This window comes from Gossypium arboreum, chromosome 8 (assembly GCF_025698485.1).
Source record: "Gossypium arboreum isolate Shixiya-1 chromosome 8, ASM2569848v2, whole genome shotgun sequence".
NCBI classification, from domain to species: Eukaryota; Viridiplantae; Streptophyta; class Magnoliopsida; order Malvales; family Malvaceae; genus Gossypium; species Gossypium arboreum.
In genome coordinates, this window is record NC_069077.1 from 54903014 (window position 1) to 54975102 (window position 72089).

General features: G+C 33.5%; 2 protein-coding genes across 3 annotated transcripts; one reads left to right on the forward strand and one right to left on the reverse strand.

Moving 5' to 3' along the window:
- The first annotated feature begins 24887 nt into the window (after nt 1–24887).
- On the forward strand, nt 24888–27653 carry LOC108469625 (actin-7-like). 2 transcript variants are annotated; one of them, XM_017770563.2, is made up of 6 exons: nt 24891–25058; nt 25154–25183; nt 25765–25834; nt 25927–26320; nt 26410–27023; nt 27399–27653. In XM_017770563.2, the coding sequence occupies exons 3-6, from the start codon at nt 25778–25780 to the stop codon at nt 27462–27464; spliced, it is 1131 nt and encodes a 376-aa protein (XP_017626052.1). In that variant the 5' UTR covers nt 24891–25058; nt 25154–25183; nt 25765–25777; the 3' UTR covers nt 27465–27653. The 2 variants fall into 2 exon arrangements, with proteins under 2 accessions (XP_017626051.1, XP_017626052.1); XM_017770562.2 differs by lacking the exon at nt 25154–25183 and having other exon boundaries at nt 24888–25058.
- Nucleotides 27654–27899: 246 nt separating this feature from the next.
- Nucleotides 27900–30074, reverse strand: LOC108469626 (RING-H2 finger protein ATL79-like). The gene is made up of 2 exons (XM_053017992.1): nt 29201–30074; nt 27900–28233 (listed from the first exon to the last, which is right to left on the reverse strand). Exon 1 carries the CDS (start codon nt 29809–29811, stop codon nt 29227–29229), a length of 585 nt encoding a protein of 194 aa, XP_052873952.1. The 5' UTR covers nt 29812–30074; the 3' UTR covers nt 27900–28233; nt 29201–29226.
- Nucleotides 30075–72089: the final 42015 nt, after the last annotated feature.

The following is a 72089-nucleotide window of genomic DNA, read 5'->3' on the forward strand; positions in this document are numbered from 1 at the left end:
AGGAATGACTTAAGTGATAATTAAGCCCTAAATAATATAGTGGGACGGTAAATTGATGGATAAGGACAAAATAATTAAATTATAATGGCAAACTTGTAATTTAGTTGAAATTAAAACAAAATTAGGTAAGAAGAAATAGGTTTTCTTCTTCATTTTCTTCTTTTGTCAATGCGGAAACACCATAGAAATAGATTGGAGAATTGGTTGAGCATAAGAGCTTCCATGTGAGTTCAATTCTTACCTGTTTCTTGTAATTTTTATGTTTTTAAAATCGTCGTAACTAGGTCCAGCTAACTCGTACCTTCATTTCTAATTCTGTTAAAAATTTTGGAAGTTCCATTAATAAATATTAGATTTTTTTTACGAATAACATGGATTTGGAGCTTTAATTGTGTTGTGTGATGATTTTGTAAAGTGATTTTTATTAAATATTGATTTTAGGATTAAATTGTAAAAATGTCAAAAATTAGGGTTTGATAGTGAATTTTAAGTTTATTAGGGGTTGTATGAGGGCTTAGAATATTTGGATAGATTATTGATATGAGAAAATTAGTTAATTTGATAGATTAACTACTTAAGGGATTAAATTGCAAAAATTATAAAAGTTTAGGGTAATTGCATAAATTTAAAAATAAAAGGGTATTAATTGTAAACTAGATTGGAAATAAAATATATGCTAATAAATGAGTAATTTTATTTTTAGATCAAGACCCATAGATACTCGTGAAAAGGAAAAATAGCGTAATTGTTCCTAAACTTCTGTAATTACTACAATTCAGTCTAGGTAAGTTCATACGATTAAAATTTAACATTTGTATAAATTGATGGTTGGTATTATGCATATATTCTATTGTTGGAAATGAATTATTGTTTAAATTATAATATTAAATTGGATATTCGGTTTGAATTGAACGTGAGATTTGAGTACATTCGTGATTTGGTGTATGACAGGGGTTTGGAGTGGAGATGGTATTGGAGGGAGATATCGGCATTTTGCCTAAGTAAACCAGGGTTCAGCATTTATTGCGAACTCTCATGTTTTACTTTTTGTTTGGCGTGATTGGGTGGATCAGCTCTTACGAGCTTCTATTTAGCCTTTGAGCTTCAGTTGGTGTATTCAGGAGGACCAACTCTTATGAGCTTATGTTGACAATGTACTCTTATCCGTAATTTGTTCTTTGAATGGAAAAATCTCAGTAAGGTGATTTATTTCTTATATTTTAAAGACATGTTATTTATTTGTATATTGATTTGAATACGAATGTATTTATCGATTGAAGTTGTGAATGACAGGGAGTTGTCATGGATGATTTTTATTATTATTATTTGATTTATTATAGTTAGTTCGGTAAGATTTTTGTTTATCTCGTCGAACTTACTAAGCTTCATTAAGCTTACTTGTGTTATTTAATGTCATTATAGATTTTCGGAAGGTTAAACGATCAGATCAGCACTCAAGTCACACTATCCAGTTTATCTCAATAGTTTTTGAAATGTTAAATTCGTATTATATGGCATGTATAGGCTCTTGTGCTATTTTTGTAATGCCCCCACGCCCGAGACCATCACCGGAGTCGAGCTTGAGGGGTTACCGAACATAATTTATCAATTTAAGAACTTCAAATCATTTGTTTCTACATTCACAGCTTTCTAGCTACTCGCGTCACAGTTACAAGAAAAATCATATATCGAGTTACGAAACTCGAAATCAAGATCCGTAAATTTTCCCTGAATCTAGACTCATATATCTATTTATTAATTTTTTTCTAGAATTTTTTATTGGGCCAATTAGTACATTTTATTAATTAAATTATCCCCTGTTTCAGGGTTCAACTGCTCTGACCTCTGTGTATTATGAATCAGATATATCTCTATAAAAAATTTCAATGACTATGAGGTTTGTTTCTATTAAAACTAGACTCAATAAGGAATCTGTACATATAAATAAAAACTTCTAATTATTTTAGTAAAATTTATTATGAATTTTTAAAGTCAGAACAGGGGATCCAGAAATCACTCTGGCCCTGTTTTGCAAAAGTTTAAATATCTCATAAAATATAATTTATATTCCTGTTTTGTTCAATCCATATGAAAATAGACTCATTAAGCTTCAATTTCATAACTTACTAATCATTTAGTTCTATTTATACTATTTTAGTGATTTTTCAAATTCATGTCATTGCTGCAACAATATTCTGTTTTAATGCAAGTTTCATCTTTCCATGAATTTTTATGAACTAGATAACTCGTTAAACTTCCATGATATCAAACATGATCTAAATTAGCCATCACCATGACTTATCAATATCAAACATTTTCTCAACCAAACATGGCCATATCATAAAATTATTTACACAAAATAGGTATATTGCTATACATGCCATACTTAAGTAGTTGTACAAGCCATTTACCAAGATAAAAGTCCTTTGGATAGTGTGATCGAACTTTCGACCTGTCCCGATTCCTGAGCCGGCTTGTTCAAAACTACAGTGAATGAAAAGGAAGGAGTAAGCATAAATGCTTAGTAAGTTCATATGTAAATAACAAGTAACATAACAATACAAATATACCAAACAACTTTAGCATGGTACCACCAAAACATATATCACATCTTTAAACATCATTCATCATCTTACCACCTTATCGTTGTTGTATCTATTTTCAACCCGAGGGTTAAGAACATACCTGTCCAAAGTGTCCATTTCACAACACTTACCCAAAACGTCACTTACATCTTAAGTGCTCTTCCATTAAACTAGAAATTTCACCCGTTGAACACATCGAATATAACTTGGATACATGGATAATTTGCACATAAGTGCCACATATGTAATCAAGAAATCATGTAACCCGCCCTAAGTGAACTCGGACTCAACTCAACAAGCTCGGGCGTCAGATCCATAAATGAACTCGGACTCAACTCAACGAGTTCGGATGCCTAGTTACATCTCACGAACTCGGACTCAACTTAACGAGTTCGGACATTTGCATCCATAAGTGAACTCGGACTCAACTCAACGAGTTCGGATGCTCGACCATCCTAGTGACATGTCACTTGTATCCTAATCTATTCCTAAGGTTCAAACGGGCTTTTTCCTCGATCTCACATTTGTCGCCTTCCATGGAATATCGGAATCGATACTCTGTAGCAATTCATATTTATCAAGTAGTAAACATGATTTGCATATTACTCAACATTAAACACAAAGCATAATATTTCACGATTAAAAATCAGCGTATCATATAATTAACATCAATAACTTAAAAATAACAATTACGCTACATTATTTACACATGAACTTACCTTGGTACTAAAATATAAAGATTTTGCAATTTAGTCCACAATCTTTTCTTTTCCTCGATCACGACTTGAATCTCGTTTTTCTTGATCTATAATACCAAATTAATCTTATTTAATACATAAATTTATCAAAACAGCATTTAATACGAACTTTAAAAAAATTACACTTTTGCCCCTAAACTTTTGCATAATTACACTTTTGCCCCTAGGCTCGAGAATTAAACTTTATTCCTTATTCTTATGTTTTATAACATGCTGATCACTTTTCCCTTCTATGGCAACATCAAATTCTCTCTCTAACATATACTTGTGACTATTAGGTATTTTTGCCGATTAAGCCCTTTTACTCATTTTCACTAAAAATCGAGTAGCACAAGTTGTCTAACATAATTTAAAACCCCATATTCTATCATAAAACATCAAAATACACAAATTTCACCTATGGGTATTTTTCCAAATATAAACCCTAGGTTGAATTATTGCTAGCATAAGCTTAATCGAGCTTCTGGGATTCCAAAAACGTAAAGAACATTAAAAACGGGGCTTGGAATCACTTACTATGGAGATTAGAAGCTTGAAACAAACCCTAGCTATGGAGAACCCTTGAAATTTCGGCCTAATGAAGAAGATGGACAAAAATTGGCTTTTAATTTTGTTTTTAATTCATTTTAATAACTAAATGACCAAAATACCCTTACTACTAAACTTTCCAAAAAATCCTTCCATGTCCTAATTTTTTCCATGAACTTAAAATTGGTCAAATTGTTATTTAAGACCTCCTCATTAATATTCCAAAACAATTTCATACTAAAAACTTCTAGAATGCAAGTTTTGCAACTTATTCGATTTAGTCCCTACTTTCAATTTAAGCACTTTAGGCATAGAATTTCATCACGAAATTTTCACACAATCATGCAATCATATCATAAACATCAAAATTATTGTAAAATAATTATTTCTATCTCAGATTTGTGGTCACAAAACCACTATTCCGATTAAGCCCTAATTCAGGATATTACAATTTTGGTTAATGTTTGACTTATGTAAATGTTATGAATGATATTTTATGCAAATAACTAATTTGCAAATGGTATGAGAATGAGGTATAATTGTTATGCTAGTATGTGTGGCTTACATATATTTGATTTGTTGTGGTTGTGGTAACTTTGTTAGGTATTTTGATTTGGTATTGCTTGAATGAGTTGATGATTTGAATTAATGTGTATTTTGATATTAAATTGTCTATAACTGTAGTACCAATGAGGGTACATTGGTTAGGGACATTTAGATTAGTTTTGATGTATTTTTAACCCAATTAATGTCATTTTGATTTTACATTTTTGTTAGTATTTGAGTTTCTTAAGGTCTAAGTAATTTTATTATGTTTGTATTAATGTATGATTTGAATGATTTACTATTTCGTTGTCCTGTAATACTCTATAACCCTATTTTGACAACAGATACAGATTAAAGGTGTTACATTTAGTGGTATTAGAGCTACGATTTGGTCAATTCTCGGACTGAACATAGCGTGTGAAATGTCTAAAATTACATACCATATAAATCTACGATAGTGTGATGTGTATGATCCTATCTAACCTTCGTTTTCTTATAGATTGTAAAGATGTCAGACAGATCTGGTCGTGCTGACAATGATGAGGTTAACAGTAACGTACCGACTTCTGAACATTGGACGAGTAGTAATGTCCCGATTCCTCTTGCTCAGGAACATGAGCTTAAAAATATGTTCTTTTGGTACATGAACCAGTGGTTTAGCGAGTTTATGTGTAACGCCCTCACGCCAAAGACCGTCGCCAGAGTCGAGCTTGAGGTGTTACTAAACTTAATTCATTAACTTAACAGCTCAAACAATTTATTTTTAAATTTTCCAGACAAGCTGGCCAACTGCATCATAGTCGCTTAAAAATTCATATCTTGAGTTCCAAAACTCTAAATTAAGATCTGTAAATTTTCCATGAAACTAGACTCATATATCTATTTACTAATTTGTTTCTAGAATTTTGGTCAATCAAATTAGTATATTTTATTAGTTAAAGTCTCCCTATTTCAGGGTTCATTGCTCGACCTCTGTATTATTACTGAATCAGATATCTCCCTGTACAGAGTTTCAATGACTATACCGTTTGTTTCTTATAAAACTAGACTCAATAATTATTTCATACATGTAAGATAAAACTCCTAATTGTTTTTTTAAAATTTATAGTGAATTTTTAAAGTCAGAATAGGGGATACATAGATCACTCTGACCCTATTCTACCAAAACTTAAATATCTCACAAAATATAACTCATATACCTATTTTGTTCCATCCATATGAAAATAGACTCATCAAGATTCAATTTCATAACTTACTCATTATTTAATTCCATTTCTACTATTTTTAGTGATTTTTAAAATTTACATCATTGCTGCTGTCAGATTCTATTTTATGGCAAATTTTACTTTACTATAGATTTTCATGGACTAAATAGCATTTTAAACATACATAACATCAAATATGACTTAGATTGGCCATTCCAATGGCTAATCATTTACAAACCCTTTTCTTGCCAAACCATAGCCATATCATAAGATCGTTTACACAAAGTGAGTATTTTGCCATACATGCCACATTCAAAACACACAACCATTTTACCAATTTAGGCCTTCGGATAGTGTGGACGAATCTTCGACCTATCCCGATTCTCAAGCCGGCTTGTCAACAACTACAATGAATGAAAAGAAGGGGGTAAACATAGATGCTTAGTAAGTTTACATGCAAATAGCAAGTAACATAATCATGAAATTTCACATAAAACATCATTTGCATAAACAACACCAAGACATTTATGTTTCATTTGCATTTAATATCTTTCTACGATTTCATCATACCAAGTTCTCAACCCGAGGATTTAAGCACATACCTGTCAAATTTTCTCATTCACCACACTTACCAATATGTTACCTTCGTTTTAGGCATTCTTCTCATTCACTTAAGATTCACCCGTTGAACACATCGGAATATAATTCGAATACGTGGATTTCATAAAACATAAGTGCCATACCTGCAGCTAGACAAACTCAATAACCTGCGGAACTTATGTAGCCAAGCTACCATGTAACCCGCCCATAAGTAAACTCGGACTCAACTCAACGAGCTCGGGCATTCGCATCCATAAGTGAACTCGGACTCAACTCAACGAGTTCGGAACTCAAGTATCCTAGTGACATGTCACTTGTATTCTAATCTATTCCTAAGTGAGCTGATCATGGTCATGGCGTCTGCCCTACAAGGCCCGCCTAAAAATGGGAGGGTTTGGGTAAAAATATAGGCTCAAAAATAGGCTTGGGCAAAAAACGAGGCCCATTTAAAAACGGGCAGCCTCGGTAAGAGTTTTTGGCCCGAGCCCAGCCCCGCCGGCCCAATTATATATTAATATATTTTTTTATTTTATTTTTAATTATTTTAAATTTTTAATATAACTATTTTTTTATTATATTGTTAATTTGTGTATTGTTTTAAAAATTGTTTTAGTATTATTTTATTTGTTTTAATATTTATTTTTATGTTTTTAAATATAATTGATTTATTATATTTTTAAATTTTTTATTTAATGAAATAAGAAAAAAAAAATTAATATGGTAAGTAAGCCTAAGCTTGGGCAAAATTTTAGGCCCATATTTGGTAGGGCCTAGTAGACGGGCCTAAAATTTTATTTGGGCCCGGCCCGGATGATCACCTCTATTCCTAAGGTTCAAATGGGCTTTTTCCTCGATCTCACATCTTTTCTGTCTTCCACAGAATATCGGAACCGATACTCGGTGATAGCTCATACTCATCAAGTAATTCACATAATTGCATATTATTCAACAATAACCACAAAACATAACATTTCATGATAATAATAAGGATCATATCATATAAACAACATTAAATTGCTCAAAATGACAATTATGTTACTACATTTACACATGAACTTACCTCGATACAAAATATTAGCAATCGAGCCTATTTCTCGTAAACTTTATTTTTCCATCGATCGCAACTTGAATCTTTATTCCTCTTGATTTATAATGCCAAATTAATCTTATTTAATACATACATTCATCAAAACAGCATTTAATACGAACTTTGGAAAAATTACATTTTTGCCCCTAAACTTTTGCATAATTACACTTTTGCCCCTAGGCTCAGGAATTAAACTTCATCCCTTATTCTTATGTTTTATGACATGCTGATAATTTTTCCCTTCTATGGAAACATCAATTCACACTCTAACATGTACTTATGACTATTAGGTATTTTTACCGATTAAGCCCTTTTACTCATTTTCGCTTAAAACCGAGTAGCAAAAGTTGTCTAACATAATTTAAAACCTCATATTCTATCATAAAAAACCAAAATACACAAATTTCACCTATGGGTATTTTTCCAAATATGAACCCTAGGTTGAATTATTGCTAGCATAAGTTAATTTGAGCTACCGGGATTTCAAAAACATAAAAATCATTAAAAACGGGGCATGAAATCACTTACTATGAAGCTTGAAAGTTGAAGAAACCCTAGCTATGGGGAAAGGTAAAATTCGGCAGCAACAATATGGAGAAGATGATCATTTTGTGTTATTTTTCCCATTTTATTTCATTTAATATACAAATAACCAAAATGCCCTTACTACTAAATTTTCCAAAAATTTCATCCATGTCCAATTTTTGTCCATAGACTTAGAAATTGGACAAATTTATATTTAAGACCTCCTCATTAATATTCCAAAGCAATTTCATACTAAAAACTCCTAGAATGCAAATTTTGCAAATTATTCGATTTACTCCCTGATTTCAATTTAAGCACTTTAGGCATAGGATTTCATCACGAAATTTTCACACAATCATGCAATCATATCATAAACATCAAAATAATTATAAAATAATTATTTCTATCTCGAATTTTTGGTCACGAAACCACTATTCCGATTAGGCCCTAATTCGGGATACTACATTATGCAAATGAAAAATCCGGCTCCACAACCTCTACCCTCTATTGTACCACTTTCTGTACCTCTGGTTGCACCTCCACCCCCTCTAGTGATTGAACCTAATAGACGTACTCTGATTTAGTAACTTAAAAAGTGTGATGCTGAAGAATTTCGGGGCTGATTAGAAGATGACCCAGTTAAAATTGAGTGGCTTCAAAATATATTAGGAGTTTTTGAAGAAATGGCTTGCTCTCTTGATGAATTTCTTAGATGTATTGTTTCGTTATTAAAAGAAGAAACCTATAATTGGTGGTCGAAGATAGTAGCTGTGGTACCGAGGGAGAAAATTTCCTGGGAATTCTTTCAGACTGAATTTAAAAAGAAATATGTCGGGAAAAGGTATTTGGACAAGAAAAAGAGAAAATTTCTTGAGTTACGTTAAATAAATAAATCGGTAGCTGAATACGAGAGAGAATTTGTATATATCAGTAAATATGCTCTAGAAATTGTGCCTACTAAAGAAGAAATGTGTATCTGGTTTGAAGATGGTCTGAATGATGAAATTCGAATGATGATCGGAGGTAATTAAAGACAAGAATTTGTTACCTTGTCTGATCGTGCACAAAAAATGGAAGAAGTGTACAACCGCAAGATACAATGGGATTGACGAATTTCAGAATTTCACAAGAAAGGTTCTTCAAAGTCATTTTCGGCATCACCAGTGAAGAAGACTAAAAAGGATTTTAACCGAGCTACCTCAGTGTCTGAACATTCGAATAAAAACAAGACAATTCAACATGATTTCTAAGTATCGACTAGACCAGTTGATAGTGTGGATAGTGTACGAAATGCTCCGAAGCCCAATTGTAGATATTGCAGGAAATATCATCTTAGCGAGTGTAGAGGTAAAACGGGAGCCTGTTATAGATGTGGATCAACTGATCATTTTATTCGTAATTGTCCTAAATTGCCAAAAGAGGATGAAGATAAAAAAGAAAAGCAAATGTCTACCTCTCAGAAAAGTAGATGTTCGGGACAGAATAGTACTACCAGGACTACTCGTTCGGGAATGAAAGACACTGTCATTTAGTCAGAGGTTAAAGTACTTGCTCGCACCTAAGCCATTAAAGTTAAAGAGGAAGCCACTGCTCCAGATGCGATTACTTGTATATTCTATCTCTATGGTGTTACTGTGCATGCATTGATTGACCCTGGGTCAACTCATTCTTATATTTGCACTGTATTAGTAACAAAAAAGAAGTTACCTGTTGAATTTACTGATTATGATATTCAAGTTACTAATCCACTAGGTTAGAGTGTGATAGTTAATTTAGTTTGTCGTAATTGTCCATTGAAAGTTAGAGGTTGTGAATTCCCTGCTAATTTGATGTTATGTTGGGTATGGATTGGTTATCTTTGCATAATGCCATGGTAAACTGCAGACAGAAATGGATCAATTTGAAATGTCAGACAGGAGAGATGATTTCAGTTGAGTTTGAGAATCAGAAAGATGTCGCTAGAATTATTTTAGCTTTTTCTGCTCAGAGATTAATACGAAAAGGTAGCAAAACATTTCTAGCATATATCCTTAATACCCAAGATTCAGAATCGAAGCTAGATCAGTTACCAGTTGTTAGTGAGTTCGTTGATGTATTTCCTGAAGAGTTGTCGGGTTTACCTTCTGATCGTGAATTTGAGTTTGTGATTAATTTGGTTCCTAGAACTGCTTCGATATTAATATCACCGTACTGTACGGCATCAGCTGAACTAAAAGAATTGAAAGCACAGTTGCAAGAGTTTTTAGACCGAGGGTTTATTAGACCGAGCATGTCTCCCCGGGGTGCAATTGTTTGGTTTATGAAAAAGAAAGATGACTGTTTGAGATTATGTATAGACTATAGATAGTTGAACAGAGTCATAATAAAAAATAAATACCCTTTGCCGCATATCGACAATTTGTTTGATCAATTGAAAAGTGCTACAGTGTTCTCGAAGATAGATCTCAGATCCGGGTATTATCAATTGAAGGTTAAAGATTATGATGTGTCAAAGACTGCTTTTAGAACTCGTTATGGTCATTATGAGTTTCTGGTAATGCCATTTGGTTTAACTAATGCCCCTGTTGCTGTTATGGATTTAATGAATCGGGTTTTTCAACATCATTTGGATATATTCTTTGTTGTGTTTATTGATGATGTATTAATCTATTCTAAGACAGAATCCGAGCATGCTCAACATCTAAGAATCGTATTACAGGCTTTGAGAGAAAAGTAGTTATATGCAAAATTTAGTAAATGTGAATTCTGGCTTCATGAGGTTCGATTTTTGGGTCACATAGTATCAGCTAATAGGATTCGAGTTGATCAGGGTAAAGTTTCTACTCTGGTGAATTGGAAAACTCCAAAAAAAATTTCAGAAGTGCGAAGTTTTCTAGGTTTAGCAGGTTACTATTTACATTTTGTTTAAAAAATTTTGATTATTGCTTCGCCGATGGCCAGATTATTATAGAAAAATGTTGAGTTTGTTTGGTTCGATAAGTGTCAACAGAGTTTTGATCAGCTGAAGTAAATATTGACGAAAGCCCTAGGCTTGACTCAGCCTGAATCTGGAGTAGTGTATGTTGTTTATAGTGATGCATCTCTCAATGGTTTGGGTTGTGTACTGATGTAGTTAGGAAAGGTAATAACCTATGCTTCTCGACAATTAATGTCGCATAAGAAGAATTATCCTACACATGATCTCGAGTTGGTCGCGATTGTATTCGCTTTAAATTTTTGGAGACATTATTTATACGGCGAAAAATATCAAGTGTTTACCTATTACAAAAGTTTAAAGTATTTGATGACTCAGAAAGAATTGTATTTGAGACAAAGATGGTGGTTAGAATTATTGAAAGATTACGATGTGGTTATTGATTATCATCCAAGAAAGGCTAATGTAGTTGCGGATGCACTTAGTCGAAAGTCGTCATTGTTTGCACTTCGAGCATTAAACACTCATTTAGCTCTTAATGAAGATGGTTCTGTATTAACGGAGTTAAGAACGTAGCCCTGTTTCTACAACAAATTCGGGAATTACAAGATGACGATCCAAAATTGGTGTTGAAACAACAAATGGTTCAGAATAATTTGAGTTTAGAGTACAGTATTGATGATAGTGGTACATTGCGTTATCATGATAGAATTTGTGTTTCAAGTAATTTAGATTTGAAAAATGATATTATTTCTGAAGCTCACAGTAGTACGTACTCTATTCATCTGGGTAGCACGAAGATGTATTGTAATTTGAAACAGATGTATTAGTAGTTGGGTATGAAATGGGAAATTTGTGAATTTGTAGCTAAATGTTTGATTTATCAGCAGGTGAAAGTAGAACATCAGGTACTGTCGGGTTTACTATAACCTGTTATGATTCTTGAATGAAAGTGGGAACGAGTCATGATGGATTTCATATCTGGCTTACTTGTAACTCCGAGAAAGAAAGATTCGATCTGGGTGATTGTTGATAAATTAACTAAATCAGAACATTTTATTCTAGTCAGAACAAACTTTACACTTGAAAGATTAGCAGAACTATACGTATTTGAGATTGTGACATTACATGAAGTTCCGACATCCATTATTTTAGATCGAGATCCGATATTTACATTAAGATTTTGGAGCAAAATTCATGAGGCTCTAGGCACTAAACTTAATTTTAGCACAACATTTTATCCTCAGACTGATGGGCAATCAGAACGAGTGATTCAGATTTTGAAAAATATGTTGAGATGTTGTATACTCGAATTTGAAGGTAACTGGGAAAAGTACCTACCATTAGCTGAATTCCCATATAATAACAGTTATCAATCCAGTATAAAAATGACACCGTTTGAAGCTCTTTACGGGAGGGAGTGTAAAACACCGTTGTATTGGCCTGAATTGAGTGCATCCAAAATGGTGGGAGTTAATTTGATCTGAGGAACTGAAGACAAAGTTAAAATTATTCGGGATTGTTTGAAAGCTGCATCTGATCGTCATAAATCATACGTAGATCTAAAAAGAAAAGATATAGAATTTGCTGTTGGTGATCGGGTATTCTTAAGTCTCTCTGTGGAAAAAAGTGTTACAGTTCGGTAGAAAAGGAAAATTGAGTCCGAGATTTATCGGATGTATGAAATTGTTGAAAGAATCTACCCTGTAGCTTATAGATTAGCCTTGCCCTCTCAATTCGAGAAAATCCATAATGTGTTTCATTTTTCAATGTTGAAACGGTACAGATCTGATCCTTCACATGTGATTCCTCATAGTGAGATTGAGCTTCAGCCAAACTTGATGTATTTGGAAGATCTGGTAAAAATTTTAGCTCAGGAAATCAAAGAACAACGGAATAAACGAGTACCATTAGTAAAAGTCTTGTGGCATCAACATGGTTCAGAAGAAGCTACCTGGAAATCCGAAGGATCAATGAGATTACAATATCCAAATATATTTTCAAGTAACAATTTCGAGGACAGAATTTCTTAAGGGGGGAGAGTTGTAACAGCCAGATTTTTTAGTGATGTCAGAAACGGCGATTTCGAGGCCACCAAATTCGACGAGTAAGTTTGTAAATATTATTATTTAATATTTACAAGTCAAATGTGGTTTTTAAAAAGGTTTTTGATTTGGTAAATTATGTTTTATAACAATTTATTATGTTCAAGTGGTAAAATCCTAAGGTCAAGTGGATTTAGAAAGTGATGTATCGGAACCTTGTTTCTATAAACCGAGCTGTAAATATTTATAAAAATATTTACAGAGTTTCATTAATGTGGTATTAAAGTTTCGTTGAAAAATTTTAACGTTTCGCTAATTAATTAATTAAAAAGGACTAAATTGAAAGTGCAAGACTTCTTAATTATAGTAATTAGGTGATGAAATGGTGTAATTATTAATTTAGGAAGGACTTAAGTGATAATTAAGCGCTAAATAATATAGTAGGACGGCAAATTGATGGATAAGGACAAAATAATTAAATTATAATGGCAAACTTGTAATTTAGTTGAAATTAAAACAAAATTATTTAAGAAGAAATAGGTTTTCTTCTTAATTTTCTTTTTTTTGTCACTGCAGAAACACCGTAGAAATAGATTGGAGAATTAGTTGAGCATAAGAGCTTCCATGTGAGTTCAATTCTTACCCGTTCCTTGTAATTTTTATGTTTTTGAGATCGTTGTAACTAGGTCCAGCTAACTCGTACCTTCGTTTCTGATTCTGTTAAAAATTTTGAAAGTTTCCCTCGATAAATATTAGATGTTTTTGATGAATAACATGGATTTGGAGCTTTGATTGTGTTGTGTGATGATTTTGTAAAGTAAGTTTTGTTAAATATTGATTTTAGGATTAAATTATGAAAATGTCAAAATATTAGGGTTTGATAGTGAATTTTAGGTTTATTAGGAGCCGTATGAGGGCCTAGAATATTTGGACAGATTATTAATTTGAGAAAATTAGTTAATTTGATATATTAACTAGTTAAGGGATTAAATTGTAAAAATTGTAGAAGTTTAGGTAATTGCATAAATTCAAAAATAAAAGGGTATTAATTGTAAAATAGATTGGAAATTAAATATATGATAATAAATGAGTAATTTTATATTTTAGATCAATATCCCATAGATACTCGTGAAAAAGAAAAAATAATTGAATAGTCCCTGAACTTCTGCAATTACTACAATTCAGTCCAAGTAAGTTCTTACGGTTAAAATTTAACATTTGTATAAATTGATGATTGGTATTATGCATATACTCTATTGCTGGAAATGAATTAATTATAATATTGAATTGGATATTCAGTTTGAATTGAACGCATGATTTGAGTACATTCGTGATTTGGTGTATGACAGAGGGTTTGGAGTGGAGATGGTATTGGAGGGAGATATCGGCATTTTACCCAAGTAAACCGAGGTTCAGCATTTGTTGTGAACTCTCATATTTTACTTTCTGTTTGGCGTGATTGGGTGGATTAGCTCTTACGAGCTCTTGTTCAGCTCTTACAAACTTCTGTTCAGCTTTCGAGCTTCCGTTGGCATATTTGGAAGGACTAGCTCTTATAAGCTTCTTTTGACGATGTACTCTTATCCATAAGTTATTCTTCGAATGGAAATATCTCGATAAGGTGATTTATTTCATGAATTTGAAAGATATGTTATTTATTTTTGTATTGATTTGAATACGGATGTATTTATCAATTGAAGTTGTGAATGATAAGGAGTTATCATTGTAACACCCCCTAACCCTAAATTGTCACCGGAATAGGGTTGCGGAGCATTACCGGACATATCAGACAATTACTAATAATTCACAAATCAATAAAATACATAGTATAATTTAATTATTAAGTCCCTATAATGGACCCTCGAGGTCCAAAACACATATTAAAAGTGGAACGGAACTAGTTCGAGTACTTTGAAATTTTTTCATAATTTTTTTAATTTTTTTTGAACTCAATATAACCCCTTTATAAACATCTACCCTTCCCTGCAAATTTTCAAATTGCAACCAATTTGCAACAAATATAACAAACCATACATTTCCATACTCAAGCATACCTAATTATGCCTACAACATTAATTTAACAATTTATCTACTTGATCACTCATACATAACTTTTTAATTGAACTAATAATTTCATTCATTTCCCATTTTAGTTTCATGCCACATTTTACCAAATATGCCATACTAATTCATTTCATACTTATAACCATATTAAACATCATTTTACAACCAAAGTTTCAAGACTTAAGTACATAATTTATACAATACCTAAGTACATGCCACTTTTGCCAAAAGAGGGATTACATCACCAAATTGTCTCTGAAGTCGGGATTGATCTAGATACTGAACGGGGACCTTTGACTTTTACTGGCATGCGTACGGAAATACGCTGAGTATGCCTATACTCAGTGGTATTACCATAATTCAAACTATAATAACAAATAATAATGTATAAACATATAAATATCAAACATATAATAATTTATTAATATATATTAATTCATACTTTAACTTTCAAATTTTCAACAATAATAATTAATCAAATTGATATCGCATATCATCAAACTGAATTCAATCATCTCATGAACCTTTGGTTCATGTCTTTCATTTTCAGTCTCTATTCAATTCATAATTTTAACTTTCTCATTTCTTCAAGAAATCAATTGATCAATTTCATTCGTTTTATCATTTCATTTACTTACTCCTATTAACAAGACTCGGACCTAGGCAGATACACGGATTCCACCCAAACACACTGATACGATCCGCCTCGGAAGAGTCGAGTCGTATTAGTGTGCCCAATCATCGACAAGAAGTTACGCTAGGTTTAATTGAAAGGTCGGATAAGAGAAAGAAGGATATTGGTTTTGAGTTCGAATTGGAATAGGTAAGAAGAATTGAAAGTTCGGATTTAGGGTCCGAATAGGTATAGATGAATGAATTGTTCAATTAGGTAAGGGGAATTGAAGAAATGGACGTAATGGTATGAAGTGTAATACCCCTACCCGTATTCATTGCCGGAATAGGGTACGAGGCATTACCGGAGTTTACGAATTAAATTTTTTTTTTATATTCAATATAGCCCTTTTATAAATATCTAACCTTCCCTGTAATATTAAATCGAGACCAATCCACATCAACCAAATCAATTCAACATATTTTCATGATAGATTCATGCATTTATATAAGATAACGTCATCACATATCTATAACTGTGTTTGTTAACCATACTAATGGCTAACTTTACATTCATTTCACGTTAACATTTACTTTGTTAGCTTATACATGCCATTGATTTCCAAAATAAAGTTTCTTTATATACCGAAATCCTGAGGTTGACAGTGTGATGTGTCTTCGACCAAATCCGACCTCCGAGCTCTTAACACTACAAAACAGGAAAAAGGAAGCGGGTAAGCACTTTGTGCTTAGTAAGCTCATGTAACAAGAATTATACTTACCTAATATTTTCAATACAATACAATAAACATCCATATATCCATTCAATGCATTATTACCCTAATATGCACAAACTCAACATTCAAGTTAGTACAATAATTTCCATGTACCAATAATATATACTATGATTGATGAGCTCGTCAATACCATGATTTCCATTTCCTTGTTATTTTTCCATATTTATCCCGTTGAATTTCTTGAAATTTTCGATGGATTTTCAAAGGTACACTTTTAGTGTACAATTCTGGGTCTGTCAATTCATATTCATGTGCGCACATTTCCATTTCAGAGAGCACACTCCTGAACCTCAACCTTGCAATGGATTACCAGTCGAGCTAAATCCTCGCAATATAAACTCATAGAGTATTGTCGGGATTGCCATCCAAAGCTAAATCCTTGCAACGACAATTGCTCTAATGAGCTTGGATCTGAATTACAGTCCAAAGCTAAATTCAGACCCTAATTCGGATTACCCGTCCGGGCTAAATTCATTTTACACATATTCTTCGGGAGGGCTATATTAAGATAAGATCACCCGTCCGGGCTAGATCCTTTTTACCGTCAATTCCTTTTCAGAGATCCATTGAATTTTCCTTTCATTCAACCGGGATTTCTTCCCATTTTATCAAATATATCAATGTTTCATTAATTTTCATACAATGAACACTCAAATCATATTCACATCAATAACATACAATCTCAAGCATTTCAGAATATAATTCAAGTTACACGAACTTACCTTGATACTTGTTTGTAAATAGTAAAAATCTACTAATCCTGAACTTTTCCCTTTCCTCGATCTAACTTCGTATTTGAATCTTCTGGATCTAAATAAATAAATTTAATTATCAATTTAATACATTTCATGTTCATATGTAACATTCTCTATAATTCAACTATTATTTATAGTTCATTCAAAGCTGTCTACTTGAGTCATAGTCACTAAATTATTTATAAATTGAGCTACAGAACTCCAAATTAAGATCCGTTAATTTTCCCTGAAACTAGATTCATATATATTTTTACCATAAAATTTTCATAATTTTTGGTTTATCCAATAAGTACAGTTTATTCTTCAAAGTCACCCCTGTTCTGTTGTCTAACAGTTCTGACCCTTCTTCACTGAAAATAAATTATCTCTTTATACAGAATTCAAATGATGTTCTTGTTTATTTCTATTAAAAATAGACTCATTCAGAATTCTATACATATAAATTTAAGTCCCTAATTATTTTTATTCAATTTTTTATAATTTTTCAAAGTCAAAATAGGGGAACCCGAATTCATTCTGACCTTGTCTCACAAAATTCATTATATCTCAAAATTTACAAATCCATTGCTTACAATATTTCTTCTATGAGAAACTAGACTCAATAAGCTTTAATTCCATATTTTTTTCATCTTCTAATTCGATTCCAAAAATTTTTGGTGATTTTTCAAATTTAGTCTACTGCTGCTGTCCAAACTGTTTTAGTGCAAGCTGTTTATTACCATTTTTCCCCTAAGCTTTTAATAAATGATAATTTCGTCCCTACTCAATTAGCCTCTCAATTGAGCTGATTTTTCTCAATTAATATTTTATTCTATCACCTTAAACTAGTTTACAACCTTTAGGAATCATAATTTCAGCAATAGACTTTAATTCCAAACATTTTCACAATTAGGTCCTAAAAATCAATTTCCATTGAAATTGCCTAATAAAATCATCTCATAAACAAATTAAAGCTTTAATTTCATTCTATTTCATCATAAACTTACAGCACTCAACCATGGTTACTTTCAATTTCATCCATGAAATCAAAAACTAATGAATTTAATAGTAGGACCTACTTGTAAAAGTCTTAGAAACACAAAAATTACAAGAAAAAGGCAAGGATTAATTCACTTGGTGCAAAAATTATGAAATACCAGCTTAGAGAACCCTCCTATGGCGTTTTTAGCTGCTGGAATTGAAGAGAAATGAAGAGAAATCTAGATATTTCCTATTTAGTCCTAGTTTTATTTAGTTAATTTTGCAATATTTCAATTTTACCCTTAATTTATCAATTTTTCTGCTGATTTCATACCCTTGCCGTCCAGTCCAAATAACTTTTGGGTCTAATTTCCTTTTAAATCCTTTCTCATTAGACTCTTAAGCTATTTAATCACTCTAGCAACTTTTACACCTATTACAATTTAGTCCTTTTCATTTAATTGACTACCCAAACATTAAAATTTCCTAACGAAATTTTAATACCACATTAATAAAATTTTATAAATATTTATAAAATTATTTTCGACTCGGTTTTACGAGATAGAGGTCCCGATACCTTATTTTACCCAATTTCTTCAATAATTTCTTTTTCTAACTAATCACTAAATTGATAAAATTTTCCTATCAATATTTTCATACGATTTTCCTATCATATAAATTTTCAAGCAAAAATATTGAAATAAATTTCTCTTTAAATCGGATCTATGATTACGAAACCATTGTTCCGATAACCTTGAATTTAGGCCATTACATGAAGGGTAAGAACGAAATGGTATTATGAAATGGCACGAATGGAATGGCCGGTTTAGGTACAATTTGGTAAATGGAGAACTGGAGTTGAACAAAAAGTGCAAACAAGAACCAATACCGATTTAGTATCGACCCGTTGTTTATAGGCTCTTTTAGTTCGGTTTGGGTATGGTAAAGGAAAACCTCGACCCACTATCTAACAAGATAGGAACCTCGGTATGTTTGAACGCCACACTACGAGTAGTGATAAGTTCGGTTTCGACAAAGGACAACGGTTGACACAACTAGAACGCTAGGAAGCCAATCGAATCTTTGAACGAAATTTGAGAAAAGTTTTGCCTCACAATTTTGGCAGCATAATATTAACAAAAGTCAAAAGTTTTTTTTACAAAGAAAAATAACAAGTATTTATAGCCTAAAGACTAGCTAACTGAATGGACACTTTACATACTTAATAATTAAGTAAAAGTCTCATGAATGAATCTTGAAAATTCTAGAAAAAAGTCCTTTGATGTTCATGACCAAATTCGGCTATGGTGGAGATGTCTTGTAGGTTCTTCATGCTTAAGGAAATGAATCATGAATGAGAGACTCCCTTGGACATTAGCTAGGTTCGGCCAACTTGAGTAATTGAGACAATCAATTCATGTTATTTGGTGAAAAGTTGGGAATTAATTGAGGAGACTTTATGAGCCAAATTAAGTGTGAATACCGATTCTTGAAGAGTCCATAGGTGTGAACACTTTGAATTGAAAGGCCATGCCATGTGAACGTAATGTGAACGGAATTTTAAGGTTCATGGAGGGAGATGTTTGGTCACATGTAGGAAGTAATGGGAAGCCTCATTTTAGCCGAATAGTCACTTGGAAAATGAAGAAGTAGCACATCATACATGAATGGAAACATTCATGAACCTTGAACACATTGAATGTGGCCATACATGCACTTAGCCGAACATGCACCTAGGAGATTCAAAGCTCTTAACCGTCCATGCACCTCCAAAAAAACATGTTTCTTCACGCTCCATATGTCCATTGAGTTTCTACAAGAAAATGTGAACAGAATTAATTCAAGCTAATGTGAACACAAATGTAAACATTAATTCGGTTATGACAAATTAATTAACATCAATAAACACTTTTAAGACATATTTAATAAAACTAATGTGAACTAAATTTAATATGTGGTTTATTAATTAACTAATTAATGAACTTATTAAATAAAAATTTAATAGCATCAAATGAAGTCGAGTAGTTTTCACGAGCTAGAATTCAACTCATGAACTAAAACCGAGCCGGGCTTGGACTCATGAGTGGTAGTGAGTGGACCCAGCCGGGAACTGAAGTGAGCTGATTCCAAGCTAGTGAGCTAGTTTTGAGTTGAATGGGAACTTGCTTGAGCTGATGGTGAGCTCGATGAACTGAGCTGGACTTACTGGTAGTTGCATGGTGAGTTCAAGGAGCTGGAATCAGCTTTCTCGGAGTGTCCTAATAGCGTTTCATTCCAAAGTTGAGCTACAAAAGCTGTGATAGACTCCTTAAACTTCTTGGCTCGAGCTCGAGTGACAGGACCTTGTCGTAGCACCATAGAATCCTTGCTCGAACTAGCTGAACCATGGGGCGCGATCGCATCACACACCGAAATAATCCAACCAAACACACCAGAATAATCCACCCAAATTCTTTGAATCCTATAGCATGCTAACTATATCTGACTCAGCCCGACTAGTTAATAGGGTATTCAATTTTCATATTTCAATTCAATCACTTCCTCATATTTTCCATTCAAATCATTCTCAATTTAATCACAATTCAATTCAATACAATTTTCCACTTTCCAATCAATATACTATCAAATATCTATACATAATCATACTTCATCTCAATTTCATTCATTTCAATATTGATACTTACCTTAAAATTTTACTTACCATACACATAAATTTAAGTATAACATTTAATAAATAGTAGTTTAAATTATAGTAATACAAACCGTAATTTTCTCGAGTTTACTATTCGATAATCTTCTCTTTTCCTTTTTGTGTTGATGTCTCGGTTCTTTGCTAACTACATAAATTAAAATAATTTATACTATTAATACAACACTAATTTATATTAAATAATTGAATTTCTATTCAACTTCTACCTTAATTTTAATTTGATCCTAACTAAATTCATTTACTTTTCTATCTCAATTCATACCTTATTTTTACTCAATTTTCTACCAAATTCAACTTAACTATCTAATGTTCACCATAAAACCCTAATTTCAATTTTTTCAATTTAGCCCCTCTATCACAAAACTTGTAGCTTACTTTACAGTTTAATCATTTTATCAATTCTAACTTGAAATTCTATCTATTAAACCCCTAATTCATCAATTCCTAATTCATCAATTTGTTCAACATGAATTATGTTCAAAAACCTAAGAACTTTCAAAATCTTAACATAAATTCAACAAAACTTTATTCTAAAGCTTCTAAAACATCACAATTAAAAGAAAAGGGCTTAATTGACTTACTAAATTAAAGCTTAAATCCTCAAACCCTAGTTTTTCCTTCTTTTTTTCTTTGTTTCTTTGTTTCTTTTATTCTTTTACTTTATTTCTTTTATGTATTAGTTAATAAAATTAATAATAATAATAATAATACATAATAATAATAATAATAATAATATTTAATTTATAATATAATATCATAATTTTAATTAATATAAATTACATTATCTAATAAATAATATTCATTATAATTTATTAAAATATTTATATAATTAAATCATAAAATTTAAGATTTTTATGAAGTAATTGCCGCCTCAAATTCTTAAATAGGCTTAATTCCTATTTGGCCGCTTTTATTTTCTATTAATCTATAATTTAATTTTTACCTCTTATTCAATTTAATCCTTTTTACTAATTACTCTTAATTAGACTAAATTCACCTAATCAAAGCCTAATTAAACACATCACTAGACTCATAGATATTTCTAGTAATTTTTTACGAACCCATTTCGCTAAGACTGAGGCACGATAATGTACTTTTTCGATGCCCATGAATTTTGGGTCATTACAGTCATGAATGATTTTATTATTATTTGATTTATTATAGTTAGTTCGGTAAGATTTTTGTTTATCTCGTCAAACTTAGTAAGCTTCATTAAGCTTACTTGTGTTGTTCAATGTCATTGTAGATTTTCAGAAGGTTGGAAGATCGGAACTGCACTCAAGTCACACTATCCAGTTTATCTCGGTAGTTATTGAAACGTTAAATTTGAATTATATGGAATGTATATGCTCTTGTGCTATTTTGGTTAATGTTTGGCTTATGTAAATGTTATGAATGATATTTTGTGCAAATAACCAATTTGCAAAGGGTATAAGAATGAGGTATAGTTGTTATGCTAGTATGTGTGGTTTACATATATTTAATTTGTTGTAGTTGTGGTAACTCTGTTAGGTATTTTGATTTGGTACTTCTTGAATGAGTTGATGATTTGAATTAATGTGTATTTTGAGATTAAATTGTATATAATTGTGGTATCAATGAGGGTACATTGGTTAGGCACATATTAAGTTGGTTTTGATGTGTTTTTGACCTGATTAATGTCTTTTTTATTTTATATTTTGGTTAGTATTTGAGTTTCTTAAAGTCCAAGCAATTTGATTATGTTTTTATTAATGTATGATTTGAATGATTTACTATTACGTTGTCCTATAATATTCCGTAACCTTGTTTTGGTGATAAATATGGGTTAGAGGCGTTACAATGTCAAATCGAGTTGATTTCGCGACTTACATCCCAAACACGCGGAAAAACGTAATTTTTAGGCTTTCTAAGCATTCTAAAGTCTATTAATACCAAATAGAAGAAGAGAAAAGGGAGCCATCAGAGAAAGTCGACGACAACAACTCGAAGAACACCATTGGAGCCAACTCTGAAGCAGATTTCCATCAAGATTGAATACCTCCTTTTAATTTCTCTTGAAGTTTTTATGAGTTTCTTTATTTCTTGTGGTTTTTCTTACTTTGAGATGTTTTTATTCACAATTATGAACTAATTCTCTAGATACCTAGTGAGGATGAACTCTATGATGAATTATATTATTTGATTTCTATTTTATGCGATAAATACTTGATTCTTATTCTTAATTATGTGCACTTATCTCTTGTTTTAATATTTTCAGGATATTAATTCATTTGTAATGTGCTTAATTAGAGGAGCAAAAGTCTCTGTTTAAGAGTAGATCTAGCATAATTGAGTGGAGTTGTATGCAATCCTAGAAATAGGACGACATAAATCTACTGGATTAGAGTCAAATCTAATAGGTGAATCCATGAATCGAGTAAAAGAGACAATAGGGGTTTTAATTAGAAAGGAATTTTGATTAATCAACCTAGAGTCAGTTATAATAGATGAAGTCTAAGCGGATTCTTTCCTAGGTATTGTCTCTCTCATTGGTTATCTTTCGGTTATTTTCCTGATTTATTTTCTATTGAGTTCTTAGTTAAATTAATTTAGTAAATCTTAGTTTAAAACAACCACTCCAAATTGTCAGCTAAATAATAGGAAAATAGTAATCACTAATACTTTTAGTTCTCGTAGATAGATATCTTTACTCACCATAACTATTTTATTTATCGATAGGTGCACTTGTCTTTGTCATATTTTTAGTTAGTTTCGGAAAACACACATCAATTTATTACTTAAAATTATATTTCTATCTAGATTATATTTTTATTAGAATTTTTATTAATATTTTTTGAAAATATTGTTTTACTAAAAATAAATCCTTTTTTTATAATTAGCAATGACCGGATCTCTAATCCGCCATGATGGCAAGCACATTCCCGTCAATCAATTACAAATGGCAAGAATATTTTTTTTAATAAATTTCAATTTTGTTTAAATTTATTATTTCATTGTTATACTTTAATTTAATATTTTGTACATTTTTTACGTAAATAGGCAGAAGATCGATTTTTACAATGCTATATTCTTAGTCTACCCAGTCTTCCATCATCGTTGATTGAACCGTACTTGAGGGAAGCCGGTTTTTGGCATGTGGCCCTTGTAGATCGAGGGTGTAAGTTGGACCCAAAACTCGTAAGCGCATTGGTGGAGAGGTGGAAACTCGAGACGCACACATTCTGTCTTCCATTCGGCGAGTGTACTATCATTTTGGAGGATGTGAATTTATAGTTAGGGTTACCGGTGGATGGGTCAGTAGTCACTGGATCTATTTATTCTGCTGATTGGGAAGGCGTATGCGGTGAACTTTTGGGTTCAGTTCTGAAGACGATTTATGGAGGTCGAATCGAAATGAGTTGGCTACAAAAAATTTTGTGGGGCTAGTTGAGAATTCGACTGAACTCGAAAGAGAATGACACACTCGAGCGTACATCCTATAGATTCTCGAGGGTATCTTAATGCCGAACAAGTCATGAACACTCATCCATCTAAGGTGGTTGCTGAAACTCATTAATTTTGGAGAAGCAGACGAACTCATTAAGGGTCTATCATATTGGTGATATTGTACCGGGAGATATGTCGGGCGACGCAACTACAAAAAAACAAGATTAGTGGTTGCATTTTACTACTGCAGTCATGGGTGCGATACTGATTGCCATTTTTACGTCCTCAAGCGAACTACTCGTGTTATGAATCGGTAATTATTTGAATGAAATATCGGATCAACCTAAGCTTCAAAAAAAAATGTAAAAATTTTAAAAACTAATTTTATATCAGAACTGAGTACTCTGAGTTCCAATTATGAATCAATATGCATAATGAAATTCAAATATACGATTGATGTAAATATAAAAATTTTAAATTATGAATTCAATAATTACAATTATTATTTAAAATATTTTCACAATTTAAAATTTTGAACCCTATACCCTAAAATAACCTTAAACACAAAACCCTAGTATTTAAAAACCATACAAACCCTAAATCAACTCTGAAAAACCCTAACTGAAAAGAAGTGTTTTTCTAAGCGTTTTCCTTTTATCAGCCTATACTTATAATTATTTAAAAAATCGGTTCAATTTAATAAATTTCAAAAGAATTCAGACATTTATGAGTATTTAAGTCACCAGAAAAAGAATGAAATAAAAAGTAATTTGTGGAAAGGGAAAAGCTTTTTATATTCGGTGAGGAAAAAGACAGCCAAAAACAGAAAAAGTAGCGGTCCACTTACCTTTTGCCATAACCCCCATTATTCTAGAATTCCCTTCCTTCTTTACTTGCACTGCGCATTTCTTCTGAATTTCCTGCCTCTCATCTTCACTTCATTTCCCACTCAATCTCAGGTTTGCTCCTTCTACCTTTCACTTTCTTCTATTATTGTTATTTTTTTTCGATCCTTATGCCATCTTTGCCCGTCACCTTTTTTTTGGTTATTCAGGTAAACTTGGTCTTCTTTTGCTCTCAAACTGTATGTTCTGTTTCATTTTCTTTAGATTATGAACTATCTTTTTCACTTTCACTTTCCGATTATGAATTGTCAACTCTGAGTTGTGGTTCTGCTTTTGATTCTGATATCTTTGGAAGGGGGAGAGGTTAAAGTCAGTTACCGTTGAGTTTCTCATAGCCTCTGCTACTGTTCAAACTCAAGAACATGTGAAAGATTTTATAATGAAAAGTTACTGTGCGTGATAGTAGCTGTAGAAACCATTTTGTTTGTCGTAGTCACTTTTGAGTATTGGTTTCCTGATCGATCTGCTTGGAAATCTTGTTTGTGGATTTTGATGATCGGTGCCTTTACTTACTACTAACAGTAACTTTTAGTGACTGAAGCTAACCAGTTAGATCTGTAACAATTGATGACTCAATTAAGAACTGCAATGAAGTTTTAAACAATTATTATGTTTTGTTTATGAAATTTTAGAAAGCTTATGTTTTCCCAAGTACCAATTTGGTTTAGTCTTGCATGAAACTTTTGCACTCGTTTCCGTTATAATCAATGCCTGTAATATCTTCAAATTGTCTTATGGTCTGATTGTGTTCTATTATTAGGTCAATCTGAAGTATGGCAGACGAAGACATTCAGCCTCTTGTTGTTGATAATGGTACTGGAATGGTTAAGGTGAGAGCAATATGATCCTTATTTTCTGGTGCATGTGTTTTTTTCACTTTTAAGTCTGAAGTTTTAAGAACCTCACTTATTTCCTCAAACAGGCTGGGTTTGCTGGAGATGATGCTCCTAGGGCTGTCTTCCCTAGTATTGTTGGACGGCCTAGACACACAGGTGTCATGGTGGGGATGGGGCAGAAAGATGCCTATGTGGGGGATGAGGCTCAGTCTAAAAGAGGTATTCTCACATTGAAATACCCTATTGAACATGGTATTGTTAGCAACTGGGATGACATGGAAAAGATCTGGCATCACACTTTCTACAATGAACTTCGTGTTGCTCCTGAAGAACACCCTGTGCTTCTTACTGAAGCACCTCTCAATCCTAAGGCCAACAGGGAGAAAATGACGCAGATAATGTTTGAAACGTTTAATGTTCCTGCCATGTATGTTGCAATTCAGGCAGTTCTATCCCTTTATGCTAGTGGGCGAACTACAGGTTTGTAGTAGTATGATGATTTTTCTTTGGACAATATGATTCTCCTCAAAGTTTGATTGATAATTTGTTGACAAGCCTGTTATTTCCAGGTATTGTGCTGGATTCTGGGGATGGAGTCAGTCACACAGTTCCAATCTATGAAGGTTATGCACTTCCCCATGCCATCCTCAGGCTTGACCTTGCTGGACGAGATTTAACAGATGCTTTGATGAAGATCCTGACAGAGAGGGGTTACTCATTCACCACAACTGCTGAACGAGAAATTGTCCGTGACATCAAGGAGAAACTTGCTTATGTGGCACTCGACTTCGAGCAGGAGCTTGAAACAGCGAAAAGCAGCTCATCAATTGAGAAAAGTTATGAGCTACCTGATGGCCAGGTAATAACCATTGGAGCAGAGCGTTTCCGTTGTCCTGAGGTCTTATTTCAACCATCGCTTATTGGAATGGAAGCTCCTGGAATTCACGAGACCACTTATAACTCCATCATGAAATGTGATGTTGATATTAGAAAGGACTTGTACGGTAACATAGTGCTTAGTGGTGGATCCACCATGTTTCCTGGTATTGCTGATAGAATGAGCAAGGAAATCACAGCTCTTGCACCAAGTAGCATGAAGATTAAGGTGGTAGCACCCCCAGAGAGAAAATACAGTGTCTGGATTGGTGGGTCTATTTTAGCTTCTCTTAGTACATTCCAGCAGGTATGCATTATGTTTTACATTGCATTCACAAGCTTGTTTTACCTTTAGTTTGTCTTTCATCTACTTTATCAGAGAAGTGACTTTTGCATGCCTAATGTAAAAGACTGAAGGGTTTGAGCATCACGTAGCACTGTTAAATACACATAGAAGCCAAAGAATGAAACATAGAAGCGTTTGCTAGAACAACATTTTGAAAAAAGGAATGAAGTAGGTGGGCTGAATGTGCTTTGCATCTTACGTTGAATGCTTCTGATGATAATGTTGTTCCCATAGATGATATTCTGCTTTTTTATGCTTGGATTGGTTATTCAGAGTTCAGACAATGTTACTCTTTCAATTAACTCCAATGATATGTTTTGTTTGCATTGAATGTAGATGTGGATATCAAAAGCGGAGTATGACGAATCTGGGCCTGCCATTGTTCATAGGAAGTGCTTCTAGATATGAGCTTGTGTTCTTTTGCTGTTACCTTGTGTGGTTTTCATTTTGTTTTGTTTGTTTTTTTATTTTCGTCCATCATGAATGTATGAGATATGGTTTATAAGTATTGTTATATGCTAGCATGCTTTGTAGTGTTTACATATAATTATTTTATTCTATAATGATAGGAATGTTGCTTGGTTTTAACAATCATTTGCATTGTTTTTTTGTGTGTGTTGAATTATAGTTTTAAGCAAGCGAAATTGTTAGAAGTATAATGCTTGGAAAGCTTGTGATTTCTAGTATATAAATTATTAGACATTGTGGGACCGATGATGTGGATAAGATTGTGAAGTTGGTTCAATATTCTTAATTTACCCAAAAAGTTTAGTAGTTGGTCTCCATTGATGATTGTTTGCAATAATAAGAACCAAGTTTTTGCTGAGGTTTTAATTAAGAAAAAAAGTTATGGGCTACTTGTAGCGTGCAAGAGAAATTTGAATTATTCAATGCTTTCCCATGTAGCTTAAACTCATGGAATTCCTGTGGATGTAAAACTTAGAGCAGAATTAGGGAAGTGTCCAAGTAGAGGAAAATAAAGAAATGTGAGGTTGCTCCAATTGGAACATGACTTCAGCTATCGTCCGATATAAAAAATTAACAAAATAATCTTCTCTTGAAAATAAATAAATAAAAAAGCTTTGTTGATTTCTGGATAAATACCTTCAATTTGAAACTACTACTTTGACATGACAGTTATTTTCAGTTTCACTTCATACTCTCCTTTTACCTACAAGACACGAAGATGGTGCTGCAGAAATTTATTCTCTCAAAAGATTTTAGATCACACATGGGCAATGCTGATTCACAATGACTAACGTGTTTCAAAATTTACTATAATTTACGTAGGATAAGGATTATGAATCAAGTAAATGTTACCTAAAATAACAGAGACATTGAAGAAGGTGCAAATAATATGGCCGACAATATTTGAATTAAAGAATTGGAGGAATTTGACAGCCAAAATAACAAACCCTTCCTTTTTACTGCTTATCACACTACAATCAACAAATCTGGGAGATTTTCTTTTTTTCGGAAAAAAATTGAGAGATTAATTTCAAAATTCCAAAGTAAAAGAAAAAAGGAGAATTACATTGACTACCAAAAATATTTGAAGTTTAGAGTAAATAATAATAATATTTCATCATACAACTTACCAGTCCAAAGTAGATTTCAATTTCTTTACCATTAGTTGAGGCTTTGAAGGTAATCGAAAAAAAATCAATTAATTTTCTTTCAAAATTATTTGGGATAAATATGAAAGTCAAAGTATCATAAAATTACGAGGTAGAAGCCATGTTGTTTCTCAAGAAAATCAAAGTGATGAAGCTCCAGGATTAATGACAGTAATATACCAGTTTATGATGTCTAATAACTAGGGAATCTCACTCATTAAACAAGCACACGCTTTTACCTCGCAACCAGAAGCCTCTTCACCATGACTGATATGTTATAGTCCCTGTCACTACTCAACCCAAAACATTCTAATTTCCGCTGATCTCTGCTTTCACGCAAACCCAGTCTCCTTACTACTATTTTATAATTTTCAAGTTTCAGTTCTTTTGTCTCAATCAACCATAATTCTGACTAATGGATGACATCCTTGACATCATTTTAATTTCTCCGATTTCTAAGAAAAAAAAAAGGTTTCGAATTTGTCAATTACAGAGGAAAATGTAAGAGCGAGTTGACCCTACCCTACGAAGAAGAGCATCCAAAGCTGCTACGCTCTCCCCTGGGGCGCCACTTGTTGGGAAATGTTGTCAACGCATTGGTCGAAAGTTTCTTCCGACGATGGAGATGGAGAAAGACAAGTAGAACGGCAAGTGGGACAAGAGAAGTGAAAAGACAACCACTGTTGGATGCATTGTACATGGAATCCATGCTTACACTTGCCCAACACTTGAATCCTCTCTCCCTCCACGAATCCAGACAAGCAGGTAGCACATTCAGGCTCTGCTCCTATCAGCTTCATCCCCGTTGAGTAAACCAGTGTTGAAGCTTCAACCATGCGTGCTGCAGCTGTTTCTGGGACTGGCTTTCTCTGCTCTAGCTGTTGTTGGGTTAGGGAAAGTTGGTTGTTGCGAGAATGGCCTCCGCCACGTAGGAAGCAGCATATGGCGGCGTTGAGAGCCAGAGAGCATATTAGAGCACAGAAGAGAATGACTAACCCTATGGCTGCGTTAGCTTCTAAGCCATTAGAGTTGGAGTAAGGCCGCCACCTACATGTTGAGGTTGAAGTGGAAGACATCTGTGGTTCCCCGGAAGAAAGCGGTGGGGACATGTGGACTGCAGGTGGTGGTCGCATTCAGTTTTCCTAGTATTTTGATTTTTTCCCACTTTTGGTTGCCGATTGTAAAAACTTCTGAAGAAGAAAGTGTTGGATGTAGGGTTGTGACAGGGAGGGAGAATGAGCAGTACGAGTAGAAGAGAAACGAGGATGTTTTATAGCCTTATTTTAGCACATCACCTAGTGGGTCTTAGTTCACCAATGTAACATCCAAATAAGAGAGAAGTGGCTTGAATGTTTATGATGTCAAAAGAAATAGTCTTAAATGAGATGAGATGTAAGCGCTTATCCTTTTACCAATGGTTTTGAAGCAACTTGATTAGCTAATGGACGACAGTGATGATTGAAGTTAATGTTGTAAAGCTTGTTAGGTTAAGTGTACCTTAGCTTTTACACAAAGTAGACCCCATGGAAAGGCCTACAAACAGAAAGGGAATGACAAGATAAGTTGATAGGGTTTCCAAATTCAAAGTGATTAGAGATGCTGATTGGTGTTTCTTTAGTGGTATTAATGGAGTGAGAGAAAGATGTGTCTCAAAAGAACTCAGAGATACGTAGACTAATTTTCGTGTTATTTTTAAGTTATAAATTGTATTTATATATTTGTATACAAAACTCACAGGTAGATGGAGTTATGATTTTGTGGCATAGAGGGGGAAGAGAGAGAGAGAGGAATAAGCTAAGCTCCACTGGAATAAATTAATGAAGATGAATAATATGGCATGGCATTACGGCAGGACGTTGGCATATAGACAATTACAATCCACAGATGTCATTGTGGTGTGCATGCAGTAGCCACCCCACCAGGCCCACCGGCTCCGGTATTACTAGAAATTTAAAACAAGAAGTTAAAATATAGAGGAGGATGCATTGCGTCTGGCCGTTGCCTTTGCCTCCAGGCAACTGCACAATGTCATATGTACATACGGTGATGAATCTAGCGTTGGGTGGAAGTTGCATTCTTTTCTTCGGACTACAATAATTTAGAGTTAGGTTTCCCTCTGGGTTGATCTTCTTCGAGTTTTTACCCATTAACATAGCAACACAAAATAATTTATGTGAACTACATCCCATCTTCCGGCGTCGCTAAAATGATGCAAAGCAAAGTACACGACATATCTCCTGGTCACTGTGATATAAACATAAAATAGATAATATTTTTCATAAAAGAAAAACTGGCAAGGAGGCTAAATTCTCTAAATATGCCTTTCTTTTTAATTGGCTATATAAGTCGTGTTTTTGAATATTTAATAAAATAAGTCGATTTTGGAGAAAAAGTTTGAAAGCGCGCTCATTTAGACGCGTTTTTCTTTGATGATCATTTCTCCAACGGTAAAATTCAAACGCGACAATGGTAAAATTTTTAAATAGCCCAACGGTAACTTTAATTTCCTATAAATACCAGACTATTTTTTATTCAAATTCAACTCTCTCCAATCTCTCTAAACCCTCAATTTTCTCAAGATTTGTTAGAAAATTTCCAATAAATATGTATAAAATATTATAGTTCTATTTTATAATTTTATTAATTATTCATTTCGCTTAATTTTTCATGAATGACAAGTTCGCTTATTCATTTCGATGACAAGCACGTTTCCGCTACTCAATCGGTAATGGAAAGGAAAAATTTTAAATTACATTGTTTTCAATTAAGTTAATTATAAAGTTTTTAAAATTTTAATCTTTTTGAAATTATTTTATCTTGTTGATATAAATAGGCAGATGATCGTGTTTTGGAGGGGTTCATACACAATTTTTTAAAGAGTGCACCTAGTGAAACTCATGGTTATTTTCGAGATGTGGAATTCTTACATGCGTCTCGTATGCTTGGGGGTTGTAAATTGAATCCTACACTTATTAGCGGGTTGGTGAAAAGATGGAGACCTGAGACATACACGTTTCATCTTCCATGCAGTGAGTGTACAATCACACTTGAGGACGTAGCTTTAAAACTTGGTTTCCTTGTGGATGGGTCAATCGTTATGGGGTCAGTGTTCGTTCCCGATAAATAGGACCTTTGCAAGACATTTTTAGAGAAGGTGCCAAACAAGTTTCAAGGTGGCCGGATAGAGATGAGATGGTTGTAAGATAATTTCAAAGGCCTTCCTCCAAACGCGACTGACATCGTCAAAGAACAATACGCCCAAGCATTGATTTTGAGGTTAATCGGGGGCATTTTAATGCTTGATAAATCTCAAAATTTAGTACACATAAGGTGGCTACTACACCTAGTCAACTTCAAAGAATGTGGTCAACTGAGTTGGGGATCAATTGTTTTGGCCACGTTGTACAGAGAGTTGTTTCGAGTGACGAAACTAGATAAGATGTCAATCAGTGGTTGCTTGCTCCTGTTGTAGTCATGGGCGTGGTGGTGGCTACCATTTTCATGTCCCTAAGTGGACACCCCTTATAAATTCTCATTGGTGGCAAGGAATAATTTATTTCATAATAATATATAGTTACCATAGTAAATGTTATTTATTATATGTTTGAATTAACATATTGTTTGAGTAGGTGAAACCATGGTCGAGTTATGTGGGACTATCAAAGCAATTCCAAAATATCCGGTTGCTATTAGATCAATGTTTAGAAGCCGATGTTAGTTATTGAAATTTCAAACCTATAATAATTACGCAATGATTTGGAATTTAAAATTTTGTAGATAACAAAAATTATAATTGTGCACTACAGTTTGAATGAATGTCATACTTTGATCCAGATATCGTAGAATGTGTCCCGTCTGAATTTTTGACCATTCGGAGTATGTGGGACGCGGAGGTGCCATTGGTAGTTTACGCGATGGTAGAGATGCACGAATCGAATTGAGTGATACTCCACAAGCTTGATTTGAAGAGGAAAACCGATGAAAATTTGTGACAGCCCGATTTAGGGCCTAAACAGAATAATGGTTTTGAAACCACAAATCCAAGATATAACTAATTATTTTATAATTATTTTGAGGTCTATGATGTGGTTGCATGATTGTGTGAAAATTTCATGAAGAAATTTTATGCCTAAAGTGTCCAATTCGAAATTAGGGACTAAATTGAATAAGTTGCAAAACTTGCATTCTAGAAGCTTTTAGCATGAAATTGCTTTAGAATATTAATTATAAGTCATTAAATAGAAATTTGACCAATTTCTATGATTTTGGACAAAAATGGGCTTACATGGATAAAAATTGAAAGTTTAGTTAAAAGGGCATTTTGGTCATTTAGTTAATAAATGAATTAAAAAGGGAAAAATCAAGTAAAAAATTGCTCATCTTCTTCATAAGGCTGAAATTTCAAGGGTTCTCCATAGCTAGGGTTTTTTTCAAGCTTCCAAGCTCTATAGTAAGTGATTCTAAGCCCCGTTTTTAATGTTCTTTACATTTTTGGAGTCCTAGTAACTTGATTAAGTTTATTCTAGCAATAATTTAACCTAGGGTTTATATTTTGAAAAATACCCGTAGGTGAAATGTGTTTATTTTGATGTTTTATGGTAGAATATGAAGCTTTAAATTGTGTTAAACAACTTTTGCTAAGCGATTTTACGTGAAAACGAGTAAAACGACATAATCAGTAAAAAATACCTAATGTTCATAAGTACATGTTAGAGTGTGAATTTGATGTTGCTATAGAAGGGAAAAATGATCAACATGTCAGAGAACATAATAAAATAGGATGAAGTTTAATTTCCGAGCCTAGGGGCAAAATCATAATTTTGTGAAACTTTAGGGGTAAAATTGTAATTTTAGCCATAGGATGTTTTTGGAGTAATTTGATAATGTGAGACATCAATAAGTCAAATGTGTTATTATATATCAAGAAATACATGGAATCGACCTTGATCGGGGAAAAGAAAAGATTTCGGACTAAATTGCAACATTTCTATATTTTGCACCGAGGTAAGTTTGTACGTAAATAATTTATCGATTCTTTTTATTTTATTATATTTTGTTATCATATGAAATGTGGCTACCTATAGAATGATTATTTGTTGTAAATTGCAAATTGAAAAAGGACTATGAATAAATTGTAACATGTTGGAAAGTGAGGAATTTCCCGGTTGAGCCTTCGAAATAGAAATGATACGAATGATCTATTGTGAGGTCACGTGTGTAGTACTAAGTGCAGGCTACTACGTATACCAGATTATTGGTCGCATATGTAGTACTAAGTGCAGGCTACTATGCATACCCGATAACTTCGATAACGGGTGTAGTACTAAGTGCAGGCTACTACGTGTATCAGATGGTTAGGTCACGTGTGTAATACTAAGTGCAGGCTACTACATGTACCGGATAGTTGGTCGCATGTGTATTACTAAGTGCAGGCTACTATGCGTACCAAATAGCTTTGGCTACAAGTGTGAAAATATGTGCAAGCAACTGAGTATCAGTTATTATTCCGAAGAGTTCAACGGGAAAATCGATTAAGTAAAAATACATGTGAACATGATTATATGATGAATAAGTGCAGGTATATGTTTAAGAAAATTTTGAGCAATACGCTCGATATTTGAGTGAACTTCGATAAGACAAAATGGATTAAGTGAAATTATGTAAGAGTGAATTTTAGTAGTAAAACAGTGTTGGACAGTAGCAGTTATGTAACTTTGAAAATTCACAAAAAATTGTGTAAGTTGAATTAAATTTTAAATAAATTATGGAATTCAATATTAATGAGTCTATTTTCATATAAAATAAACAGGGGGAGCAAAAGAGTTCTATATTATGTGATATTTTAATTTTTGTGAGACAGTGTCAGAATGAATTTGAGATCCCCTGTTCTTACTTAGAAAATTTGTTTAAAATTGTATAAAAATAATTATGGGTTATAATTTACATTCCTAGAATATTATATGAGTATAATTTTAATATAAACAAACGGGAACATTATCCGAGTTTTGTACTATGAGATATTTAATTTTTACTAAGAAGAGGTCGGAACTATCAGACAGTGAAATAGGGAAAACTTTAATGACTAAAATGTACTAATTGGCTAAACAAAAAATTCTGAAATTTTTATGGTAAGAAATTATATGAGTCTAGTTTTTGATAAAATTAACGGATTTAAATTCAGAGTTTCGTAACTCTAGATATAAATAATTTAGTGACAGTGACTCAAGAAAATAGTTTGACCTAAACATGAGATTATGTACTATTATGATTGTTTTATTTTGAGAAATATGTTGATAAATTGTATATCACTTACGTACTTACTTACTAAGCTTTACGCTTACTCTCTTTTCTTTCTCTTGTCTTATAGCGTCACTAGGCCAGCTCGGGATTCGGAGATCGTCGGAGATCCATCCGCACTATCAATACTTTTTGGTATTTTGTAAACATTATTTTGGAGTTATGGCATGTATAGATGACTTGGTTATTTTTGTTATATGTCATAATTAAATTGGCCTGAAATGTTGGTCTTCAAAATTTAATAGTTCATTTTGTATATGCCCGTTGATGTTAACTAATGTTGTTCAGGTTATAGGACATGAAAATGTATGTTTTTTTTTAAAAAAAAATTCTATGTCATGATTTCGTACGTTTGCATGTATTATGTTCCGATAATGTCTCGTACCCTGTTCCGGTTTAGAACACGGGTAAGCGGTGTTACAAAATTGGTGGGAATTCCACGAGGAATATATCGACATTTAGGATCGTAGTTTGAATTTCATACCCATTCGCGAACCTTTTTTCACATCGAACATGACAACCTCTATGGAGTACATGCCATGGTTTAGACTTGCCAACAAGTCATAGCTACTGTTGGTGGGGGTGAGGAGTAGGAAAATTTGTTTGAAGAAGCCACAATGACTGCCTCAGCATCATTGGTTCGGAGCAAGTTCTACGACGGGTTCGTCATCGGCTCCAACCCAACAAGGGGCACCAATGTTTCCATTCCATCCTTGTCAGTTCCCTCCATTTAATTCTTGCTCCTTTCACTAACCTCATGTATTTTACGCAAGCACCACATTATGCACAACACTATGTACCACTGCAACATCCTGTATCTACACCTCCTGCAGATGTGTATTTCGTGGCACTTCTGTCCCTAACATATTATGCCCTAATGTAGACATTGATGTCGACATAAATGCTGACATCATTTTCAACGTATCCACCAACAATAATGATTCTCGGATATTATGCGCAACCAAGTTATAAGATATCATACGGTTATTCACCAATAGTGTCACAAACACCCACTGTGTCATTGTTTTATAAAAGTGGCTCATTGTTGCAACCGCCTTCTTGTAGAATAAAAGAGACACAAGGGGAAGCTAGGAATACACCGCACTTAACCACGAAAGAAGAAAATGGAGACAAAGACAAAGACGGGGGTAGAGATAAAGATAAAGACAAGGGTTGAGATGAAGATGAATACAAGAGTCGAGGTGAAGATGAAGATGATGATCACAAAGAAGAGGAGGAGCCAACACCCAAATTTGTACGTAAAAATCTTACCTATAAACGTCAACCACCGCCCTGTAACACATATTCGGCCCGACAACACTGATTATATATTTTTCATTTACTTTTTTAATGTAAATATTGTAACACCCTATACCCGGCCTAGTCGCCAAGCCCGAATATCAGGATGCTACATCACCGTCTCATGCCATATACAACAAGTAAAAGCTCATTCTAAAGATATGCCTTCCATTTTAGTATTCGTATAGGTTTTAAGTCAATCTTACTCCTTAGTTATCATTGTTACATGCTATTCATACATCAATTAGTCTTATAATAATAGTTAATTATGCATTGGGACCATTAGGAAAAAATTCTAAAACTGTCACATAGGTATTGATACTTAAGGTGTGGTATCGATATTTCTGTCAAGTGGTCTCGATACTGCTTGGAAAATCGATACCAAACTTGCACTATAGGAAAATAGACTTTTAGCGGTGCTTTTAAGCGCCACTAAAACTTTCAGTGGCGTTTTCTAAAACGCCGCAAAAAATGCCGCTATAGGTAACGCCACAAAAATTTGTGGCGTTTATTGAAAAAAATGCCATTAAAAGTCAAGGCTTTTAGCGGCGTTTGTGGGAGAAGCGCCGCTAAAGGTCAAGGCTTTTAGCGGCGTTTGTGGGAGAAGAGCCGCTAAAGGTCAAGGCTTTTAGCGGCGTTTGTAGGAAAAGCGCCGCTAAAGGTCAAGGCTTTTAGCGGCGTTTATGGAAAAAGCGCCGCTAAAGGTCAAGGCTTTTAACGGCGCTTTTTCTACAAACGCCGCTAATTTTGACATATTTGTAATATTTTTTTTCACCAATATCCAGCCCTTCCTGCATTAAAATCCAACCAAATCAACAAATATAATACAAAATACAGCCAAAAACAGCAAATTTAACATAAAAAATACAACCAAAAACATTAATTCTAAATGATACTTCAAATTTAACTAAAGATATATGATATAATTAATAAATAAAGTATAATTTAAAATATTTTTACAATAATGTTAAACGTGACAAAACTTAAAAACATTCTTACAATAAGAAAACTAATGTCTAAGACGGCGACTTTTGCGATTGTTTGAAACATATGCATCATCTCTGAAGTCAGAGTGGAGGTCATCGTACTTTTACTCTGCTCGCTACCATCGCTTGTGCCTCTGCCTCTCTCGCTGCAGCCACGCCTCTTCTCTCTTGCTCTGCTCTAAGTTGTTCTTGGAGTTCTTGATTTTGTTGAACCTTGGCAATTTGCTCAACCGTGTTCGCTTGCATCCGAGCTATCTGGTCTCTTAACCTCGAACTTCACTTGAGCTTGACTTCCGAAGGCATGTATTCTTGGGGCCGGATCCAAAATATTGGGTCGGGGTAACATCAGATCCTTGAAATCGAACCCAACCGTACCTTTCAGGACCCAAAACTTCAGTGATAATTCTATTATCAATGTTCTCAAGATTAACAGAACTATCACTAGAAGCAATCGCTTCATATTCCGCCTTCTTCTCCTTTAGTTTCTCCTAAAAAATCAATTAAAGAGTTAGAAACGAAATATATAATAAAAAGGAATGCAACATAACTTAACATTATTTAAAACTACTAATGATGAATTGAATTAAACAATTATAATTAAAGATTATAAATATTTAGAATAAATCAAATATTATTAAGTGAATATACCATAATTTCTCCAACTTCGGATGTCATAGGAGATCCATCTTTCTTCCTATGCGTAATCTCAAAAAGCTAAGGCGTCCAACTTTTTGTCCGGATTTGACTTCCTACAATATAGTAGTAAGAATATTATTTAATAATAGAAAGGTATTAATATTTGAAAGAATTAATAAATTCATACTACCTCGGCCTCAGCTACAGAAGCAAAACTTCTCGACCCTGCCGTGTGCGTGAATTTTTGTTTTTGCCTACTACTTGTTCCAACTCGCTCACGGTCCTACATAATAAAATTATTATTACGTATATAATAAACACTATATATAAGAGTTTGGAAATACGCAATACCTCTCCTTTCTTTGAATTCCGAAATCTAACCGCATCTTCCTATTGATACCTCAGCATTCCCGGCGGAACATTTCTCAGTTTTTCCTCGAGGCTTATGTCTTTCTTAAAATATTGTTTCTTTAAAGTGCTTTTATTGTCTCTCCATCTTTTACCTAATGCCTTCTTGATATAATCATCGGAGACTTCTAAAGCAATCTCTCCTAAAAAAACATAAGTTTAGAATGTAAATATAAATGAAACTTAAACCAAAGTATTATAAATTGCATTCACATTTTGTTACCTTAATATTAGGGAGAGCCTGATTTTTGTTGCTATCAGGCATGTGATGCCATGATTCGTAGTTGATGGGCAACATATTTGCATTTCGTGCTAAAATGCTCAAATAGCCTGCTAAAAGTCGAGCTTTAGATCCAACAGGCTGACCATGAGTATTTCTACTTACTTTAACACGCCCGATAGGATCTAAGTCGTATAAATCTCTAAGTAGCGTACGTCCTCGAACTCTGCGCGTCCTACCACTTTCAGCTGAAAAATGATATACTATTATTATATTAAAATTGACAAATAATTCAATAATAAAAGTCAACACATGTAAAATGAACATAACATTACTTTGAAATTCTTCAGGCTTATTAAGTGTCTCCGGCACATTCAAAGATCCAACAACTGTCAACTGTTCACTATTTCTTTCTTCCGAATTTGGAGTATTCTGGACAATACTTAAATCTCGTGCTCTTCTTCTACGCATTTTTCCTGCAATACACATAAAATAGTTAAAGTTTTAGTAACAAATTACAATAATAGTAGTACATATAAAATAGTTAAATTATATAACATGACAAAGATTAAAATTATAATATTTCATATAATTAAAAAATTGTAAAATCTTACTACATCATTATTCGTAAAAATCTTCATCCACATCATGTCGAACCCATTGATGTTGTGTATTAGCACAAGGGATATCTTTATCTAAGTTTTGTTCTGGAAAAGGTAATGTTTCTGATCTTTCGACGATGTCATCTCTCATTCCATTACCCATTTCAAACAAGTCTCTAGGGGTGTTCCGGAGTACAACATACCAACCCTCATCAGTTGGATCTTTCGAATAAAAAACTTGTTTCACTTGAGAGGAAAATACATATGGCTCGTCCATCAATTGTTGTCCAGTGTGAATCAAGCGAGAGAAATTCAACATTGTAAAACCAAATTGATCTTTTTTAATTCCTCGAGCAGTATTAATATCAGCCCAATCACACCGAAATAAGACAACTTTCCATTTGCCATAGTAATCCAACTCAATAATGTCGGTAAGAAGCCCGTAATACTCCACATTACCCTCAACTGGATTACTATCCCTAGCACTAGCATAACTTGTAATTGAAGAATTAACAACAACTCTACAATTTTGAGTTCTCCTCATTCTCTCACGATACTTTGTATGAAATCTGTATCCATTGATGAGGAAGGCACTATATCTTTTTATTATTCTGTTCGGACCTTGGGAAAGCCATTTAACTTCGTCATTGACGTCCTTTCCACTCCAAACCTATTGAATCAAAAGTAAATTGAATAATTAACTAAATTTCGGGATTATATGTAACTTATTAACTTTAGTTACATACCGTTTGACTTAACCATTCATGAAAAGATTCTGTGAATAACTTATTAATCTCTCGATGTTGCAATCTTCGATAGCGTGCACGAGATCTCAAAATTTGTTTGTACTCACTATGTTAAAAACAAGTGTAATTGGTTAGAAGATAAACAAATCAAAACGACAAATATGTGAGGAAATTTTAGAACTTACTTGCGTAACGGTTCAACTAAATCGTGGTGAAAAAGTACATATCGATGTGCTTGTATCCACGATATATCATCTAATTCTGCAATTTCAACGTTGCCGATTGGTTCTCCATAACTTTGGAATAAATAAGTTTCGGCCAAGTTATGATCATTGAGCCCAGCATTTCTATTTGGTCTATTCAATCGTGTTTCAACATATTCTAAATGTCTAGAACAGAATGTCATGCACTCCTCTACCAAGTAGCCTTCAGCAATTGATCCTTCTGGATAACGCTTATTGCGACAATAAGATTTCAATTTGCTTAGGAACCTAAACACGATATACAATATTTATCAAAAGTTGTAACTAAATGTATAGACGCGAATAAATAAATACTTGACAAATAAATTAGCACCTTTCTATTGGATACATCCATCGATAAAAAACCGGTCCACCAAGTATTGCTTCGTAAGGGAGATGGATTACCAAGTGCACCATAATAGTGAAGAAGGAAGGTGGAAAGATCTTCTCCAAATTGCATAAAGTAAAAGCAGCTCGATCCTGTACTTTCTTAAATTCTTCAACATCTAAAACTTTGCCACAAATAGCTTTCATTATATTGGATAGTTCAATTATACATGACGTCACATTATTTGACATGCAGCACCGTAAAGCAACTGGGAGTAAATCTTGCATCAAGATGTGGTAATCATGTGATTTTAATAAATATAATCTTCGATCTTTAAGACTCACACATCGAGATATATTTGACGCATACGCATCTGGGACCTTTATATCCTTCAACACCATACAAAACACGTCTTTCTCTTCCTTTGACATTGAAAAAATAAAAGGCAGCAACTGATGTTTCCCATTCGAAAGTACTTGAGGATGAAGATCACGCTGAATTCTCATGTCAACTAAATCAAGTCGACTCTAAAGATTGTCTTTTGATTTTCTATCGACATTCAAAATTGTCCCAATTATGTTCTCGTAGACATTCTTCTCAATATGCATGACATCAAGATTGTGGCGTAAAATATTATGCTCCCAATAAGGCAACTCAAAAAAAATACTTCTTTTTTTCCACAAGTCTGCCTCATTAGGATCATCCTATTCATCAGATTCATCATCGGATTCATCCCTCGATATTCTCTTTGATTTCGTGTTAGGTGGTTGATTCATCTTCCCATAACTAAAGTTGATATCTTTTAACATAAACAAGATTTCATATCCAACAGTCTGCTGAGGAGCTCCTCTGTACTCTTCAGTACCGTCAAATAGAGTCCTCTGAAATCTAAATTTATGATTTCCATCTAACTACCGACGATGGCCCATGTAAGAGAACTTCTTCCCATTGTACAACCATTTCGAACAAGTTTGCGCAGCACAACAAGACAAGCATAACGTCATTTAGTACTCTAACCCGATAAATTAGCATAAGCCGGGAAATCATTAATTGTCCACAATAAAGCTGCACGTAAATAAAAGTTCTTTTTTCTTAATACATCATATGTCTCAACACCCGACCATAATTGTTTTAACTCTTCAATAAGTGGCTGCAAATAGATGTCAATATCATTTCCAGGACCTTTCTCTCCAAGAATAATCATTGATAAAATAAACGAAGATTGCTTCATGCAAATCCATGGAGGAAAATTGTAAGGAACAAGCATCACAGGCCAAGTACTGTACGAAGTACTCATGATTTTAAATGGATTAAAGCCGTCAGCTGCTAGCCCAAGCCTCACATGTCGAGGATCACTTGCAAAGCTTGAAAATTTCAAGTCAAATGATTTCCAAGCTAAAGAATCCGCAGGATGTCTTAATAATCCATCATCGGTCCATTGATCATTATGCCACCTCATAGATTCGGCCGTCTTTGACGACATGAAAAGCCTTTGAAGTCTTGGTATCAGGGGAAAGTATCACAAAACCTTGACTGGCTTCTTTCTTAACTATACCCCACCTTCATTTGCATTCACATCTTCTGTATTCCCATTCATCCAACGAGACTTGCCGCAAACATTACAACACTGTTGGTTCTTCTGATCACCCCAGTACAACATGCAGTCATTTGGGCAACTATGAATTTTATCGTACCTAAGGCCCAAATCTTTTATTAGTCTCTTCATATCTTGACAAGATTGGGGGATTTTTGCAAAAGGAAACATCTCTCTCAGAAACTCTAGCAGCATTGTAAAAGAATTTCCAGTCCACCCTCCCAAACATTTTAAGTGAAATAAACGAATGCAGAAGGACAATTTCGAATATTTTGATCCCTCGTAAAGTTCTTCGTTCATTTCATTAAGTAAATTGTAAAACTTCGCCGCTTCTTCATTTGACTCCTCATAAGGTGCACTTGTTCCCATTTTGCCAAAAATATTTCCACCAATATTACAATCATCAGATGCAATAAAGTCAGGTGGAAACGATTGCTCACCATGACTGTGCATATTAAATGCATCCCGCAACACACCTTTCATGTCATCTTGTCTAACATACTGATGGTAATCAGTATCAGGATAAGTCGGATTAATCGTTGAAGAAGTTCCACTAGATGTACACTCTCCATGGAAAATCCATTTTTTATACCCCTGAATAAAGCCGTCAACAATTAGATGTTTGTAGACAACTTCACGAGTATGCCAATTGATGTTGCCACACTTCTTACACGGGCAAAGAATCATATTCTCTTGGCTTGCATTTTGAAATGCAAAATTCATAAAAGTTTGTACTCCATTTCGATAGGCGTTTCTTACCCTTGACAATTTCATCCAACTCCTATCCATTTCGTAGTTCTTGAATTCTAAAGTTGACAATAAATTACACAGGTAAGTTGTTTATTATGTAAGTCTTGATATGATATATTTTTATGTTTTATGTAAGTTATGTAGATTATGTAAGTTATGAAATTTGAAATTTAAACTATATGCTTTTAAAGAAATTATTAGATTACACTACATGTATTAGTTAAGTTATGTAAGTTGTTATGTACGTTATGTGAGTTATGTAAATTATGTAAGTTGTGTGAGTTATGTAAGTTATATGAGTTATGTAAGTTATGTAATTTATTTAAGTAATGATCAATATTAATACTATTTTGATAAAATTTAGTTATAACTTTTAAAGACATTTAAAATTATTAAATATTAAAATCAAACATTATTAATATAAAAAATAGTAATTTGAATATAGTAATTTTTTAAGATTCATCATACGTGGCGTTGTTACACTTAGGGAGGATCCATTATCTCTTACAGCTCGATATAAGGCAACCCGTCAGGTTTCCAGCCTATATACTTTAAATCTTTAAAATATTTGAAAAAAGGTTGGAGAGAAAGTCAGCTATTGTTGTAATTTTAATGGACAAGCAAACTACATGGTAATAAATATTCAATAGTAAATGAGCTCGATAGAACTTTTTTCAAGTCTTTTTGAATTTTTTAAGATTCATCATACGTGGCGTTGTTACACCTAGGAGGATCCATTATATCTTACACTCGATATAAGGCAACCCGTCGGGTTTCAACCTATATACATTGAATCTTTAAAATATTTAAAAAAGGTTGGAGAGAAAGTCACTATTGTTGTAATTTTAATGGACAAGCAAGCTACATGGTAATAAATATTCAATAGTAAATGAGCTCGATAGAACTTTTTCAAGTCTTTTGAATTTTTAAGATTCATCATACGTGGCATTGTTACACCTAGGAGGATCCATTTTATCGACATTTCGATATAAGGCAACCCGTCAAAGTTTCCAAATTATATACTTTGAATCTTTAAAATATTTAAAAAAGGTTGGAGAGAAGGTCACTATATTGTTGTAATTTTAATGGACAAGCAAGCTACATGGTAATAAAATTAATTCATACTTAAGTTGAATCAAATAATAATTAAGTTGAACCAAATATAAAAGAACATGGAAATAAGCTATATCTATATATATTACCTTGTGGATAACTAATTTCTACAAAAGAACATGGAAATAAAATTAGGCCCAAAAAAGGATCATGGCAAACTGAATAGCAAATAACAGAAAACATAAGGCAGAAAACTAGGTGGCAAATGTGAAGTAAGTAAAACGATCCAATATTTGAAAGGAAAATCAGCAATTAAATCTGTACAAAATCGGAGCCCCAGAAGATTAATTTTTCCAACATCATCATGATGAAACTATTAATGATGAGAATTTTGAACTAAAACATACCTTAATAATTTCAACAAGCTGGTCTATTCAACTCTCACCAAGAAACAGAAGCTGGAGTCAGGAAAATATTATTTGTTAATTATTTGAACATGAAAATGCATATAAATAAGCCAAGAAAGTATGCAATTCACATATGCTCGATAGTACCTAGAACTTGTATATACATTTAATAAAAGAATATGTTTTTTTTTATATATAAAGATGCCACATGGCACTTTGTAATTAGTTATAAAGCTGCTGAATATATATATAGAGAGAGAGAGAGAAAAGGGCATAAAAGAAGGGAGTTATAGATAAAGATAGAGATATGAGAGAAGAAGAATTTGGAAGCAAGTGTGGCATTTCTTGACGTAAAAGCAATGACCAAAGCTGATGGAATATTGATGGTCAATGAAAATGGTGTGAGGTTTGAGTGGATGACCAATTCTGTTTCATTTCACCTTTCACCATACACTTCCTAACATTACATTATCTGTAGAAATTAAAGAAACTTTAATTAATTTTGTTGTAATTAGATGGTAAAGATCCCGAATTTAGCTTCGGTAATTCATCCCACCTAATAATCACTCTTAAAATACTAATAAAAACTCAAATGTCAAAACTAAAGAAATATAACCACTCTTAGAAGCCAAGGTACTTTTACTAGCCTTTTACAAAATACTAAAACACCACCCACCCTTTTACTAGCCTTTTACAAAATACTCAATCACAAATTCCACCCATTGAAGTGTGGTAATTTTGCAAAGGTACACTCAATCACAATATGCCAATAACTTCTCATCAACATTTATACATTGTAGATTGAATGAATTTAAGATTGGCATAGCAATGTCACCATGATGGTATCCACAATCCTGAATACAAGGTTGGTATAAAGAAAGGAAGCTTAGTGGAATAATTAGCACATGCAGATGAAAACACAGCATTTAAGTTGCTGAATAAATGTTGTATAATAGAATCAACTAACCTCTTTATAAAAATCAAAAAAGCTAAACTAGCTCAGTTGAATGCCTTCATTAATTTTCTTGAAATGAACACTACCTCACCAGTTTAGATTTCTTCACCTGCAAAGATAATGTTGATTGCTATTATCATCTTGTTCCTCAGGACAATCACATATTATCGAACTAAACAACCATCAAATTGGTCCAGGTTTAAATGTTTTCACACCTGTGGTTTGAGTGTTAGCCTGTGTGGTCCTCAACGAAGCAACGGCTACAAAAGCACTCTCATGTATTTAACGGTGTCTAACAAAGGGTACTCTGCAGATCCAATCAAACACTTTATTAATGCAAAATGAGGAAGAAAGATGAGACAGGAATCATGAAAAATGATGGAAATAAGTTGAGTTTTGCATGCTTATATCATATGGTTTAAATATAATTTCAAGCTCATATTGAAGTATACCAAATTCATCACATTTGCGAAGCTTCAAAAACTGAAAAATTCTTGAAACAAGAATCTGCCATCCAATATGAGAATTTTGCACCACCGCAATTCTTAATGATGAGTTGCTCAAACTTTTTACTTATTTATTTGTTATTTTATTATTTGATATGCTAGGATTTGGATCAACTTTAAGCGGTTTAACTAACACCTTTAGTGAAAGGCAAAATTTAAAAAAAAATGTTTAAAAAATGGGATGCAACTTAGTCGATTAAACTTGTTGGTCACAAAAAAAAAATTATATTATAATTATACTAAAATCTCCTACCATTTAAAACTTTGAATATAACTCAAGGGTTGGCTGTCTTGCTATGGAACCCATGGTTATCTAATTAGGTTGCAAACTTAGCATAAGGTTTGCTTGATTATCAGCATCAGTACATACCTTAATTTGATAATTTGATGCCAAATTGCTAGAAAAGAGGCACTCCAATGAGTTTTATATGCCTGCACTTGAACCACCTACAACACCAAGGAAACAGATGCGAAAGCCATTACTGATCCTATCTATAATTACAGTAGTAACTAAAGAATATCAAAGCAATAAAAGATTTAAATCTACAACGTATAAAGACATCAATTGCTAAGGCATTGACATATTGAAATGGTATAAAAGAACCTCAAAGGAGTATACAACGTATGGTGCAACTATTAAAAATATAAATATATATTAAACAAAATGACTTAATTGAAACAAATTATGATCATAGTTTTATTAACCATAAAATTTAGGAAAGTATGGTAAAAAAATATTCTTTAATCTTTATGTAAATTTTTTGGAAACACTAAAATCTAATTAAATGCTTGTTTGTAATAATAACATGTATAAGTTACAAAATAAATTTATATTAAATTATGAAAATTATAAAAGTTGGTTTATGTTAAAGTTACCCTTAAAGGAATGTTAGGACATTTAAATACAAATCAGACCTAATCTACAACATTATAAATTTAACCATTGAAACTTTGGATTATGAAATTAGTTACACTGCATCTAGTATTTTCATGAATTCAAGAAGAATATTATTCCATCTTTTACGGTATTGAGTGAATCGACCGCCAACACCATGTTGGTTATATATGAAGAAACTGAATCCTCTTGAAGTACGCCCTGCTCGATGCCGACATTGACGATGGTTCACTCCTTGCTCGTACTCTATTCTTTCTTGTAAGCATTTTTGGCATTAGTGGCATGAAATGTTTGTTCCGTTGTTTCACCGAGTAAACAACTTTGCATTCTCATGCATGTTAATTGATTCAGTTATGGCTGAGCAAGAAAAACCAAAAAATTGAAAATTGACTCGAACCGATATGAAATACAAGTTTAAGAATCGCAATTATTCAAAACCAAATAGTGTTCTATTTTTTACTTATATATAATTAATTTTAAATTTTATGATATGAAAACGAATATTTTATATTTAAAATGGTGAAAATATTTTAAAATTCTTGACAAATTATTTTGTCAAATTCTTGACAAATTCTTAACAAATATACAAGTTGGTTTATGTTGTCGAAAAGCTTATTTGGCTTGAAAAGCAAGTTTGAAATGCAATGCTAAACAAAGATTTAATATTATTTCGGTTTTGCTATCTCTAGCAACCAATCTAGACTGGCCTCTTCATTTGTTGCTGGGGATTATACTAAAGAAATCAACTACCTAACAGAAGTAATTGCTAAGGAGTTTGAGATCAAAGACCTAGGATCATTAAAATGTTTCCAAGGTATGAAGGTTGCACATTTAGAGGGATTTGATTATTATAATTAAGGAGGAAACAGTGGCAAACTTGTTTTCATTTTTCTCCCTTGAATTCTAGCAGTTTCATGTTTATGGAAAAAGAAAAATTACAGAGTTTTTCTCTTTGAAATTCTTCATCTCTCAATTCTATTTCATCTTTGCAATTCTACAGAAAGAAGCTTATAATAGAACTTAAAATTTTAAATGAAAAAAGACAGACAACTCACCTCTGAACCTTTACAGATCAGTATATTTTCGGGATGGGGATCTGCATCGAAGAAATCGGTCTTTAGTATATCAAGCAAAATAGGTGTAAACATACAGAGCACATAAAATAAAGCATACATTGTTTAACATCAAGATCAGTTGAAAATGCAGCAAAGACAACAAAGAAGCCGAAAGAAGAAAAATTAAGGCATACCTAGATCTTCCTTTCAAAGAAAGATTTACGGTGTTTTTTTCTCCTCGAGATCTAAACCTTTGATATTTGCAGAGAGCAATTTTGTGAGAGTGAGAGAAGCTTAGAATTAGATACAGAGGGGAGGAGTGGGAAATGCAGAGTGTGGGAAATTTAGGGTTTAGGGGCAATTTCGATTTAGGGGAGAAGGAAATTTTGATTTGGGGAAATTTAGGGGTTTCGGGTATGAAAAGGATGAAAAGGATGAAACAAAAACGGTGCCGTTTTGCTAAAGATAATCACTTCACTAAATCACACTTGGAACGACGTCGTTTCAATTAAACATTTAGTGGCGTTTTACAAAAGCGTCGCTAATTCTCAGTTTTTGCGGCGTTTTTTACGAAAGCGCCACTAATTCTCTATTTTTAGTGGCATTTTTACAAAAACGCCGCTAATGCCTTTACACGCAAATCATAAAACGACTTCGTTTTGCCTGATTTGAAATTTTTTTGCGGCGTTTTTTACAAAAACACCACTAATGCATTTAAATTTTAATAGTTTAATTATTTCTTAAATTCCTTTTAAACTAATTTTGTTTACTTTCAAACAATATATCTAATTTGAAAAAATTAAATTATATTGAATAATTATTATTTAAATATTTAATATTTAAATTTTAGGTAAATAACTAATAATTATTTAAAACATGAAATGAATTCAAATAATATATATATATTCATAACCATTTATGATAAAATGAGCTTGACAACCTTGAGAAAAATGAAAATTTTTAAAACATTGGGTTTTTATTAAAAATATTTTTAACTAGGTGTGACCAATACTTATAAAATTACATTTCATAAAATAAAATTTTAAAAAATTCTTTTAAGAGATCATTATTATCTGCATCTTAAAATTAAAGTAAGACGAGTTTAATTTCGAGAGTCCATTACATGCAAAGAAAGTTATAGCATCGTGTAATACTAAAAATTGATACATTATTAAACACATATTATTTTTAGATTTTGAAATTATAAATTCAATTTCAATATTTAATCATGAGGCTATAAATTTTAAAGTGCTCACGAATTTTATAATTAGAATTTAATTTAAAAATAAAAATACTAATTTTATTTTATTTTATTTTTAAAATTGATTCAAGTTTAGTACCTCGATGGTCTATTATACCTACTGTCATATAATAGCAAAAGCCTATTAGCCTTTAGATACAACATTTCGTACTCAATAATTTTATGAACCACCTCATAAAATTTCATGTAATACTAAATCCATGCGTAATTATCTGGGAACATAAACATATACATCGTAAATACATGTATAAACATAAGATCAAGTATTTAATTAAACAACACTACGAGCACTCCAAAACCTAGATTCAACCAAAACACCATTTAATCAATTAACCCTTAAACCCTAACACTAACCCTTATAACCTTAAACATTAAGACCCTAAACCCTAAATACTTTAAAACAGTACCAAACCCCAAACAATAAACTAATTTAAAACACTATACCCCAAATCCAAGATAACAAACCCGGCCCATACCATTAACTTAATATATATACTATACCATTGAACCGGCCTAAACCATAAACTTAAAATATATTCTACCATTGAACCCTAAACCATAGGCTTTAAACCTTAAATATTAAACCCTAAACCTAAAAATAAATTTAATCAATATTAAGTACTGCTTCCACAATTTATTATAAACATAAGCTTTTACATTAATATCTATATATATACACATCAACATCTATATGATTTTTTGGGGGGGTTTAGGGTTTTGGAGTTTATGGATTAGTGTTTATGGTTTATGTTTTAAAATTTAGGGTTTAGGGTTTAATGTTTAAGATTTAAGGGTTTACAGAAAGCTATACAACGTCGATTTTAACAGCTTGGTAACTTAAATAAAAATTTGTAAATAGTTTAGTTATCAATTTATAACTTTTCATAATTAAGTAACAAAAATGAAACTTTCTCATAGCTAAGTGATGAATAGTGTAGTTTATATTTTTTATAAAGTTAGCTTTAAATACGAAAATAATTAAATCGAATTCAAAATAAAAATAAGAAAATAATATGAAAATTAAATCAGATCAAATCAAAACGAGTGTCGGTTACCCTACTAAAACATGCCTGCTCAACTTTTTGCGGCATTTGGACCAAAAGCGCCGCTATTGATCAGTTTTTAGTGGCGTTTTGGATAAAAATGCCACAATTGATCAGTTTTTAGTGGCGTTTTGGATAAAAACGCCACAATTGATCTGTTTTTAGTGGCGTTTTGGATAAAAATGCCACAATTGATTAGTTTTTAGTGGCGTTTGGGATAAAAACGCCGCAATTGATCAGTTTTTAGTGGCGTTTGGGATTAAAACGCCGCTATTGATCAGCTTTTAGTGGCGTTTGGAGAAAAACGCTACTATTGACCAGTTTTTAGTGGCGTTTTGGCAAAAAACGCCGCTATTGACCAGTTTTTAGTGGCGTTTTGGCCAAAAATGCCGCTATTGACCAGTTTTTAGTGGCGTTTTTGCCAAAAACACCGCTATAGTTTAGTTTTTAGTGGCGTTTTGGACAAACGCCGTTAATGTTTATTATTTGCGGCGTTTTTTGTTAAAACGCCACTAAAAGCGCCGCTAAAAGTCTATTTTCCTGTAGTGTTGCATTCTATTTCTCGCACAAAAATTTCAAAGTCTCAAAAATTCTTATTATTTTTTGAAAAGTATCGATTATTTTACCCCGAGTATCGATACTTGTGATAAGGTTCGATACCAAATTACGCCATTGACTTTCTACACTTTCAAAAATCATGAAGGTATCGATATTGAAACCCAAATATCAATACCTCTACTCCAGACATAAAAAATACAGTAATTTCAAACATATAACTCATACCAATTAGTATCTAATTATCATGCATCATTCATTTCATCAAATAGGCACCAAAATGTTTGAAATAACAGTCCAAAACTTCATAATCATGACTGAGCAAAAAAAAAAACAATAATTCAAATGTAAAGTTCCTAAGTCCTAAGGCATAATAATCATGTAAACAACTTAAAAGTCATAGCAAAACCAACATGTAGTTTACCACATTGTCTTATTCCCGAAACATAAATAAATAGATAAAAGCACCTACGAAGTAACACAAATACTTACTTAGATCATTCATAGAGAACCATACCAATCACACTGACACACAACTAATCTGCAATGGGTAAAGAAAAGAGTAGGTGATCTTAACAAGCTCAGTGAATGCCTACCATGCAAACAATTCATCAAACATTAGTGAAGCATATAAGTAGCATAATTATAACAACCCCAACTTAGTTGACACGATTTGCATCTTTTGCATATTCAATAGCTTATTTACAGAGTCAACATATACATATTCATGCATACATCACAATACATATAAACATATTTACAATTTAAGATAATTTGGCACTTAAGTTGTGAAACGTAAAAGTGGGCACTATCACCACTCATCGGATACATGGATCTCCAACACACCACCTAGACTCATAGAGTCAAACATGTCCCATAAGTGAAGCATATATCTAACACTCTTATTATTTCCCCTCACATGTCCTGTTGAATGGAGCTTAGCTCATATTCCCTTATCCCTCCAACATGTCCTAGGGCCTCAATGCCCAAAATCACATATACATATAAGTGAGTACTCATAATCCTATGGCATGCCAACTATATCCAATGGTCTCAAGTGTCATAAGGCCAAAATATCTGTTATTAAACACATATACATTGCTTACTAATTTCCTACTCATTACCATTGCATATTTGCATCATAAGCACAATATTATCAGTAACACTTAGCTTGCTTGACATGTTCACATATACAATTCCACAATAATAATCATGAACACATAACACATGTACTAACATATCATCATAATACACATTTTTACAATTCAAAGAGTACATTTTCACAATTCAACGAGCACATAATACAGAAGTTAAACATGAGCACAAGAGAACTTACACTCAGAATCTAGAGTAGGGATATAGGCTACAACTAAATTCTCTAACAATACATTGAATTGTGTCCACAAGCAGTTAGTCTAAACACTCACCAATTTGCTTTTATTGAAATGTCGAAAGCTCAAACTAGCCTTTCGTAGCTCGTAGTTGGTCCTAACAAATCTAAAACTTCAACGCAATAATTCACACAACAACAACACATTCAGAAATCAGCTAAGGACTCACCACAAGTAACCAAAAACATAAGCCTAAGATATGTCCCTATGTAATCGAAACCTTTAACATAGCAAGCTTTAAATTTGAATATCTCAGTCCATACTTAATATTTTTGCTTAAAACCAATTCCGTTCATCGTATAGTTCACCTATGAATAATTCCTAAACTTTAAACTACATAATTCATGGTATCAACATTTTTCGACAAGTTTTGACTATTTTCATGAAAATTCATTAAAACCCAAGAAATCTTCAACAAAACTTCAAAAAAAAGTTTAGGACCTCTTTAATCATGTTAAAACCTATTGATTAGCACTTTGAAATCACATTTTTACTCGAAAATCTAAAATTCACCATTAACAACCCTATTTTCGGCTTTTAATCAGAACATGTGATTTACCGGCTAAAAATTCAGTTTCAAAGGCCTAATAACAATAAAAAATAATGGGTAGACAATTGGTTACCTTTGATGGAAGAAAAATTAACTTTTTTTGAAAACTTAAAAAACTCATATGTGAGGAAGATGATGATTTCAATGAGATTTTAGGATGTTTTCTTATAGATTTATGAAGGTTTAAGGCTTTGGAAATGATGGAAATCAAAGTAATATAGTTGGAATAAAAAATCAATTGAAAGAGTAAGGGAGAGAAAGGGACGGCAACATTATGGAAAGAAGAGAAAACTATCGTGAAAATAAGTTGGGAATGGGGGTTTTGAAGTTGGTTTTTAAATTTTGGTCTAATTCTCTTAAAAGCTCACAATTTTGACTCTGTTACAATTCAATCCTTTTTTCTAAAATTAAAGGTCCTTAAATTCATTTTCAAAAATTGATTTGATTTTCTAAAAACCATAGTCGAAAGCATTACCAATAAACCAAGTCGCAAAATGTCGAACATTCTAAGGTTAAAATTTCTAAAATACCTCTAAAACTCTTAAGCCCTATTTTGGGTTTTACAAATATAATTGATATTGATAAAATATGATTATTTTTTTATATTTGTGTTGTAACTCATAATTCTCTTTGTTAAATTCTAATCTATATTGTACAAAAGTTTCTATCTATAATATTTTATATCAAACTTTTAATGATAGTTTTATAAATATTTAGAGGTAAATTATTACACTTGGATTAGCCTTGTGTTCTGAGATCGGATCCTTGGCCCCTCAAATCTATCTAAAACTTTCATAGTTTCACCCTTAAAACCCTAAACAATAAAAACCCTAAATCTTAAACTAAAAAACACTAACCGTAAAAACCAACCCTAACCCTAAAAATCCTAAAAAATCGGTGGCCAAGGATAGATAGTTTGAAAGCGTGCCCAACTGGATGTACTTTCACACTCTCTTCAAAATCAGCCTATTTCTTTAGATTTTCAAAAAGAAAAAGGCGTATATAGCCAATTAACAATTTTTTTTTGGAATATTTAGACAATTTAGCCTAGTATTACATATAATTATCATAAATAGTTAGTAAGTTTGTTAGTCTGTTAGCTTAAGTTTATTAACAGTTAGTTCTTTTATCAACTGAGTTACCTTTCCTTATATAAGTAATGTAAATTTCTTTTCATTCATTAATTAAAATTCAACAATGAAAATTTTAGCAAAATTCTTCTCTTCCAATAAGGTATCGGAGCAAGAAAGTCAGTGATTAATCGTTCATTTAATTATTTCTTTGTTTTCTTGTGGTTTCTTCCTAGCCACACACTTCGTTTTAGTTTTCTTGAAGTTCTTTTTAAAGTAAATACTTCCATTATTGAGCAATTCATCAATGGGGTTAATCCTTATCATCTTCATCCATTCGATAATTGAAAAGCAAATATTTATTCTATATTTTAGGTCTTATTTTTAAGTAATTTATGGTTATTTTTGAGTTTTTATTCAATTTTATTTATTGTAAAAAGAGTTTTAGTTGATTTTAGTTTTTAGGTTATTTTAATACTTTTATATTTTTTTGTTTAATAAAATTTTTTCAAGGTTTTTGTAGGCAATCAAATCAAGTCTAAGAAAGAAAAGTGAATTTGAAAAAAGGTAGAGCAAAGAAAGAGCTGAAAAAACAAAGAAACAATAAGTTGTCCAATAAAATAGACTTTCCTACAATGTTGCCTTTGAAATTTACCATGTTGTTTTGTACCCATTTTTTATTAGGGAATTTAGGTCTTTTAACCCTCGCATATGCTTTTACCCTAGAAATGTCTTGTATAAAATAGAATCTTAGGTTTGGCTAGGAGAGGAGAGATGAGATTAGGAAGTGTTGGAAAGAAAAAAGTTTACATTTGAAGAGCTTTCTTTAGTTTATAGTCATCACATTCAAATTTTAGTTCATTTATAGATTGCAACAATTTTTTCAGAAATTATTTATTATTACGTTTTTTTAGTTTTATTTTAATTTTGTAATTGCTATACTTTCTTTTCATATCTTTTATGTTGCTTGCTAATTCACAATAAGCTAAATCATTTTTGTAGTGGAGAAATCTATAGGTTAATGGATTAGTAAATGAAATAGGATTAGAACTTGATTTAGAAAAGATGAATATGGTTTACTTCTCTTGAATTGTGCATATGCATTAATTCTAGGTGATATCTAGGTTAATTGCAATCATAAGGGAAAGTAAGTTGAGAGCTTGCTACTTGCTTAGCAATTTTAAGGGAAAGTAAGTTGAGAGCTTGCTACTTGCTTTACTTTAATGAACTACTTAGAGGTCAAATTTAGTTTTAATGAAAATGACCAACTGAAGATCACATTACCTTTAAACTACCAAATTACTTGGAGGTGTTAAGAAAAATGCAACAATGAATCTTGTGTTTTTAGCTCTTAGCCTAAATCTAGAGGTACATCCATGTCATTGATTCTACGTTGGGGTTAATCTTATATAGGTTACTAATTGCCATTAACCAAATATGTTCTTTATCAACTACATTAGTGAATTAAGGTTGAATATTAATCATAACTTTGGAGTTTGTCTTGCATTTCACGGTCAAACCAGAGTCAACGTTGCGATGACGCAACACAAGATGTCACAACGACAGTCAAGTTCCAACGAGGACATATACAATGTAGTAATGACCCTAATTGTTCCCCATACAAAGAGGTTTCTTGTAACACCCCTAACCTGTATCTGTCGTCAAAACAGGGTCTCGAAGCATTACCAAAACTTTCAGAACATTTTACAAATCATTTCTGTAAATTACTATTCATTAACCGAGATCATTCAAAACGTCCTTTAGTTGGACCCTCGAGGCCCAATACGAGCATTAGAATCAAATCGGGACTAAATCGGGAACTCTAAGGATTTTTCTCGAAATTTCAAAATTTTTCCAAGGTACAGGGCTTACACGCCTGTGTGGTCCAAGGGACACGCCCGTGTGACCCTGCGACACGCCCGTGCTACAGGCCATGTTCGACCCCGTGTAACTCTCTGACTTATGCACACGGCCATGCCACATGCAAGTGTGCTAGGCCGTGTGGTAATTAATTTAATTCAAAATTAGGTGCAAATTTCACATGGCCAAGACACACGCCCGTGTTCTAGGTCGTGTAGCACACACGTCTGAGACACACTCTTGTTTCGCTACCCATGTGCTCAATTCTGAGCATTTTGTTTCTTAAAATTAAGGTGCAGGGGACACACGGCCTAACCACGTGCCCATGTTACCAGGCTGTGTGTCACACATGGTCTAGACACACGCCCGTGTGTTTGCCCGTATGGACAAAATGAAGCCATTTCTAGCTTCCCTTCTCACACAAAATTTCACCCAAGACCTGCACTTGAAACACACATCCAATACCAACCATTCCAAGCATTCAAATTAAACAATTCCATCATTCATCATAGCATACCATTACATGCATATGTGTTTATAAACTTACCTTGGATTAACTTAGGCATTAACATCATTTGATCACAAATACTTAACATATCACATATAAATATTATGATAACCTACTTAATCATACCAAAATAAGCCACTACTAGCCATTTCAATGGCTAGGTTACAAAACATCGTTTTCATGCCATTAATGGCCAAGTTGTCCTACACATGCCATTATACCAAAATGATTTTACTATGTATACCCAAAATAAGCTAGTCGATAGTGTGATGATGCTCTAATGATCTTCCAACCTTCGCGAGCTTTCGAGCACTATAAAATAGAGAAAAATAAAACGGAGTAAGCATTACATGCTTAGTAAGTTCGTATAACAGAAACGTAACTTACCAATCCCGTTATTTAAATCTAAGCATACAATATTATTTTTTCCATCCATTAGCAAAATTGCCTAAACACATGCAATCAATTAAACATGTTAGTCACCAAAATCTTCTTATCAATCAAGTAAACATAGTTGAGCTCATCATGCAATATTCTTTCAAGTCATTATCATTTTATCTCATAATTTTCATGCCATGTCAAGAGTTATGTCTATTGAATCATTGAAATTCTGATGGATGCTCAAGTAGTACACTCGAGGTGTAATATTCAATAATCCGTCATTTCTTATTCAAGGGTACCCGTTAAGGCACTTAATTAAGGAACAGACTTTCGAGCCATATATCGTATAACAAGATTACCAGTCCAGGCTAAATCCTTTATATAATGTATGCTCCAAAGAGTTCAATTAGGATTATCAATCCAAGCTAAACCCTAATCATAACATATACTCGAGAGGTATTATATCCGGACTACCCGTCCAGGCTAAATCCTTTCTATAACAAGGTCAATAGGATTACTTGTCTGAGCTAAATCCCATTCGCAACAAATGTAGGACCTTATTCATTTAAGGAAAGCACATATATTCATCAGAATTCAATATTCAATCGGGACTTAACCCTTTTTCACCATATCAAGCATGTATTAAATTTCTCATTATAGCATTCAAGTAATGTACATCAATATAAGTCACATTTCATACAAGAAAACATTCAATTAAAAATATTTACATGCCCGATTAAGTTACACGAACTTACCTCGACACTTGTTCGCGTATAAAATCTATTAATCCAAAACCTTTTCTTTTCCTCGGTTTAACATCGAATTTGTGTTGTCCGGATCTATATAAATAGATTTAATCATCAATTTCACATATTTCATATTTATTTGGACTCAATTTATGTCCTAGGAAAAATTACCATTTTGCCCTTAACTTTTCCATAAATTCCAATTTTGTCCCTAGGCTCAAAAAATGAAACTTGTGCAATTTACTCCCTATTCCAAGCCTAACCAAAATCCTATTACAAAATTTACAGCACATGTATTCATAAAAATCCAGAATTTTTCTTCAATTTCACAAGTTTACATTTTAGTCCTTAAATCACGTTTTCATCAAAAATCACTTTGTAAAAGTTGTTTATCTATTAACAACCTTTCATTTTCTACCAAAAATTTCTAATTTTCAGCATAAACATCCACGACACAAATTTCATACCTTGATAACTTTTCAAATTAATCTCCCAAATAGATAGATTAGACTATCCTAGTTTCAAAAATATCAAAATTACTAAAAACTGGACAAGAAAACTTACCCAATTAAGCCTTGAAAGTTTCTTCTCTCTCTCGTAGGGTTTGCATGTAATTTTAGGGTTGAAGATGAAAAAAATAAGATGATATTTTCTTTTTATCATCTTTTTAATTAATTAATTATTTTAATTTCCAATTTAGTCCCTACTCTTTTCTAATTTTTCCATGGACGAGTCACCAAAAATCTACATACTTTTCTTTAATGGTCTAATTACCATATAAGGACCTCTATATTTGAATACCATAGCTATTTAATCTTTACAGCTACTAGAATTCAACTTTCGCATTTTATGCGATTTAGTCCTTCTCGTAATTAAGCACTTAATCGATAAAATTTTTGTATCAAAATTTTCACACGACATGTCTATCATAATACGGACCATATTATAAAATAAATATGAACTTTGTTTTCATATCGGATTTGTGGTCCCAAAACCATTGTTCCGATTTCACTGAAAAATAGGTTGTTACATTTTTTCTCTTATTTAAACTTTGCTATCTTTTCCCAATTGAACTTTGATTACTCTAGAGATATTTTAGTTAGATTAATCCTCTAATTTTAGTCTATAAATAGGGTCATAACAACCATAAAATAGGTGAATATAACACAACATTAGAGAGAAAATTTAAAAAAAGTTTTGAGAGAGCTTAGAGGGAATTGTGTTTTAGCTGGAAAGCTTTGTTGGCTTGTCTTAGGATTTCTTCATTTTGTACTTTTTGATTATTTGCTCATTAGTGAAGTCTTTTTTTGCCCATGGTTTTTTATCCTATTCATCGGTGGAGTTTTTTTCACGTAAATATTTGTTCCTAATTTTCTCTATAAGTTTTTGTTCGTTGTTAATTCGGGCTATCCCCAACAAACTGGTATCAGAGGTCAGGATTCCACAATCAAACTATTTAGAGATGGTGACAATGAGATTCAATATCAATAATTTTGATGGGATAAAAAATTTCACTTTATGGCAAGTTCAGATGACGACAATTCTGGTTCAAAATGGTCTGAAGAAGGTCATTACAGGGCAAAAGCACGCGGATTTGAATAATTTAGAATGGGATGAGATTGATGAGAAAGCTTTATCTCGATATCAGTTGTGCCTCACGAATAATGTGTTGCAGATGGTATTGGTGGAGAAAATGACATCTGTCTTATGGAAGAAATTAGAAGCTATTTATATGACAAATTCTCTAGCAAATCAATTGGTGTTGAAACAACACTTGTACACATTCCATATGGCTGAAAGAATGTTCATTAAGGCTCACATCAGTAAGTTTGTTACTCTCTTGAATGACCTAAAGAATGTTGAGGCTCACATAGATGATGAAGATTAGGCTATACTATTATTGTGCTCTTTACCCCCTTCATATAAGATTTTCAAAAAACCCGAAGCTGACTAAAAACCAACTTTTTTTATTTTTAAATATTTTTCTGTATTTTTTAAAGATTTTTTTAATTGAATCGTATGAATGGCTCGAAACCTTATGAATCATCCGAACCAAAATGGACTGTACAAATTAGATAAATCAGTAAGATCGATGAATTAATGGCTTTACCAGTTCGATTGTAGGTCTGATTCTGAAAAATTTGCTTAGAGTATATTTTAGTCTTCAAATTTTTACTTTATAATTTGGCACAGACAAATAATCAACCGAAGGCAAACCATAAGGATGGAAAAACCAGAATTGCCTAATGGGTTTCAAATCGATCCACTTTGAATGGAGTAGAATTTTCTTTTTGAAAAATAGATGAAGGTGGGATGGATTTTTTTCTTTTCGATAATGGGCATTAATCGTGTCATACCCTTATTTGGTGAGCTAGTTCGGTTCGAGAGACTATGTTGGTGAAGACTGCCTATGTTGTGAGACTTAGACCAATTAAGATTGGTAACTTCGTGGCAAAGTACTTCGTAGAACTTCACCAAAATTGCAGACTTCCACTTCGCAGATAGCGAGTTCATGATTAGGACAATAACCTTATTAGGTAGACTTTCTCGGCAATAAGACCACTACCTCTATTTTTGTGTCACTACTAATGTATGTATAATAGCTACTGAGACACATTTTAGTCATCTAACGTCATAATGAAGATAATGTGCCAGTAATTAGGACACTTGAAGAGCCTCATGGGATGTGATTAATTAGTGGAAACGTGTGAGAATGAGTAATGATTAAAGTTAATTTTGAGTGATATTTGGATGTGAGTTATTTATAAATAGGGTAGCATGTTAGTAGAGAGAGACTATTGTTTCATCTTCTCTGCTAGACTTTGTTATCATCGAAGAATAACCAGAAGAGTTCTTCGTCGATTAAAGAAGGTGTTGTTTGTGAAGCTTAGGAGAACTTATGTCTTAGTTGTCTACTAGTAAACTGTTAAACCTTCCTTCAAGTTTTATAAGATAGAAGAAAGTTGTTGTAAAAGAGGTCCAGTAGGATTTTCTTTTGGATACTGGACAGGAAGGAAAGTTCCATCCAAAAACTATTTGCATGTCTACAGATTCATGTTATTTCATAAAGTTTTGGTTGTTTTTCACATTTAAAGAGGTCATTTTATTATTTTAGCCAAAGAAATGGGAGAAGGTCCCAATACCAAAGGAAATGAACTCATAAAGTAGACAAATCTCTGAGTAAAGTATTATAGTGAGTTCTTTTGTACCTTGAGTATTATATCTTTGTAATTCGTTTAATCTTTATCATAGTACAACCATGCAAATGGCCTTATCTTTTAGTTCTGGTACTCGTGTCTATGGAAACACGTCCATAAAGTCAATGCATGTAAATGACTTGTAGCACTCCATACCTGGTTCTGGCAATCGGGTCGAATATGGGGTGTTACAGTTTTATTGGTACTAAAGCTTTGATTTAGCAGATTCTCAGAAATCATCATTAGTTAAACCCCACAATACATGTTTCATAAATCTAGCTGGAACTTTCATAGTATTGATAACTAAATTTGTATGTTGCAGCGAAAAATAAATGATGAAAGATGTCGATAAATTCAAAAATAGTGAAGGTGATGATGTAGAAAGCAATACCCATACACTAGGGTGCAACCTTGTGTCTTCTACGAGCTAAAAGTTTTGGGGACAAAGGTTAAGTACGCCTTGATCAACATGATGGTTCATATGATGAGACAATGGTTCAACCGGTACATAGAAGCTACCTCAACCTCATCCCATAGACACCGTGACGAATCTGTAAGACCCAAGGAGACAGTAAGGATGACGAAAGTTGCATCGCAGCAATCCCTGTACCTCTAGTCCCAACTGTAGCAGTGCCTAGAGGGGAGCTAGTGGAAGCCATCTGCAAGAAAGGTGCCAGGGAGTTTAGAGGCGGTAAAGAAGACAATCTAGTCATGGTAGAATACTGGTTTTGTTGAGTTAGTCATGTAGCTGATGAGCTACAGTACTCCTCAACTGAGAGTTTGAGATATGCCATCTCCTTGCTTTAAGATGAGGCGTATTAGTGGTGAACTACAATAGCTAACATGGTCCCAAGAGAGTAGATGAATTGGGACTTTTTCCTAAGGAAGTTCAGAGAAAAATTCATTAATAGACTCTTCATTGAACATAAAAAGAAAGACTTTTTGGAGCTCAAGCAAGAAAGGTTGATTGTATTTGAATACAATAGGGAGTTTATTCGATTGAGCAAGTACGCTAAGGACCAAGTTCCAGATGGGGAAGGCTTGTGTATTAAAATCAAAAGAGGATTAAATAAGAAACTTAAGGTACTGTTGTTTGCCCTTAATATTAGAGATTTTGTTGACTTATATGCGAAAGCTCAAAGAATTGAGACAACTATTTAAGAAAGAAATAAGGTTAAAGACAGAGAAATGAGAAAGGGCGAAATCAAGGTCAGTCTAGGGAGCCTCGATAAGAAATACAGTTCGAGCTAGCCCTAAAGCTTCAGCAAAAGTATATGTCATGTAGGCAAAAGAGGACGCTGAAGCCCATGACGTCATTACGAGTAAATTCTCTTTATTTAACTCCAGCATATATGTATTGATAGACCCTAGGTCTACTCATTCTTACATTTGTGATAAGTTTATGACTGGGAAGAGTTTTAAAGTTGTTCTCATTGAGGTTAGCATGATAGTCATTAATTCTTTAGGCTGGAGTACTGTAGTAGGTAGATTGGTAAAGAACTATTCATTGAGTTTTGATTAACATGTATTTTTGGCAGATTTAATGCTTTTGAGTTTCCACAAGTTCGACGCTATATTAGGGTTAGATTGGCTGACGCAATATGGTGCAGTAGTTAAGTGCAAGTCCAAAGGGTGTGGTTAATATCTGTCGATGGCAATAAAGTGTTCGTCTCAACAGTAAAGTGAGATATCAGAAACAGTTTAGTCTTAGCCATTTCAGCACAAAAAAATGATTACTAAGGGTGGAGATGGTTACTTAGCATATATCTTAGATTCTAATATGATGAGGGAAGAATTCGAACAGATACCAATTGTGAAGGAATTTTCAGATGTTTTTCTAGAAGAGCTATCAGGGATTCCTAAATAAAGACGTGGAGTTCTCTATTAATGTGATGCCGAGGACTACTCCTGTATCAAGTGTGTCATATAGAATGGCTACAGTAGAGCTGAAGGAGTTGAAAGTTGTATTGTAAGAACTATTGGATAAGGGTTTTATCCTACCTAGTGTTTCTCCTTGGGGTGAGCCAATACTATTTGCTAAGACAAAGGATGGGACCCTCTGATTATATATTGACTATAGACAGCTGAACAAGATGACCATTAAGAATAAGTATCTGTTGCCCAGAATTGAAGACTTATTTGATTAGCTAAGCAGAGCTAAGGTGTTCTCAAATATTGATATACGGTCAGGGTATTACCAGGTTAAGATTAAATGGGATGATATTCCAAATACTACATTTCGCATGTATTACCTTGATCATTGTGCTGTTGTCTTTATTGATGATATTTTAGTATACTCGAAGAGTGAGGCAGATCATGAAGAACACTTGCGAATAGTTTTAAATGTTCTCCAAGAAAATAAAATGTACGCCAAATTTAACAAGTGTGAGTTTTAGCTAAAGAAAATCCACTTCTTGGGCCATGTCATCTTAGTAGAGGGAATTAAGATAGATATTGAGAAGATTCGGGTTGTACTCGGATAGAATCTACCGAAAAATGTTACAGAGGTACACAGTTTCCTTGGTCTGGCAGGGTATTATAGAAGGTTTATGAAAGGGTTCTCCATTATTGCAACACATTTGACACGGTTGTTAAGGAAAGCTGAAAAGTTTTAATGGCTTGATGAATGTCAACACAATTTTGATGAGCTAAAGAAAGCACTGACTAAAGCCCCCATGTTGAGTCAACTAGTATTAAGAGTAAAGTACGTCGTGTTAATGGATGGATCTTTGAATAGGTTAGGGTGTGTGCTTATGCAGAAGGGACATACGATCGCTTCTGTGTCACCCCACCTCAAACCTCATGAGAAGAATTACCCAACTCATGATTTGGAATTAGCTAATGTGGTGTTGGCTTTAAAGATTTGAAGGCACTATTTCTATATGAAAATTTGTTATATGTTTTTAGACCATAAGAGCTTGAAGTATCCGCTCACTCAAAAGGAGCTGAATTTGAGCCAAAGAAGGTGGATCAAGTTGTTAAAGTATTTTGACTTGACCATTTGATGTGAGCACACCCGGGGCATCCTCGAATGCAAATCTTGAATCAATCGAGCTTCCAAAAGGCCCCATGACTCGAGCTCGAACCAAGCAAATTCAAGATGCTTTATCCGTATTGGTGTTGCACATTTGGGATTACAACAAGGTTCATGACGTTGGAGGAGCTAAGGACAATGCCTTGAAGACTCCGTGCACCCTTTTGCAATCCGATCTCCACTCCTCCAGCTCTCCAAGCGCCATTCAGCTCCCATCAGCTCACTTGAGCTCAATTCAGCTCGTTTGAGTTTGAATTTAGCTCGTTTCAGCTCATTCCTACTTCATTCCAATAAACTAAGTTTTAATTTATTTTTTAATTAAGTTTGCTACAGCTCATGCCGAAACCCCTAGCTCAACTTAGCTCACTAAGTGTTTTGACTATTTTGAGCTAGCCGAATTTAATTTGATAGTTGACTTATAATTATTATGTTTGAATTTAGTTAGTGTTATTAAGTTGTTTAGTTATTAATTTAAATTATAATTATATGAATAGTTATATTTTATTTAATTATATTAATTATTTATGTAGGTTAGCCGAATGTGGAAGATTCATTCATGACAAGGTGCATGAACGGGAAAGTACGTTGAATAGGAAGATACATGCATGGATCGGTTCAATGTTTGGAAGCCATACATTCATGTACAAGGAGGGTTTATGAATATTGAGAGATGCATCTCCCATGGACGGCACACATGCATGTATGAGGGACATTTAATGCAAGTGCATGTACGGCTAGGTTCAAGCCTCCTTCCAAGTTCCATGTACAGCCGATGCATGTGGGAGGACCCTTGGAGTTTCCTAAGCACCTATTCGGCCAAGAGACACCTCTTGGAAGTTTCATGCACACCTTGGCTGAACCTAGACAACCCGTTGAGCTTCCAAAGGTGTACATCCATCAAGTGACTTAAAGCTCATGCATGAAGCTGTCCAAACACATTTATATCAGCCGAATCAAGACAAGACAATTAAAGTGTTCATTCTAGAATATTCTAGCTAGTTCATGACTAAATTTGTTTAGCCTTTAAGCTAGCTAGTTTGTCCATTTGGTTACTACATGATTGCCTTTAAATAGTTTATTCATTTTATTGTAAAAGGACTTTTTCCAAATTTGTTAATGAACATTTGTTCTTGTGTGACAGCCCTAAAGTGACCCTAGTCGGGAAGCAGATTCGGGACCGCTAAACCGAGTCACCAAATTATTTGAACATGATAATTATTGTCTAAAATATGTGATTATGAATGTGTGAAAGTTTTAGGCTTCGATTTAGTAAATTGCATGCGAATTTAGTCAAAAGGACTTATGTGAGAAAATTTAGAAATGTGCTAGGCAAATGTAAAGTGGCCTAATAATGCATGTTGTAGAAATGGTGGGTTTGCATGTCAAATTGCCCAATATTTGAACTAATGGCCGGCCATGCTATGAGTGGAAACATGTCACAAACATGTTATGTAGTGATGTATGTTAGGAACAATAAAATAATAAGTATGGGTAATAAAGAAATGGAAAAAGGAAAAAAAAATGTGTGTGGTTGCCCCCCCTCCATTGCCGTGAATAGAAGAAAGAAAAAGAAAAAAAAATGTGTGTCCATCCTTTTTTCATTCTTCTTGACCGAAAATTCAAAGGAAAGAAGGGAGGAAATGTTGAAGAGATTCGGCCATGCTTGTATCTAGGTGAAGGTAAGTTTGATGTTGTGCCATGAGATTCATGCATGTTTTTTTTTTTGTTAGCTTGAGTTCTAACTAGCCCATGGTTCAAATCTTTACTATGTCATGGAGATGATATTCGGCTAAGGTGGATTTGTGTTGATGTTAATTGCATGCTAAAAGTGAGGCTTGTAATGATGCATGTGATGGTGGATTGATGACTCTTGAATCTCCTTTTTAGCATCCTTGAGTGAGACATTAAGTTCTTTGTTTAACCATGACCAAAATCGAAATGATATGGTGTTGTGATGCATTCGGCCATGGTAGGAAATAGAAGAGAAATAAGGTTGTTGTTAGATGAAGTAGAGTCTAACAAATGAGCTCGTATGTGCATTAGTTGCTAGATGGAGAAGAATCGGCTAGCAAGTTGTGTGCTAAGGCCGAATATAATTTTGTATATTGGGTAATGCATGTGTTGAATTAATGTAAAGGGAGAGGATGCTTTAATAGTGTATATATGTGTATTAGCCAAGTTTTGAACTTGAAACAAATGGTGTTTAGTCAATACAAGTGACCATACTTGTAGAATGTATTAAGTGTTGCAATCGGCCTTAGCATAGATGTGTATGTTCGGCCACATGAATGAGTACATGAGTTGATGGGTATGTTCGGCCATAGGTAGCCTATTGATGGCTTTAGCTTGACTTAGAAAATTCGACTAAGGGGAAATATTAGCTAGTATGTTGAATTCGATTCGTGATTTCGTACACATGTGACTCTAATGTCTAATGTATATATGGGCTAAGTACCTTGAGCTTCTCTTTTGATGTTCGAATGAATTGTATTAAATTGCTTGATGTGATTAAAAATGTGTATGATCATTGTGTATTTGAGCTAAAAGGTGGCCATATGACCTATCAAACTCCTTGTCATATTCGCCATAAGCTAGCAAAATGAGACTTTAATAAGTTAAATTTGTTTGAATTAGCTCAAGAGCTTAGGGGACCACAGTTGGATAAGGGAAAGGAAAAAGTGATCGAATAGTCAGTTGAAGCCGTTCGACAACATCCGAGGTAAGTTTTGAGTAATGGAACTTAGATTATGATTTGATTAGATCATACTCTTTGTGTGTGGCTATTGAGCCGAAATTGCAAGTGTTATAAGTGTCTTGTGTTTGAGTTTTGCTAATGAAAATGAAATACTGAATGTGTCATGATTTATTGATAATTGTGCTTGGTTATTCGAATGATGTCCGGCTAAGTCCCAAGGCTTTGTGCTAAGTGACTATATCTGGACTAAGATCCGAGGCATTTGTGCGAGTTACTAATTAGGGCTAAGCCCAAGGCATTGGTGCGAGTTACTAAATCCGTTAAGTCCCAAGGCATTTGTGCGAGTTACTATAACCGGGCTATGTCCCAAGGCATTTGAACGAGTAGCTATATCCGGTTAAATTCTAAGGTGCGTGATTCGGGAATGAATGATCTTGCTGTAAAAATTTCAGTTAATACGCTTGTGAAATCCCAACAATGAGGTATGTTTCAGATGTGCTCAATTAGTTGAGCCCTTACAAATAAGTATTCGCCAGTTGATAAATGAGCTACCGGCCTTTGGCTAAGTTGATCTTTGTGCATGAATATAAGGGTTGGTATGTGAAGTAAGTATGATATTGAGAATTTGTGCATATGAAATTACCTGTTTAGCTACATGAATGCTATACTTTGGTTGTGTCTAAATTCATGACTCAAACTTACTAAGCATTAAATGCTTACTCCGTTTCTTTGATTCTCTGTTTTATAGATTTTGGTTCTTCACTATCGGACTCGGATTTTTGAAGTCGAAGTCGCCCACACTATCAAAGCTCCTTTCGGTATATTTTTGGTTGAACTTTGAAATGGCATGTATAGGACTACCCTTTTGTTGTAGGTCATGTACCTTTCGGTTTTGTGTAAATTTGGATAGCCATGCGAAAATGGCTTAAGTATACTTTGGGCATGGTATTATAATCATTGTATGTTGTTCATTAAGAGGTATGGAAATGTTTGGAAACGATTAGCCATTGGGATGGTTAATCATGATCATATTTTGTGCTATTTATGTAAAAGGGCTAGTTGAATCATGGAAACTATGAAATAGGTAAAGCCTACCTTAAAGACAGATGCTGACAGCTGCAGTGATGTGGATGTGAAAAATTACTAAAAATAGTAGGAATGGAATTAAATAGTGAATAAATTATGTAAACGAACCTTGATGAGTCTATTTTCATAGGAAAATAACGAAACGATCATATGAACAATATGTTAAGAGATATTTAAGTTTTCGTGAGACAGGGCTAGAACGGCTTCTGGAGTCCCAGTTCCAACTTTGGAAATTCATTATAAATTGACCAGAGATAATTAGAAGTCATGCCATATATGTACAGATTCCTTTTCGAGTCTAGTTTCTGTAGAAAGAAACGGCATCAGTATTGAATCCCTGTACAGGGAGATATCCAAGTCGTAATGCGCAAAGGTCAGTGTAGTAGATCCCTGTAACATGGGGGACTTTAACTAATAAACTGTACTAATTGGCATGACCAAAAATTCTAGAAAAAAAATTTGTAGATGCATATATGAGTCTAGTTTCATGGAAAAATCACGAAACTGATTTTCGAGTTGTGGAACTCAAGATATGATTTTTTAGGTGACAGTGACACAGTTAGCCGGCTGTCTGGAAATTTTTAAAATGAACTGTGCAAGTAAGTGGATTAAGCCCGTTAACCCCTCGTGTCCGACTCCGGCGACGGTCTCGGGTACGGGGTGTTACATCTTGTGAGGTTGCTTCCTCTCTTATCTCGTACAAGTTTCGAAAGACTTATCTAGTTTGTGCTAGTGGCGTCAATCGTCTTGTTTTGAACTTATCACCAATCTTAGTGTGGCGTTCACCTATCCAGCTATCCATAATTTCACCTTAACCATATAGGAATCGGGGTGACACTAGTTAGTGTTGAATCATTCTTGATGTTAAGTTCTTTTTCCATTTCCATCTTTCAACCTACTTTCTTGATATCCCAAACCGAACCATTTAGCCATCACCCATCTCTGTTACATAAACCTAACCTATCACTAAACTTACCTACTTTGAAACCTTCCGCTTAACCTTTTCTAACTCTTTTACTACTATTACTTTAATCTGAGGCACGAACGACTTTCTCGAACTACGATCGGGCAACTACGTGAATTTGACTCAACTACCCGGGCCGGATCACATCATTTGGTATCAAAGCTTGTAAATCGAGAGGCGCCGACGTTCGTATCAAGATTGAAATAGGTTCATTGTAAGAAAAAAAATTCGAATTAAAAAAAATTGTATTTTCATTTTACCATTATAAAAGTGTTATATTGAAGTTGAAAAAAAAAAGAAAATACGAAATTATAAAAAAAAAATTGAAGTGAGTAAGTTCTTTTCTACTGTTTACATTTTGTTCTGATCATTTTATAATCTTTTCATCAATTTTAACCCCCCCAAAATGCCACACTACATTGAACTTATTTTGTTTTAGCCTACCCGTACCTATACGTTTTAACCCTTGTAACCACTTTAAAACCGACCCCAAGCACCAAGACGAGTCAAAAAAAACAAACTACTAGGTTACGAGAGTAAGTGTGAGTGGTAGAAGGCTAGAGTGTGTGAGAGCATTCGAGTGTAGAAAAAGCCTAAAACGAGTGCAAACACGAGTGAAGTGCTCATCCATTATTTTCTCTTTCGAGTGAACTCGTGAGGTTTGTGGTGAGGTACTTAAATTTTTTTTTTTATCTAACATATTTTCCTTTCAGTAATCAAGATGTCTTGTGAAGAATTTACTGAGTCAGTTTTCCAATACTTGGTTCAAGAAAAGCGAAGAATGGCTAATTCTGAGTTTGGCCAACTGCAAGTGAGGCTAGATCGATTGGAAAAATGAGACCAAAGTGATCGAGTTTCTTCAAGTCGAAAAACGGAACCAAAAACACCACAGAGATATACCGTCGAATACTACTTGAACAAAAGTTCCTATCGTGATTCTTTCTCGCCATTGACTTCGAGGCAAAGAGATTCATACTATGACTCCTATTCAAGAAGAGACTTCGAACGAGAGTATTTTTCATCAAGGAGTTTGAGACGACAAGAAGGTGACTATGATTTTGACTCCTTACAAGAAAATGTGCGAAGAGATAGATATACTTCTTCCCGAACTTTAAAGAAATCATTCAAGGAGTGTTCTACACGAAGTTTTGATTGAGAATCACATGCAAATAGTTCTTGGCCTTTCGAACATGATCTCTATTCTCATAATTCTTTTGTACATTCTTGTAACGAGAAAACAAAGAAAAAGCAAAAGAAGAAAAAGAAAACGAAATAAAAAGAAAAGAGAGGCAAAAGGCAAGTAAGAGAGAAAATGAGCGAATCTTGAGAGAACTTGAAAAAGCCTTTGGAAAAGCCTTTGAAAAACAAAAAGAAAAAGAAAATGAAAATGAGATTGAAAAAGAGAATGAAAAAGAGTTTGACAGAGAAAACGAATGTGAACAAGAAAAAAAAATGGAAAAATAAATTGAGATTAAAGAAACGAGTGATTCAGAAGAAATAGAATCGAGTGAAAACGATGTTAGTGAGCAAGCGAGGATTCTTTCTACTAACACTTCTGCTCGATCTTTTTGTGATCTTTCTTTTCAGGTTCCTAAAAGTTCGTGTGACCAAATCCAACTCCGATACCTTCAAAATGAGAGGCGTTTTCAGTTGTTTGAAAAAGGTAAGTCCGTGGACGATCGCCACCCATTGGAAATCGAAGGTAAGGAAGGTAAGGAATCTTTGTTTATCGAATCAAGGCCGCCTGATTTAAAAATTACTCATAAAGGTTTTGATGGCATAAATTCTGAAAAACTTCCATCTTTTGATTTGGCTAATTATTTTTCACATATTAATGTTAACGATGTTGATTCAAAAGATGCCATGAAGATTTCGTTTTATGACATGTTTTATAACGGCAATTCTGTTGATTCTGTTGGATTGGTTCATCCTGTGCAAATTGTGAATGTATGTGATAAAAGGTTTTCACATTTTGATAAGTATGGCTATGTAAATTCTTTGAATTCATCTTTCTATTTAAACGTGCCTATTCAAATGATTTGTGATGGATTTGAATTTCTGAAAGGTCGCATGAACACAATTTCTTTGCTCGATATATGCGTTAAAAGATTTTTGCATGAAATATTTGATCTGTTTGATTTTGCCCTTCAAGAGAAATCTTTGAATTTCTATGCGAAATTTCCATGTTTCGGATTGTTTGTTCGATTAGGATTTGTGAAACATGAATGCTTGTGTATTTTTCAGTTTAAAGTCTCTTTGATTCACTTTTGCGACTTATCTGCAAAAATAAATTTTTTTTTGCAATTTGAGATAAGTGATCAAAACCGAGTCTTTAAGCCGGGAGTAAGCCATTTCGGGTTGTTTCCAAGAAAAGGTAAGCATTGTGATCTTATTGTAAGTAACTTTGTTTTACCTTCTCATCTTCTTCGAGTCTTACCTTTATTTTTGGAAATTAAGCATGTGGCTGGATTACAAAATCAAAACCAAGTTTTTTATTCTAAAAATTTTATTTTTGATCCCGGCATTGGTTTATTTGCCCAAGTTTGGATTAAAAGGCTAGAGCGAGATTGTTTGTTCTTAATTCGGTGTTTCCCTAAACTTCTTCTTTATTTTGTTGTTGAAACTTTGAAATGGCCTATCCAAAAAGAGGAAGGACATATGACTAATATTTTGTCTTTTCGAGTCTTGTGTGACTTTCAGGTTATTGTGAGCCATTCTACCCCATTTGACAGCCAAGGGTCTAGTGACGACGAATGCCTTTTCACAAGTAAATGGCCCGACTTGAGGACAAGTCGCTTTGAAGACGGGGGGAATGATGTGAGCACACCCAGGGCATTCTCGAATGCAAATCTTGAATCAATTGAGCTTCCAAAAGGCCCCATGACTCGAGCTCGAACCAAGCAAATTCAAGATGCTTTATCCGTATTGGTGTTGCGCATTTGGGATAACAACAAGGTTCATGATGTTGGAGGAGCTAAGGACAATGCCTTGAAGACTCCGTGCACCCTTTTGCAATCCGATCTCCACTCCTCCAGCTCTCCAAGCGCCATTCAGCTCCCATCAGCTCACTTGAGCTCAATTCAGCTCGTTTGAGTTTGAATTTAGCTCGTTTCAGCTCATTCCTACTTCATTCCAATAAACTAAGTTTTAATTTATTTTTTAATTAAGTTTGCTATAGCTCATGCCGAAACCCCTAGCTCAACTTAGCTCACTAAGTGTTTTGACTATTTTGAGCTAGCCGAATTTAATTTGATAGTTGACTTATAATTATTATGTTTGAATTTAGTTAGTGTTATTAAGTTGTTTAGTTATTAATTTAAATTATAATTATATGAATAGTTATATTTTATTTAATTATATTAATTATTTATGTAGGTTAGCCGAATGTGGAAGATTCATTCATGACAAGGTGCATGAACGGGAAAGTACGTTGAATAGGAAGATACATGCATGGATCGGTTCAATGTTTGGAAGCCATACATTCATGTACATGGAGGGTTTATGAATATTGAGAGATGCATCTCCCATGGACGGCACACATGCATGTATGAGGGACATTTAATGCAAGTGCATGTACGGCTAGGTTCAAGCCTCCTTCCAAGTTCCATGTACAGCCGATGCATGTGGGAGGACCCTTGGAGTTTCCTAAGCACCTATTCGGCCAAGAGACACCTCTTGGAAGTTTCATGCACACCTTGGCTGAACCTAGACAACCCGTTGAGCTTCCAAAGGTGTACATCCATCAAGTGACTTAAAGCTCATGCATGAAGCTGTCCAAACACATTCCTATTAGCCGAATCAAGACAAGACAATTAAAGTGTTCATTCTAGAATATTCTAGCTAGTTCATGACTGAATTTGCTTAGCCTTTAAGCTAGCTAGTTTGTCCATTCGGTTACTACATGATTGCCTTTAAATAGTTTATTCATTTCATTGTAAAAGAACTTTTGACAAATTTGTTAATGAACATTTGTTCTTGTGAGGTTGCTTCCTCTCTTATCTCGTACAAGTTTTGAAAGACTTATCTAGCTTGTGCTAGTGGCGTCAATCGTCTTGTTTTGAACTTATCACCAATCTTGGTGTGGCGTTCAC

Bases quoted from the DNA above. Each gene is read 5' to 3' on its own strand.
- LOC108469625 (XM_017770562.2), top strand. From the start codon at position 25,778: ATGGCAGACGAAGACATTCAGCCTCTTGTTGTTGATAATGGTACTGGA. The intron at 25,835-25,926 runs GTGAGAGCAATA...TTCCTCAAACAG, and splicing joins ATGGTACTGGAATGGTTAAG to GCTGGGTTTGCTGGAGATGA. The intron at 27,024-27,398 runs GTATGCATTATG...CATTGAATGTAG, and splicing joins CTCTTAGTACATTCCAGCAG to ATGTGGATATCAAAAGCGGA.
- LOC108469626 (XM_053017992.1), bottom strand. From the start codon at position 29,811: ATGCGACCACCACCTGCAGTCCACATGTCCCCACCGCTTTCTTCCGGG.